At 49.5% G+C, this 70,995-nt stretch overlaps 2 protein-coding genes and 1 pseudogene across 3 annotated transcripts; 1 reads left to right on the top strand and 2 right to left on the bottom strand.

The window, feature by feature from the left end:
• Positions 1 to 5,790: 5,790 nt before the first annotated feature.
• SLC25A48 (solute carrier family 25 member 48) lies at positions 5,791 to 47,905 on the top strand. Its single transcript, XM_081092686.1, has 8 exons — positions 5,791 to 5,858; positions 10,738 to 10,781; positions 14,567 to 14,638; positions 17,019 to 17,277; positions 32,679 to 32,936; positions 35,445 to 35,578; positions 42,989 to 43,118; positions 47,248 to 47,905. Exons 1-7 carry the CDS (start codon positions 5,813 to 5,815, stop codon positions 43,109 to 43,111), a joined length of 936 nt encoding a protein of 311 aa, XP_080948812.1. The 5' UTR covers positions 5,791 to 5,812; the 3' UTR covers positions 43,112 to 43,118; positions 47,248 to 47,905.
• LOC308519978 (small ribosomal subunit protein eS12-like) lies at positions 11,735 to 12,120 on the bottom strand (annotated as a pseudogene). Its single transcript has one exon. The product of its transcript is annotated as a small ribosomal subunit protein eS12-like (transcript).
• A 9,052-nt stretch (positions 47,906 to 56,957) lies between the features above and the next one.
• IL9 (interleukin 9) lies at positions 56,958 to 60,399 on the bottom strand (the record flags this gene model as incomplete). Its single annotated transcript, XM_081092783.1, has 3 exons — positions 56,958 to 57,068; positions 58,809 to 58,940; positions 60,286 to 60,399. The coding sequence occupies 3 exons, from the start codon at positions 60,397 to 60,399 to the stop codon at positions 56,958 to 56,960; spliced, it is 357 nt and encodes a 118-aa protein (XP_080948909.1).
• Between the last annotated feature and the right edge of the window lie 10,596 nt (positions 60,400 to 70,995).

Raw genomic sequence — 70,995 nt, forward strand, 5'->3', positions numbered from 1 at the left:
CTCTTCTACAGGAACCCCTCAGTCCCAGATCTCTCCAGCCAGGTTTCCTGGTCCCCTGACCCGCACGCCTCCACGTGTCCTCAGCACCAGCCCACTTATCAGTGAGGAGAAAAGGCTGAGCAGGGCCAGGCTGCCGTGTCCTCAGATGCGCACAGGAACCAGCTCGGCCCACAGGAGCCTGTCAGAACCGAGGACAGAAGTCATCCCAGGGCACCCCTGACTGCAGGCATCTGCCCAGGGGACCTAAGAATAGGGGAGTGGTTGATATTGTTAATACCATCTCACTGATGGTAGAGAAACTGAGGCAAAGAAGTTAGGACATTTATACAGGGGGTGGGGGTGGAGCAAGGACTTTTGGGAAAGTCACTTCCACTCTGAGTCTTGGCCAGGAGGCAGTGATGGTTAAGAGCTGGGCCCTGGCATCAAACAGCAGGTGTGAATCTGTAATCCTCCACTTACTGGTGGTGTGGCTTTGGAGAAATTGCTTAACCTCCCTCAGACTCAATATTCTCATCTGTAAAATGGGAATTGCCTCTCAGGATTCAGCGAGATGGTGTAGGCAGAGCACATAGCATTGTGCTAGCTTGGCACCCCAAGGTGGAAAAGAGCCTGGTACCATTTGAGGCCTTGAGGAATCAAGGCAGGTGAAGAGATTGGGGGGTTACCTCTCTGCTGGGCTGCTCTCCCTCTAAATACACACAGTCAGCTCCCAAGAAGCCCCAGGAAGGTTCTTATCAAGCCTCTCAGAGGTCCACTCTGTCACCTCAGACTCCTCCTAAGCCTCCAGCTCAGCACCTCTTTCATAGCCCAAGCATATACTGGGTCTGACGCTGCCAGCCCAGCGCTGGGAAATGGCCAGAAAACCCTCCCTCTGGGGCAGCCAAGCTGGTCATTTCTGCCGAGAGCCCCAAGTGCTGTGCAGCGGCGCCCTCTGCTGGTGTAGCTTGACAAGACACCCACAGCTGGTGTCTCCATGGCCTGGCCCAGAATTTCAGATTTCATGACACTGCCTAGAAGGGAACCCATTTCTACCTTTCAAAAGATGTGTGTTTGTGTGTGTGTGTGTGGGGGGGGGGGGGGGGCGGGGGTTGAGTGGGGGGAGGGGATGGAATTGAAGCATGGACCTGCCCAAGGTGCCCAGTGAGTCAGCAGCAGCCCTAGAAGCAGAGCCCAGGCAGCCCAGCGGCTGCTTTGCCTCTCACTCCAGCATCATTTTTGCTTCTGTTTCTTTCCTTTAAAAAAAGTTTGTTTTTAATTTCAGAGAGGAAGGGAGAGGGAGAGAGAGATAGAAACATCAGTGATGAGAGAGAATCATTGATTGGCTGCCTCCTGCATGCCCCACACTGGGGATCGAGCCCAAAACCCAGGCATGTGCCCTGACTGGGAATTAAGCCATGACCTCCTGGTTCATAAGTTGATGCTCAACCACTGAGCCACACTGGCCGGGCTCTGTTTATTTCTTAACTTGGAGTGTTGAATTGAATGGATGCTGGGCCAAATACAACTGAATATGCTCTAAATAGACTTTCTCAAAGAACTGTCAATTAAGGAAGGCATGCAGCCCCCAGTAAGAAGCTCATATAGCACCTTGAAAATCACCATATACGTTCCTTCCCCTGGGACTCAGGAAAGGGACCTCAGAGCCCCCATTGTCTGAGGTCAGTGCAGGGGCAACGAGGTCTAGACCTTGGCTGACAGGTCTGGAGAGGCCTCTTTGCAAGGCCTGAAGGGGGTAGAAGGTGGCCCTGAGAAAGGCAAGAGGCGGGAGCGCAGTCTCCCTCGGGTGCTGTGCCTCTCGGGCAGCCTCAGGGCGCACATTAGAAATGGAGCGCAGTGGACTCTGGAAAGGAGCCATCCTTCCTCTCAGCTCCAGCTCATTAGCAGGACAAGCAGCAGCTTTCTGGGCTCAGGATTCCATCCCGGGGTTGCCAGGTCACTGACTGGCAGCTCAGAACCTTCCCAATTGGTCCCATGCTGACACGGGACTCAGGGAATGACAATCTGCCTGGCACCCATTAAGGGGTCCGCCAGAAGAGAAGAACTTGGAGAACTGGCGGACTTCCCACCTACGCACTCCTTCCAACTGTCAACTGATAAAGAGGGCCACTCTTTGGAGACCCTTCATTTCTTTTCCTTTATCTTTTTTTAAAATATATTTTATTGATTTTTTTTTTGCAGAGAGGAAGGGAGAGGGATAGAGAGTTAGAAACATCGATGAGAGAGAAACATCGACCAGCCGCCTCCTGCACACTCCCTACTGGGGATGTGCCTGCAACCAAGGTACATGCCCTTGACCAGAATCGAACCTGGGACCCTTGAGTCCGCAGGCTGACGCTCTATCCACTGAGCCAAACCGGTTAGGGCCCCTTAATTTTTTATATAACTGTCTCAGCACATACCCCAGCATGGCATGACAGAGCCTGGGCATCGGTGATGACCGCCCTCCCCCCCCCCCCCCCCCCCCGCCCCATCACCTCCCCAGCAGGCCTCTCAGCCCTTTTAGGAGCAGCCTCAGTGGTCGCATTCTGTCTTTCTGTGGATGGAGGAGGCCTGGCTGGCTGCTGCCGCGTGACAGCCTGGAAGATGTGTCATGCATGTGCCAGTGGGAAAAGAGCAGGCCCAGCACAGGCCCGTTCCTCCAGACCATACCCCTCACCATTCTCTACAACTCCGGGTGCCAGGGCGGGTCCCCGCTGGAGACTAGCAGGACAGTGAAGGACATCAAGTCATGCTCCTCAGAGGGAGTGCAGGGAGCTCCCATTGGGCCAAAGCACCTTCCTCTGGCCAGGCCACCAGGCCACCAGGCCACCAGGCCATGTACCCCCAGCGAGCAGGGACCTCCAGCCGGGGCCTAGCTGGGGGCAGCCCCTGTCTACAGAGAGAGTTTGAGGGGGAGAGGACCACCCCTCTTCCAGGGTGGCCCAGGGTAGACAGTGTAGGCTGAGCCTGGGCCTGGAGAGAGCTGGGCCCCTGGAGAACTTACCTGAAAGTTAGGCATGACCCTGGGCCTCCAGGAACTTTCACGCTCTTACATTTCCACCTGACGTGCTGTCAGCTGTGCCCCTTCTGCAGGGAACAAGAGCAACAAGCATCACTGCCCAAAGTTGGGACGGGGAAGAGAGCCCACGGCTGGCTGGGATCAGCACCATCCTCACAGGCCCCGGGAATGTGAGCACCCAGCAAGCGCCATTTCAGGAGGGGGAGCTGGATGGGGAAGGGGGGTCGGGGGGGGAGGATGAGAGGTGTGGGGGGAGGTCAGAGGGAACAAGAGCAAGGTCTAGGTCAGGGGTGGGCAAACTTTCTGACTCGAGGGCCACAATGGGTTCTTAAACTGGACCGGAGGGCCGGAGCAAAAGCATGGATGGAGTGTTTGTGTGAACTAATATAAAGTCAAAGTAAACATCATTCCATAAAAGGGTACGGTCTTTTTTTTTTTTTTAGTTTTATTCATTTCAAACGGGCCCTAGTTTGCCCACGGCTGGCCTAGGTTGTCCCTAGAATTGCCCATCGCACAGCTGTGGGACTGACCGTCCTGACTGATAGGATCTCACAGCCTCCCTGGGCCTTGGGTCTCCTCACGTCTGTCTCACAAGCGAACAGTCAGGGCTCGGCCGGAGAAGCAGAACCACGGGAGACACAGGCACATCTCATTTTGTTGCACTTCAGCGTGTTGCGTCTTTTACACACTGAAGGCAACCCCTTCCACCAGCAAAAATGTTGACTCATTTTATTGCTGTAGCCTGGAACCAGGGTGTGTGTGTAGCTGTGTATTGTGGGGACTGGCTGGGCAAGTCACTGCATTCCACAGGGGGAGTGTCTTCTTCCTCAGGGAAATCTCCTTTGCTCTTGAGGCCTTTTTTCTGATTAGATGAAGCCCAAGATGAGCTTCAAGGGTAAGCTCCTTCCTTAAAGTCAACTGGCTGTAGATTAAACCACATCTACAAAGTACCTCCCCAGCAACACCTGTATTAGTGTTTGATTGAGTCACCGGGGACTGTCACCCAGCCGAGGTGACACACAACACTGACCATCAGTGGGGTGATCCTGGTGCTAGCTCACAGCTGCTGGGAGGAGGGAGTGGGGCCGTGCGTAAAGCCTGCAGCACAGGCTTCGGCTTGAGGATATCCTTGGCAAGCAGCTCCATTGCTTGTCTGGAGCTGGCAGGTAGAGAGGCAGGGGTGTGTGTAGGGGTAGGGGTGGAGGGAAGGGGTGGTAGGAAGTTTTTCAGACAAGGTGGCAGAATGGTTTGGAGCCTGCTTGTCTGTACCAGGCAGGAGTTGGCCCAGAGAGGTGGAGGGTGAGCGGGCCCCTTGGATTCTGGGACCTGCAAGGCACAGTGTGCTGTCTGTCCACCCAAACCCACACCCAAGCAGCTGTCAAAGGAAATTTCCAGACTAGCCTCACCCCTCTGTAAGGCCTGGCCAGGGACGGGCTGAGAGTTTTCAGGGTCTGGAAGCTCCCACCGGGCCAGCGTGCTCTCAGCAGGGGCTGTGCGCTTCCTGCAGGGCCTTCAGTCTGGGTGTGGGCTCTCCTGGGCTCTCCACGGTGACAGCCAGGTCTTTGGGCAGAAACTCAGCTGTTCTCACACAGCGAAGCCTACAGCTCAGGGGTGAAAGCTTTCACCTAATTTGGGCCAGTTTTCTGAAAGATTCAAGTCTATAGATCACACACACACATTATATACACTAAACAGGCACTTTCCTACCTAGGAATGGGGATCAGGACAGCCCCACCTCACAGGGCTGCTGTGGGAGCAGGCCCAGGCCCAGTGCGTGGGCATGGTTTAAAGTGCGCAGGAACTGCGGCCGTTAGTCACAATATTTATTGAGAGCTGTCTTGGAGCCTACCCCGGACTGGGTGCTTTCCACACGTTATGTCAGTGTTTCGTGAATAGATAGGTTCCTGAAACCTGGAGGCTATGGGAAGATGTGGTGAGCAGCCTGGGGTGGCGCCCCTAACCTCTAAAATGGCTGGAACATTGCGTGTCCTGTGTTTTTTATAGCGAAACTGCCCCCCTGGCTTTCAACCAACTCAAGAAGTCTGGTTTAGTTGGACATTTAGAATTATTTCAGGGGAGGGTTGGGGGGCAGGAGGGAGGGAAGGAAGAGATCAGCCGAAGGACTTGTATGCATGCATATAAGCATAACCAATGGACATAAGACAGTGGGGGGTAGGGGAGGCCAGGGGATTGTCAAGGCCAGGGGGCGGCGGGGGGGGGGGGGGGGGGGGGGGCGGGGGGGGTTGGCGGAGGGGGGGAGGGACACATATGTAATACCCTTTGTAATACTTTAAGCAATAAAAAAAAAAGCCTAGAAGCAAATAAAATTAAAAAAAGAATTATTTCAGTGCTGTTTTAGCTTAAAAGAGGATGAGTCTTCCTGACCTTCATATAGCATCCTTCCCTCCCTCTTGTAATGAACTTTGCAAAACTGTCCCTGAATTCCTCCCAGTGTCCCACGCGATGTGAACAATTACAGGCACCAGCGGACACCGTTGCCGCAAGGCGCCCAGGTCCTGCAGGTGCAAGGGAGAGGTCCGCGGGAGAAGGTGGGACTCAGGGAGTCGCCCCGGCCTTGGCATCTCCCCTGGGGTGCGCGGTGCCCGCCTGCCTGCTGCGCCTTTAAGGTCCGCTGGGGGCGTGCTGTCGGCGCCGGGGACGGGAGGCCGGGCTGGGCGTCGCCGCCGGCGCTGGGAGCTCTGCTATCCTCCTCCTCCTCCTCTTCCTCCGAGCGCCCCTCCCGCGGGCCACGCCCCTCACACATTGAATGGGCACCGACCCGGTCCAGGCGGGCGCATTGCCGCGGCCCCGGCCATGGGCAGCTTCCAGCTGGAAGACTTTGCGGCGGGCTGGATCGGAGGTGAGCCCACCATGGATGCGAGGGGCCCCCAAGAGGTGTGTGTGCTTTAGGGAGGCCCCCGGGTCCGAGAGACAGAAAGAGGCGAGCGGGGAGCCGCGTGGGCTGAGTTTACACCCCGGGCCGGACCAGGGTGCTCTTGTGCCTGCGGGTCGTGCCCGCGCCGCGCGCGCCACCTGCTGCGGGGAGAGCCCGCCGCCCGCACTTGGGACCTTGAGTTCCCCACGGGCTGCCCGCCTGGACTCCGCGAGCCTCACGGAGGTTCACCTGAGCTTTCTGAGGTTCACCTGAGCTCACTGAGGTTCACCTGAGCTCACTGAGGTTCACCTGAGCTCCCGAGTTGCCTCCAAGCTGGGATCCGCGGAGCTTGGTCCGGTAATGATTAAGCCGACAGCCAATGGAGCGTCTCGGCGCGTGCACACCCTTTGGTGGCCCGGGGCGCACCTGAATTTGGGGACGCGGCTCGCAGGAACTTGTGGGTGAGGGTGGCGCTTGGCCTCTGGGCCCGCGCAGAATGGGGAGCCCCACTGCGTGATCAGGCTGGTCCTAGGGGTGCCCCGGCTGGAGAGGGCAGATAGTAGGAACCCCTTCCCTCTTCAGCCGCTGTCAACTGTCAGAGCCCCCCTCCTGGCACTGTGGTCCCTTGTACCCCTGCAGGAGCCATGCTCTGCTGGGCCTGAGATGGGTTTGCTTGCTCAGGAGATTCATCCATTTCCTTCTCCATTCTTCTCTTCCCGATAGGTCAGTCCCTCCATTTCTCAGATGTAAGTGGGAATATGGGGGAAGGTTTGAGGGACTTACTGTAAAATATCTCCCTTGTGGTCCCATCTAAGAGGACCATCGGCAAAGGGATGTTGGCAAATGCAGCCCCTCCCCAAAGACAAAATAAATATTGAGGTGCTGAGGCAGAGGATATGGTGCGTTTGTGACCCCCCCCCCTGCCCCCCCAACGCAAGCATTCTAGGTATGGAGGAGACCAGGAGATTTGTAGGAAACAGAGAAGGGGGGGAGCGGGCAACAGGCCAGATAGCATCCCAGGTCCTTCCCCTTCTGGCACTCCCCTCCCACCTAGGAGGCATCTACACTGCCCCCCACTGATGGCTGCAGGGCACCTGCTTCTCACCATCCTGAGCAGAGGTGGCTCCTTTCAGGGTGGGCAATTCTAAGCTGACACTGGCTCTCTCGGGTTGGCTGAGACCTGCCTCTCCTAGTTTTCCCACTCGGGGGGCTGCACCTGGAGGCCCTCTTTAGACAGCCCTTCAGCCATTCCCAGGGAAAGGTTTCCCTCCGCAGCTTCCCTCCAGCCAGACAGCTTCAGCAGCGCTGCTGGAGGCTTGGTGTAGAAACCCCCTGGAGCCTAACGCTGTCAGAGGAGCTCCGCGTCCCTGATGACACGGAGACCCTCCCCAGTGCACACAGCAAGTGGTAGAGTGCCCTTTATTCTGTAAATGTGCGTATTTTGTTGATGTTAACTTTCTGTGCTTCCATGAAATGGTGAGTGTAGTAACAGTGACTACTCAGTGGGTACCAGGTGCGAAGTGCTCTGTGTATATTTTTAAAATAACTTTAAGGTTATTTTACAGATCATAAAATTCACCCATTTCAGTGTACAATTCAGTGATTGTTAATAACTTCACCAGGTTGGGAAACCATTACCATAAATTAGTTTGGGAACATTTTCACCCCGTGTAAGATCCTTGTACCCATTTACAGTTAAACCCCATCCCCTCCTTTACCCTCTGGGCAGCCACAAACCTACTTCCTGGCTCTATAAATTAGTCTCCTCTGGACACTTTATATTAATGGAACCAAAAATATGTGGTCTCATGTCTGTTTATGTATATTTCTTTATAATTCCAACTAGAGGCCCGATGCACAAAAATTCGTTCAAGAGTAGGCCTTCCTTCCTCTGGCTGCCGGCACTGGCTTCCCTCTGGCACCCGGGACCCAGGTTTCCCTCCTCTGGCCTCCAGCAGGCACCATGACCTGGGCTGGCTTCCCTCGGGCCACCCTCAGGCACCCAGGACCCAGGCTGGCTTCCCTCCAGCCCTGGCTTCATCAGGAAGGACATCCAGAATGACATCCGGAAGACGTATGGTCTAATTAGCATATTACCCTTTTATTATTATAGATGAGGTAGCTACGATTATTACATCCCCATTTTACAGATGAGGACACACAGAGAAATTCAGTGGCTTTCCCAAGGCCCTCCTGTGGCGCGAGCACTGGAATAACCCAGGCAGTCTGGCACCAGGGCCATCTTAACCCCTGTGCTTGTCTGTGCTATTTTCTTAATGACCTCGCATGGTAAAATTTCACCATTACATCCTTCACATTTTGTTTGAAATTGTACTGGTCTGTAGAGTCCCACGGCCTGATAGTCTGACTTCTTATATTGCATCCCTGCTTTCAGATGGGCCAGCTAAACGAACAGGGAGATGCTGGCCCAGGGCAGGATCTGGGGCGTGGTCCCGAGTGATGCCCATAGTGAAGGATGCACTCACTGGGGTAGGGAGCAGCTGGAGCCTGAGGACCAGACTCCTTCCTTCCCCGCTGGGAAGGGTTCATGTGGAGTGAATGTTCCAGCTCCCAGCTGTCCATCACCTTTCTGCTTCTGCCCAATTCTGTGGGAAGCAGAGGCTGTGAAGGGTCAGGAGGTTCTAGACAAGAGCTGGTTTCTTTCCCTGTAAATATCTCATATTTTAGTACCCCTTTCCTACCTTACCCAGTGAGCAGAGACACTTTCTAGCCGAGACACTTTCTTCCTCATCACTGTGATGAAGAATTTGTCTTAGAAAAATGGCTCCTGTTTCAATCTCATCACCACTGACTTCTCCAATAAGGGCTGCTTAAGCTACATGACCTCAGAGTAACCGTCCCTCCAAAATGGTTCCAGTCTTGTGAATGTGTATGGGTAGGCATTTTCCTGTGAAAAGACCCAAAGTATCCATCACCTTTTCAAAGAGGCCTTCTCTAAAAATAAAATAATAAAATCAATGGCAGCAGCATCTCTTTTTGAATGTCCTGTAAGTGCTAGGCTCTCTGCTGGCACTTCTATTCATAACCTCGTTTTACTCTTACAGTGGGGCTGTGACGCAGGTGCTAATATTATTTCCACCTACACAGCTTAAGTTAAATAACCTTCAGGTAACTGAAAAGTCTCTAGGTTTTCTCTTCATATCCTCCCCCTTTTTTGAGATGAATTTACCTAACATAAAATTAGCCGTTTTAGAGTGTGCGGTTCCGTGGCATCTAGTACATTCACAGTGCCCTGTAACCATCACCTCTAGTTCCAGAGCATTTTCCTCAGGCCCAAAGAAGCCCCTGGACCCATGCGGCCACTCCTATTTCCCCTCCCCCATGCCTTGGCAATTGCCAGTCTGCTTTCTGTCTCTATGGATTTACCTATTCTGGATAATTCATATAAGTGGAATCAGTCTGGCCTCTTCATTTTCATAATGTTTTCAACGTTCATCCACACTGTGACCTGTATCAGCACTTCATTCCTAGTTATATCTAATAACCTCCCATTGTATGGGTAGACCATATTTTGTTTATCCATTCATCCAGTGATGGGCAATTGGACTGTTTCCACCTGCTGCCCATTGTGGATAGGGCTGCTACGAGCATGTGTGCACATGTACTTGTTTGAGTGCCTATTTTCATTTCTTCTGGATATTTACCTAGGAATGGAATTGCTGGGTCATTTGGTAATTCAATACTTAACTTTTTGAGGAACTGCCGCACTGTTTTCCACAGTGGCTGCACCATTTTATATTTCTTTTTTATTTTTATTTAAGTTTTATTTTTTTAAATATATTTTTATTGATTTCAGAGAGGAAGGGAGAGGGAGAGAGATAGATACATCAATAATGAGAGGGAATCAGTGATCAATCAGCTGCCTCCTGCACGTCCCCACTGGGGATCGAGCTGCAACCCGGGCATGTGGGTATCGAACCCGTGACCTCCTGGTTTAGAGGCCGACGCTCAACCACTGAACCACGCCGGCAAGGCATGCACCATTTTATATTTCCATCAGCAATGTATGAGAGTTCTAATTTCCTCATATACTCGATGACACGTACTTTCCTCTTCTTTCGTTTAAATGGTAGCTATCCTAGTGTGTGTGGAGGGGATCTCGCTGTGGTTCTGATTTGCACTTCCCTAATGACTAATGATGTGGAGCATCTTTTCCTGTACTTGTTAGTCATTTGCATCTCTTCTTCGGAGAAATATTTCTTCAAGTCCTTCGCCCATTTTTTTTAAGGTGTAAGAGTTCTTTACATATTCTTGATACTAGGTTCTTATCAACATATGATTTGTAAATATTTCCCCCCATTCTGTAGGTTGACTTCATTTTCTTAATAGTATCCTTTGATGCACAAAAGTTTAAAATGTTTATGATGTTCAATTTATCTATTTTTTTCATTTGTTACTTGTGCCTTTGGTGTCATATCTAAGAATCTACTATAAATCTAAGGTCATGAAGATTTTCCCCTGTGTTTTAGTATGTGGCTTTTATAGTTTTAAGGTTTCCATTTAGGTCTGTGTTCTATTTTGAGTTAATCTTGTATATGGTAGGAGCTATTGTGTCTAACTTCATTCTTTTGCATGTAAATATCCAGTTATCCCAGCACCTTCACCGCCCTTTGTGGAGGGTGGGGAGGGTGCGCTTGTTTCTTAGGGCAGAACCGGGTTTTGGTCCACTTTTTCTCTGCCTTCCTCCATGCCTTGGCCAGTGCCTAGCACATTGCGAGGCCTCTCTGGTGAGTGGGCATTGCTAGAATAAGTGAATGTAAGTGCCTGAGCTCTCTGTCCTATCCCAAGAGCCAGCAAGTGCAAGTGCAGGCTGAGTGACCAGGTATTCTTCTTCCATCTACAGGTGCAGCCAGTGTCATTGTCGGCTACCCTCTGGACACGGTCAAGGTACGATGGCCCTGTTCATCATTACCTCTTGGAAAGGGCCTGGAGTCAGTCTGCCTGCCGTGTCTGATCCCGTCTCCAGCCTACGGCAGGCTCTCTGTGCCAGTTCATGGGGGTATGGTGCCAGGAGGCCTGGTTTGGAATGGCTCTACCCTTATTGCTTGGCAGTGATTTTGTTTTGACGAATGTCTCGTTTCTGCCTCTAGGTTCTCATGAACTGTGGGGGTGGGGGAAGGAACTGGCGAGAGTCCTATAAGCCCCTGGGGACTAAGGAACCAGGAAAGACTTCAAGTGTGGTTTAGCCTCTGAGCCCCAAATGTAAGGCTGGGTACTAGGTGATGAGAAAGAGGCACTGAGCTGGGGACACTTCGCGGGGCGTACCTGGGAAAGACCGGCACAGCCAGTTTGCTGACACACCAGGTTTCTGACAGCAGCTGCGGATCTGAAGCCAGGACTGGGAGGTCGGCACTCAGCCCTCGGAGGCCTTGGGTGTCAGGGTAGGACTCTGGACCTGGGCTGGGAAGGGGAAGCCGTTAGGAGCTGAGGGAGCTCATGTGGTGTGAGGACTCTGGAGCCAGCAGGGCCATCTGGCATGGGGTCACTCAGCCCCTAGGACCACAGGTGTAGAAGCTGGCTCAGAGCGGGGAGGGCTGGCCTCAGGTCACATAGCAAGGAGTGAGCTACTACAAGAAGCACTTGTTAAAAAATATATTTTGTATTGATATCAGAGAGGGAGAGAGAGAAAGAGAGAGATAGGAACATCAACAATGAAGAGAATCATTGATTCGATGCCTCCTGCAAGCCCCACACTGGGGATAGAGCCTGCAACCCAGGCACGTGCCCTGACCGGGAACAGGACCATGGCCTCCTGGTTCATAGGTCAATGCTCAAACACTAGCAATGCCGGCCAGGCAGGAGCATTTTTTTTTTAATAAACAAAAGCCAAGTTTATTTGTTCATTTCTTGCATTTGAAGTACTCCTTGATGACACCCTTAGCCTGAGACTCTTTGCCATAGTCCTTAACCACCACGCAGCTGCAACCAACCACTTTACGGTGTTTCCCTCTCTGTCTACTTTACAGAGGCCACCATTCCCCTAGTTTCTTGTCCTCAACCTTAATTAGGGTGATTTGGTGTCAGCACAAAGAGCCTCCCCCAACTGGACGTAATAGGCTCATCACAGCTGGATGCAAGTACAAAGAGGGGTTGGCCCTTGTCTGAGGCTTTGGCAGCTTCGAGAATTCCGCGCTAGGCCGTGGTGGGTGAGGGCGGTCTTCAGCACCTCTTGCAGAGCAGTATTAACGTCCACTACACCCCCAGCAGCCATGCCTTCCTCGGCCATGGCAGTGGGTTATGGGTAGAGCCGAATCTTGAACGCACCCAAGCCTCCGCCTCTGCGTAACTCCGCGGCGACAGGGGAAGAGGAGCATTTTTTGACTCCACTCCCACCCCTACCACCTGTCCCCAGTGGCCAGCAGGACTCAGAGCCACACTCTGGGAGCATGGCCACAAACAGTGACATCCAGATCCAAATATAAAGCTCTGCTCGGGTCACACACAAAGAGGAGCCTCGAGGCCCTTCTCACAGGGCTGCTGCCCCTGCGTCCCCCCTCCCCTCCCTGTGTGACAGGGGCCCTCCTAGGTCAGAGCTCAGGACTGTTCCCTTTGGATGGGAGGTTCGTCTACTTGTCTTAAATAGTGGAGGATCCTTCTTGGCTCCTCGTGTTCCTCATTCGGGCGCTGCCTTCTGCTCACACAGCAACCACTTTGTGTGGGCGCCGTGGGGATGGCAAGGCATTGGTGTTGGACCAAGCAAGTGCAAGCCCTGCCCTGAGGGCCTTCCAGCCTATAATGTAAGGCTGGGTTTAGCCAGCACCCAGGAGGCCTGGGTGAGCTCCCAAGCCTACGTCGCACCCTACCCTGCCAGCCTATAATTCCAGACGCTCTGCGTCTCCTGGGAGAGTGTCTTTCCCTCGCCTCAGGCTGGCCAGGGGTGAGTGAGCCTTGTTGGAACCTCCATCCCACCTTGCATAGGCAGGTCTGGCCACATGTCACCTGAAAAGGCTGGAGCTCTCCTCCTCTCTTCACTCTGTCCCCTGAGCATCTGGAGGGGACCCTTTCTGATTCGTAAAAGCCAGTGTCTGCTCAGCCTGAGAACCACCCTGCTGGGTGCAGCCTGGTGATGCCAGCTTACATGGCCAGCCTCTGGGTCCAGCCCAGGGGGGTGTCCCAGGGCCATTTCTCCCCAGAACATCCTCCTCCTTCTTTCCTCTGGCTGACATTTTCTCTAGATTCTCTTCCACTGACAAAGGTCTGGGCGGAGCTTCAGAGTCAGAATAGCCCTAGTCCAGTCCAGCCTCCCTACCTACTCTCCTGGGACCAGGGCACAGCACTTAATCTCCCTGAGCCTTGGTGCCCTCGTCTGTGAAATGGGCAGAAAGCATTGAGGGTAGAGCAATGAGTGGGCCATACGCTGGGATGTGTCTCAAGCCCCAGACTGGCCCATGGGAGAGCCAAGCAAGGAGACCTACCTGGGTGCTGAGTTGGGTCAAAGTTTCCTTGCCCTGCCTGCAGCTTCCTTGTCACTGCTGTTTGATGACAGTGGGGCTGGGGCCAGGATTCTCACTTGGCTCCTGGCACAGCGGTTACATATACGGGTTATGCTGATGTGGTGTGTACCAGGGCAAGGGAACCTACAACCGAGGTACATGTCCTTGACCAGGAATCAAACCCAAGACCCTTTGGTCTGAGGGCTGATGCCCTAACTACTGAGCAAACCCGGCCAGGGTAAGAAGTATTGTAATGGGGAATTTTAGGCCACACATCTTAAAAGAAGTAGAACCCTCTGAGACCAGGATAGAGAGCGCCCTGGGCACTTTCATGGGCTTATTCGGACCCTCTGTGCCCTCATGATGCCCCTGGTCACCATGGCCAGCCCCCATTAGAGGACACCACACCTTCCACCTCAGACAGTGCAGAGGGGCCAGAAGCGAGGGCCCACTTGGCTCCAGGACAAGAGGGCAGTAGGAGACGAGGCGTGCAAACAAACCCTCGGTAAACAGGCAAACAAATGTTACCATGGCAACATTGAACTCAGACCAAAAAGATGAGCAGGTGCTGGAGGAAGAGCCTTTGGGGTAAGACCAGAGGTGGAAAGTTCCGGAGGCGGGAAAAACTGATGCTTCAGGGAATGTGCACGGCGGGGCGGAGGCAGGGGATGGAGGAAATGGCAGGGTGGGGTGCGAGGTAGGTTTGTGCACTCACCCAGGCCTCCTGGGTGCGGACTAAACACAGAGTCTATTCTAAGTTGATAGGAGGCCCCTGGACAGCCATAAGCAGCAGTGACACAATTCATCAGACCATCAGAGATCAGTCTGACTGTGTCAGGAGTGAGGGAGAGCAGGGGCCGTGGAGGGGCCAGGCCATCACGCCGGTGAGAGGTGAAGGGCTCTGGAGGTGAGAGGAGCAGGTCACTTCCCGGGAATATTGGGAGGGCAGAGTGACAGACAGAGCCACAACACCAGTTAGCTGTTTGTACCCGAGGCAGGGATCAGACGTCCCCAACAAGCATCGTGTTTGTTCAACAAACCGACCTTTGTTCTTCTCTTGGACCAGGAGAAGGTCTGCATGGGACGCCCAGAGGAGGACAGGGCCAGCCTGTCCAAGACCGAGCCCAGCCCTCCCTCCTGCCGGGGTCACTTTGGGCAGGGCCTTCGTTCCTGCTGGGGGCCCCAGTGCTGGACGCTCAGCACCTCTCCCTGGCCTCACCCCCTTGCCTCTCTCTGCAGACTCGCCTGCAGGCCGGCGTGGGCTATGGGAACACGCTCAGCTGCATCCGCATGGTGTACAGGAAGGAGAGTGTAAGTGCCCCGCGGGTGGGCGGGCGGGCGGGCGGGCGCTGGAGCCACACCCACCAGGGCCTCCCGCAGAATGGGGTGAAGCCCATCCAGGCCTGGGGACGTGGCCACAGCCCTGCCACCGGCAGGTTGGGTGGAGGCCCGTCTGTTCCCATTCATCACATTTAGCTCCATTTTCCCTGACGAGCTCACACCACCTAACCCTGCCACCTCGTGTGATGCTATGGGAGAAAAAACCTGGTTTTGTATAACTGCTTTGGAGAAATTCACACAGTGTGGAAAATTCCTGCAAGAAACAGGGTGACCTGTCAGGGTTTCAAAACCGAGTGAGTGGCTGGTACCATGTGCTCACAGGCTTCCTTTCATCCAGCGCTGGAGCCAGGCGCTGCGCCATCACACGCCCACGGCTGGCTTGAACCACAGCTCGAGGCCCCCAAGATCTTTCTTTGCAAATGGGGAAAGGCTGAATAATGTTTTATGGAAGATGCATCAGGTGCCCTTCTTGAGAATTATCGGATGCTTTAGGGAGACTATCTAAGGCCTCTTTTGGGGGGATTTAAAATAAACTGTAAAATTTAGGATGACATGACCTGTTGATTTAAAGCAATGGCCAGGTGTTAGCCCCATGGAAGTCCCAGGCTTGTCTTCGAGTCACCAGAAATGTGGCCCCATTGTTGACCACTGTCCCCGTGGGACGTGGCCTGGAGCTGGGGGGCCTCCGCCCGCACCTGGAGCTTCTCCTCAGATCAAGTGTGTCCTGTGTCAGGGTGTTGTTCTATCTCTCTGATAGGCTGCTTTAGAACTGGGCGAGTCCGACCAACCTGGTACTGACTGTTCCAGGGTAATGCGCAATCCCTCAGTGCCCGGGGAGTGGTTGTTGATTCTCCCTGTTGGCACATGTCCCCAACGTGTCTGCCAGCCAGTGTCAGCTCCATGGTTTCTGTGGGGACCATGGATGTTCCTCTGAGACACAGCAGCTCAGGGCTTAGCAATGCCCCAGGTGACCTGAGGAAGAGGGGAAGCAGGGCATGTGTGTGTGTGTGCGTGTGTGTGTGTCTGCTGCATGTGTGAGCAAACGTGCATGTGGGAGGTGTCCTATCTCTGGCACATAAGGTGCAGGCACGCGTTTGGGATTAGCAGGTCTTCATGAGGCCTGGGTTTGTGCGACGGCTTCCAGGATTTTCACCTTGGGCGTGGGGTGGAGCTCAGACGCCTCCCTGACTCCTCCAAGGCTATGGGATTTCCCGTGTCTGCAGAGCAGCTGTGCTATTCACCGAGCTTACAGTCTGAAGGACCTTCTCTGCAGCCTCCAGTGTCCTGCCTGCATGCAGAAGCCTTTCCATGCTGTTTTTCCTGGGGCTCTTTCCTTGAGCTCTTCTTCTGAGAGACACCCCTGCTCAGGGGCACCCATCTGCAGGCTGGCCCTGGTGTCCCTGGGGGCTGTGGCACCTCTGCTTAGTCCCTCACCACAGCATAGCACATTACAGTTTCACTAGAGGCCCGGTGCATGAAATTCGTGCATGGCGGGGGGGGGGGGTCTCCTCAGCCCAGCCTGCACCCTCTCCAATCTGGGGTCCCTTGGGGGTTGTCTGACCCCCAGGGATCGGACATCCCTTTCACAATCCTGGACCACAGGCTACTAATCACTCACCTGCCTGCAAGCATGATTGCCCCTAACTGCCCCCCCTCCCCTCCGGTTGCCCCACACAGCCTGCTGTTCAGTTGTTTGGTCATCCCTCACTAACCCCCCTGCCGGCCTGGTCGCCTCATGCAGCCTCCTGTTCAGTTGTCCCTCACTAACCCCCCTGCTGGCCTGGTTGTAGGCAGCCATCTTGTGAGGGTGTGACAGTCAATTTGCATATTACCTCTTTATTATATAGACTTTGTCCATCCAGATTCACCCCTCCCCCACTCCGCCCCCAGACCCTGAACTCAGGGAAACTTTCCTTCTTATTGTTGGCCCCAGCGCCTGGCACGTGTGTGGCAAGTGCCCAGAGAATGCTTTCCTGGGAGTGGCAATAAGAAGGGTGTGTGTGATGCTTGGCAAGCCCACTTACCCACTAGGGCTCCACAGACCCCTCAGACACTGCCTAAGACAGCTGCCAGTCCCTTCCTGTCACAGCATCCAGGGGCAAATACTGGTTACAGGCCCAGGACACACCCTCTGTCAACAAGACTTTACGCAGAAGCTGGTTTCTCCTCAGGGCAGGAATGTCCTCACCACCATCTCCTTCCATATTTGCATCTGCCTGTGTCCTCTTCACTGGCACATGGATTTATGTCTCCCCACCAGCCTGCGGGAGGGCAGGTCTGTGCCCCGGACAGTGTGGGGAGCTTGGCGCCGCCTGCAGTTCTCACGCTGCCTCTCCCGGTTTCCCCACAGGTGTTCGGCTTCTTCAAGGGCATGTCCTTCCCCCTGGCCAGCATCGCCGTGTACAACTCGGTGGTATTTGGGGTCTTCAGTAACACGCAGAGGTTCCTCAGCCAGCTCCACAGCAGGGAGCCTGAGGCCAGCCCGCCCCACACCCTGTCAGACCTGCTCCTGGCCAGCATGGTGGCCGGCGTGGTGTCCGTCGGACTGGGCACGCCTGTGGACCTCATCAAGATCCGCCTGCAGATGCAAACACAGGCATTTCGGGAAAGTAAGAGGCCTGGGAGGGGCCTGGTGTCTGGGCACCTGTGACCCCCTCCTCATTTGCCAGATTTGGGGTGCGGGGATAGCATTCTTTCTACTGAGCAGGGCATCTCTGTGGTCATGTAATAGTCTGTCATTATTATTCCTTTACCTGGGTAGGAACTCTCACTGGCTACGTATTTGCCACGTGCTGGCACTGCGGAGAGCTCTGCCTGTGTTCTCTTAATTCGTCTTTATGGCCATTCTGTGAGGCAGATGCTATCACCCTTTCCATTTCCAGAGGAGAAAGCTGAGGCTCCCAGAGGTCAAGGCACTGATTCGGGGCACGATTGATCTCCGTGAGTGAGGACCAGCTACGCAATTTGCAGCGCCAGGGAAAAGGGAAAATGTGGGATCCTTGTTCAAAGTCATTAAGAATTGAAAAAGGGTAACAGCAGAGCAGTAAGCCAGGCCTGGGGCACAGGTCTCCACGCCACACCTGCCATGTACCTGTGCCTCGCACCCGGACAGGCCGCAGGGGCGTGAGGGGACTGCTGCTCTCCTCGCCCCTGACACTCCAGTGAAAGCTTCGTGTCTCGGTGTGCCCTGTGGCCACTCCTGCACCTGTCACTTCCTCCTGCTGAGAGGCTCCCGCATCTTCTCCTGGGAGTGGTTCTGACCAAGGAGGAGGGACGGTACCGGGAGGCACTTCCTGTGCTGAGGAGAAGGTGCCGGCTCTAAAAGGATGAGCTGGGGGGTCTTAGAAGACAAATTTCAGCACCTTGGAGTTTGGGTCTTGGCTCTGATTTCACTCTGTCTCCTCAGGGAAGGTACTGCCCCTTCCTAGGCTCAGCCGCCCGCTCTGTATAGCGGGAGGGCTGGATTCGTGACCCTTCCTGTCACCTCAGGCATCCAACGGGGCTGACTGCCCCGTGGAGAAGACCCCTCTCCCCGGCAGCCTGCTGCGTGGGACCCTGTGGACTCCGTGCGCCCACTGACTGAGCTCCCAGAGCTGGCACAGGAGCAGCCCAGCCAGCGGGTCTTCAGCCTGCCCTCCCTGCCCAGCGGGAGGGTGCCGGGACTGGCCTTGAACTGTTCCTCAGGAACCCTGGAGGCCAGAGGGAGAAAACTCAGACTCACTGGGACCAGGGAGGTAACAGAAGTGAGCGGAGAATGAAACCTCTTCCACTGGTTGCTACCCAAGCCCTCCTAGCCTACGTTTCATTTTTCCTCTTTCCATTTAGCACGGACACAGACGCCCTGCCCTTTCCACATCACTCTGCTGTTAGAAAGGCAGTGGCTGAAGCACGTGCATCAGCTTGCGCACCTGGAGGCAGTAGGGAGTGGTGGGCCCACATCCTATCCGAGGGAGTGGCTAGATCCTGCTGACAGTTGCCATGGGGCCTGGATCTTTTGATTTTTAAGAGACAGCAGAAAGCTAGATTTATCTGTGGGGTCTTTCAATTGGAAATTATTAGATAATTCCATTAAAAACAAAGCCAAACACAACATGACACCGCACAGCCCAAAGCACAGTGCAGGCGGGGGCTGGCTGCAAGTTGTGGCCGCTGCTCTGGGTCAGGCCCTCTCTGCAGGGTGACTGGGCTGAGGGGGGTGTTTCCAGCAGCCTTGAACAGGGCTTGTGGGATTGCTCATGGCTTGTGGCATTACCCCTGAATTGCCCATGAACTTCCTGGGTGGTGACACTGAGCCATGGGAGACTACGCCCATGTGCCAAAGCCAAGTGCCAGAAGCCTCCAGCTTCTCTGCAGCTCAGGTCACGACTTGGCGGATTTGCAAACATAAAGCCAGTGGTTCTACTAAAGCCTGATTGTCCATTGGTGGTGACCCGTGGCTGAAAATGCAGAGCATGGACTGTAGAGGTAGAAGATGCCCATCCTCCCAAATGTAATCCCTGGGTTATTTTTCTAAAATGTATTTTAATTGATTTCAGAGAGGAAGGGAGGGAGAGAGGAACATCAATGATAAGAGAGAAATCATTGATTGGCGATCTCCTGCACACCCCCTACTGGGGATCGAGCCAGCAACCCAGGCATGTGCCCTGACCGGAAATTGAACCGTGACCTCCTGGTTCATAGGCTGACGCTCAACCACTGAACTATACCATCTGGGCTACAATCACTGTTAACACACATTTCCTTTTCCTTTTCTATACACATAGATTAAATATTTTAGGAGGTTATACTCATATTACCTAGGCAGTTTCATATTCTGTTTTTAGCTCAACATTATAACAAATATTTTTGTTATTAAAATAGCATATAAATTATTTTAAAATAGATGGATAATATTTTTAAAGGATGTGCAATATTCCATCAAATAGACACGTGCATGCAAAGACACGCACACACACACTGAGAAGACTGGTGTGTGTGGTCACAATTTAGTTTCTGGAGGTAGACTACCTGCTTCTAATTCTCTGCCAGTGTCAAGAAACTTTGGATGCCTCACCTAACATGGCCAAGCCTCAGGTTACTCATTTGCAAAGCAGGCATAATAGCAGCTATTTTGCATCTGGGATGGAATGGGATAATGTTATACATGAAGGTCCTAACACACTTGAAAAGTCGAAACCAGTGCTAGCTATGATTTAGTAAACTTATTATTTAACAGTCATTCTAGTGATGAACATTTAGGTGGTTTACAGTTTTTCCTCTTCTAACAATAGTGATGTCGTCAGCAAACATTTCCATAAAGAATTGCCTTTATTTAGGATTACTTCCCTAAATGTGTGGGCTCTTTGATTCCTGAGAGGGTCAAAGGCTATGGTCATTTTTAAGATTCGTGGTGCATGTGAAATTGGTATACAGAAGGGCTTTGCCAGCTTACATTTGGGGTTGCTGGAGGTCAGAGAGAGTTTTCATTGGCACTGACTGCCATTGCGTCCAGAACAGCAGTATCCCTCATAAACTCTTCCTCCTGGGCCTCTGCCACTTGGCAAACAAGGAAGAGCTGGCCTGAGTTCAGTGGGACGTGGCCTTGACAGCGGGCACCTGTAAAGGCACCCTCCCTTTTAGAGTCATCATTACCCTTTGCACAGTCATGAGCCCCACGGGGAGCCCTGCTGGCCAAGTCCCAGCCTAGAGGCCGATGGCCAACAGCACTCATTCCTCCCCCATCTGGTCTGTGTTTTCAGTAAGAGCCTAATCAATATGCAGATCAGAAAGCCCTCAATACCACCAGAGGGCAGATTTTGGGGGATTAGAAGAGGCCTGGGCATTAACTCTGTGCTGGCCATCCTGGTGACTTCCCCAGGCCCAGCAGGAGGCACCGGGCTGACTGCCACACCTGTTTGAGTTCACTCTGACTCGCTCATTCACAGGCATTTCCCGTCCCTGCTCTGAGCCAAACACAGCAGGTAAATCAGAGGCATCAGGCCACAGCCCTGCCTTCAGGGAGTGCAGTCTGGTGGGAAGTCAGATGTATGGAATGAGCAGGGCCCGTTGAGGACGCTAGAACCTTGGAGCCTGGCGCTGTAGATCAGGAGGCTCCAGAGAGGAAGTGGCTATTGACCGGGTCTTTGAATGCTGGCTAGGACTTAGAGATGGGGTATGGACAAGGAGAGGTGTGTCAGCCTCAGGCACAGTGTAGGCAAAGAGTCGGTGGCAGGAAAGGCAGGCACGTGGCGGGTCGTGGGAGCCTTGGTTAGTGTGGACGTGTGGACGTGCAGTGCAGGGAGGGGAAGATGCAGGTGAGTTGTGAAGAGTGGCTTTCTTAGCTGAGGATGGGCTCAGGTGCGGGGCCGCGGGCATCGATGATGTAGAACCAACAAGCCATGCAGGAGAGAAGAAACTGTCAAAAATGGCCCGGGGATTTCAAAGTTGGGTGACTGTTGAGTGGAACCTCCCACATTGGGAATTAAATGGCAAATGACGTGTGTGTGACAGTGCTTGGCGTAGAGGAGGTGATCAATACGTGCTTATCGCCGCTGCTTGGGAACTGGCTGGCAGGCAGGCTTGAGGGAGGGCGTGATGAGTTTGGCTTGGCTCACGTGTGAGGTGCCTGTGGGACCACAGCTGGAATGTCAGACATAGAAGTGACAGGCGCCGTCATGACATCAGGTACCAATGTCAAGGCAAGCTGCAAAAAAGCAGAGGCTGGACATCCATGAGAAAACAGTAAAAAAAAATTGGGAAGGAGCAGAGAGCTATAATGACACTAACGTACCTTCAGTGATTAAATCATCATAGCTGTGAATAGGCACTGCCATTCTCTGTATTTTCCAGGCGGGGAAACGGAGGCTCAGGTTAGGTGGCTTGCCTGCTCACTCAGTTGTTTCAGGTGGGGCAGGGCATTGCCCAGGCCACCCAGCTCCGCAGCAGGGGGCACAGAGGCCCGAGAGACTCCCGTCCGCAGCGCCGGGCAGCAGAGAGAAGGGAGGGTTGCTGAAGTAGGGGTGACACTGGGCACAGAGACCAAGGGGTGGAGAAGGAAGAAGGCTTTCTTTCCAAGTTGGGAGAGAACAAGGAAAGAGACATTTCAGAGAGAATTCTGAGGGCAGGGGGGAGGAAGGGAAGGTGCTGGCCTCTACCATGTTCAAGATAATGTGCGTAGAATAAAGGGGGCAGCGTGTGGCCAGGCTTGGAGGAGGAAAGAGTCCTGGTCTCCGGGCGTGTCAAGAGGAGCCAGCTGGGCTGCGGGGTCAGAGCAGAGGGTCAGTGCGGAGGCGGATCTGGACGAGGTCGCCCACTGCACCCAGAACACAGAGCCTGTTTGGGCCCGGGAATCCCCACGCTGACCACTGGGTGAAAGCACTTCTGCTGTTTCCGGCAGAGTCTGTCTGGGAAGAGCACTGGCTGTGCCTCAGAGCCCTCCACGCGTCAGTGGGTCTCTTTGGCAGCGTGGCTTTATTGCTGCTGTAAAGATGTGTGACTGCCCAGATAAACAACCTTCCCTAGGCAGGTTGGCCTTGGGAGCAGCAGCCTTCTGCTCAATGGGTTTTCCAATACTTTGCTAGTGCAGGGCAGGACTTACTGATGCTAACTTTCCCCGAAGGGAAGCCTGTGTGGGAAGGCAGGGACCCTCGGAGCACGACAGGGGGCTCAGAAAGTGGAGACAAGCCAGGACCACACAGCCTAGGCCAGGGATGGCGAACCTTTTGAGCTCGGCGTGTCGGCATTTTGAAAAACCCTAACTTAACTCTGGTGCCGTGTCACATCTAGAAATTGTTTGATATCTGCAACCATAGTCAAACAAAGAGTTATATTTTTGATATTTATTTTATATATTTAAATGCCATTTAACAAAGAAAAACCAACCAAAAAAATGAGTTCGCGTGTCACCTCTGACACGCGTGTCATAGGTTCGCCTAGGCCTCCTTCTCACACAGGCTCTGGCTGCTATTAGGAAGTGAGGGCGGGAGCAGTGGCAGCCCAGAAGTGGACGGAGGGGGATTGTGGACAGGCCATGCATTTAGTCATGTCGATCTACAGGAGTCCTTGAATTCTGGTCAGTTTGATTGAGTCTTTTTCAAACTGTGGCCCCACAAAGCTACCAGAGATTAACGAAGGTGACCGCGACAGAACACGCCATTGTGAAGTAACGTATGTTGGTGACACATCTATTTGTTCTTTGAATCAACTGACAAGAGCAAGTATTGTCCTGATTTCTGGACGTGACATGAGTATTGGTAGTTCTTGGCTCCGTGCGGGAGTTCACAATCTCTCCCAGCAGCCTTGGCAGCGGGCCACAGCGCCTCAGGTTGGCAGGCCCAGCATTTCCGGAATCCGGAGTCACAGCAGGACGGGGCCATAAAATTAGGAATGATAGCAATTTGCCTCAAGGAAAGGACATTTGCACAACATGCGTTTTAGTAAAGTACCTTTGCCAACATTTGCCCTTGGTTTTCACAAAAACAAACGGTGTGGACAGGCCACTTGTTCTTCCTCTTTTATAGATGAGGAGGAAAGTGAGGCCCCGTGTGGATCTCTCTGCACCACGTTGTACAGTAAATGGCACCGAGTCACAAAGCAGATCCCGGATGCTCCCAATTCAGGGTTCTTTCCACTAAACTGTCTGCATACCTTGGACCCTTCAGATCATGGGGAAACTGCTGGACTCTTTGGAAACAGGAACTAGGCAAGAGTTTGCCAGTTGGTAATATCCTGGGGAAACGAACGAGGGGTTACACAGCCTGCTCCAGCCCCGACCACAGCGGTAACGCCCAGCCTGACGCCTGAGGAGGCACATGCACATTACTGGGTGCCTCCAAGCATCTGAGACTACGCGGTCGCTGGGACCATGATTTGGATATTTATTCATTTCCTTCCTTCCTTCCTTTCTTTTTTTATTGTTGAGGGTATTACAGATGTCCCCCATTCCCCCCCCCTTAGCCCCCCATCCGCCCATCTCCCAACTCATCCCACCCCAGGCCTTCACTGCACTATTGTCTGTGTCCATGGGTAAAGCATATGTACATGTAAGTTCTTTGGTTAATCTCTTCCTGTCCCCTCCCCTTTCCTCTGAGATCTGTCAATCTGTTGCATGCTTCCATGTCTCTGGACCTATTTATTCCTTAGTTTATTTTCTTCATTAGAATCCACATATGAGTGAGACCATGTGATATTTTTCTTCCTCTGACTGGCTTATTTCACTTAGCATAATGCTCTCCAAGTCCATCCAGCTGTCACAAAGGGTAAGAGATCCTTCTTTTTTACAACTGCATAGTATTATAGTATTTCATGGTATAAATGTGCCACATGTTTTTTTCTTAATCCTCACTCAAGGATATTTTTTCCATTGATTTTTAGAGAGAGAGAGTAGAAGGGAGGGAGGGAAGAGAGAGAGAGACATTGAAGTGAGAGAGAGACATTGACTGGTTGTCTTCTGCACACACCCAACCAGAGCCAGGAAATGAACCTGCAACACAGGTACATGCCCTTGACTGGGAATCGAACTCAGTAGGTGCTCAGACCAACTTCTACCACTGAGTCACACTAGCCAGGACTATACCACAGCTTTTGTAACCCACTCATCTACTGATGGGACTTGAGCTGTTTCCAGATCTTAGCTGTTGTAAATAATGCTGCTATAAACATAGTGGTACATATATTCTTTCTGATTGGTGTTTTGGGATTTTAGGATATATTCCCAGAAGTAGGAGCATTGGGTCAAATGGAAGTTCTATTTTAAACTTTTTTTAGAAATATCCATACTGTTTCCCACAGTGGCTGCACCAGTCTGCATTCTGACCAGCAATGTACTAGGGTTCCCTTTTCCTCATATCCATGCCAATATTTGTTGTTTGTTGACTTATTGATGGTAGCCATTCTGGCAGGGCTGAGGTGGTACCTCATTATTGTTCTAATTTGCATCTCTCTGATGATTAGTGATGTTGAGCACTTTTTCATATGTCTTTTGTATGTCCTCTTTGGAGAAGTGTCAGTTCAGATCTTCTAGCCATTTTTTAATTGGATTGTTTGTTTTATTTTGGTTGAGTATGAGTTCCATATATAATTTGGAACCCCTTATCAGATATATCATTGGCATATATGTTCTTCTATATAATGGGTTCCCTTTTCACTTTGAGGATGTTTTCTTTAGCTGTGCAGAAGCTTGTTAGTTTGATATAGTCTCATTTGTTTAATTTTTCTTTTGTTTCTCTTGCCCTAGGAGATGTATTGGCGAAAATTCTGCTATGAGAGATGTCTGAGATTTTACTGTCTATGTTTTCTTCTAGGATTTTTATGGTTTTGTGACATATTTAAGTCTTTTATCCATTTTTTAGTTTATTCTTGTTTATGGTGTAAGTTGGTGGTCTAGTTTCATCTTTTTGCATGTACCTGTCCAATTTTCCCAACACTATTTATTAAAGAGATGGCCTTTACTCCATTGCATGCACTTGCCTCCTTTGTCAAATATGAATTGATCATATTGACATGGATTAAGTCCTGGGTTCTCTGTTCTGTTCCATAGATCCATATGCTTGTTCTTGTGCCAGTAGCCAGGCTGTTTGGTTACAATGACTTTGTAGTTTCATATCTGGTATTGTGATCCCTCTAACCTTGATCTTCTTTCTCAAGATTGCTGTGGCTATTCGAAGTCTTTTACGGTGCCATATAAATTTTTGGAATATTTGTTCCAAATCTGTGAAGTATGCTAATGGTATTTTAATTGGGATTGCATTGAATTGATAGATGGATTTGGGTAGTGTGGACATTTTAATGAATTCTTCCAATCCATGAACATGATATATGCTTCCACTTGTTTGTATCTTTCTCTATTTCTTTTCCATTGTCCTATAGTTTCCTGAATACAGGCCTTTTACCTCCTTGGTTAAATTTATTCCTAGGTATCTTATATTTTTTATATTTTTTATTGATTTCAGAGAGGAAGGGAGAGGCTAACTGTTTTATATGCTGATTTCGGGCCTCCCAGGAGGTACTTTTGTGCCAGTCAATGTCAGATGGCGTCCAAGTTTGGCTCTTGGTGTCCTGTTTGAAGCTTTAAGCCATCCACAGCCAGGTTCCTGGGATTGTGCTGTAACTTTCTTTTAGTTCATATAGCCTCTGGCAGAAGGACCAGATAGGGCTAGGCTCAGATGAATGCCAAGATGGGTGATGGGAGGTGAACATTTGAGATCTGCTCAATCAGATGCTCGGGTGTTCATTGCATGGATGTTGAAGCACATACATGGGGCGCAGTGTCAGGTACAAGGTTACAGTGGCCTGGGACATGCCACAGTGTATGATCCCTGCCATCTGGAAATTAACCGATGTCAGGAAATACCAGTGAGAGCAAAATAGCAGTGACCAGGACAGAGCATAACAGGGGTACAGCCTCTGCATGGGCTGGCGGCTCCCAGCTTCTTCTGAGTCCCTTTTTATATGTAAAATGGGGTCCAGCCTATAGAGCAGCAACCATCCTTTCTGTTTTCATGGGTTAAGAAAACACATATGACAAGAAGCTACTGTGGGTTAGAATATTTAAGTAAATATTTTTTTATTCTCCATAATAGCACCTACACATGAGGAAAAAAATGGCCATAATGTATGTGTCAGATATTTCAGGCGTTCTCTCCATCTACAGTGCTCTCGGATTCTTGTGTCTGTTGAAATAACTCCATGTTTGCCACTTCCTTTTGAGAGCCCCACGGCCCTGACATATCTGAGCACAGGACGTTTGGTAAACCCGCACGTCACTGACTGGCGACCAGCAGTGCCTGGTCTGTGGGTGGCCAATTTGCCAGGGATTTTCTATAGAAAGCGACCCCCTATGTGCTCACACAGGGGCAGCCTGGTGGTGCTTTCCTTTCCAGAGAGGGGCCAGGCCTTTGTGTTGCCGAGGGCCAGGCCCTCTGTAAATCAGTGACCAGCCTTTGTGTTTCAGTGAGCTTTCCTGTTTGCAGGGTGATGGTCCGTTGAAGAAATTGAAAGGCATTGTCTAAGAAAGGGAAAGAAATGGAACTTTCCCTGTTTGTATCTAATAAGGGCACAGTGGCTGCTGTGGTGTGGTCCTGGGTTCTGAGAAGAGGAGCAGTAGTGGCAGGTCTGTGGGAACCCTGACCTGTGTCTGGAAGGACCCCCAAGAGGTGCTTGCATGGTACTTTATGATTGGCCAAACCTGGAAGCCCCCGCCCTCTGCAGTCTTCTTCAAAGGGACCTCCTGGCCAGGGAGGAGGCAAGCAGGGCACTGGCCACTGGTGCAGGGCAGTGAGGTCAGAGCCACATCTAGGGGGTGGGCCGCTCCAGACAAGGTGGGAGGGGTCTGGAGGAGGGTCTTTTAGAACTTTGTAGGCCCTCTTCCACTCCAAGGGGAAAATTAGGAGCAGAGTGGGAGCCAATTTCATTGACCTTGAACATCCTGCCAGTCTTGGTATAGAGCGCTTGAGTTGATCCTAACTGAATTTGGGCAAAACAAAGAAAAACACAGGCATTATGAGCATTTGAGATTTATAACCCATACCTATCATTGTGAAAGGTCATAGCTCTTAGCACAGCAAAAAATGGTCCAATAGGGAAGAACTCATGATAAGAAATGAGCAAAATTTGACTCATAATCTTATTCTCATTTTAGAGCAAAAAATTATAATTAGAGAAACAAAATACATTTCACCTCTTCAAAATAACAAAATCTAATGTGAATCCCTTCACATGCATGTGTACACCCCTCGGCCCAAGTCCTGACAGTTCAGGAACAACAGTCTGAGATCAGTGGTGCAGTGTGAGCTGAGTACAGTGGGGCCTTGAAGAACAACATTTCGTTCAATGTCATTTATAACAACGATGAGAAAAATCAATTCCAGGCAGCAGCCACTGTCTGTGTGGAGTTGCACATTCTTCCCATGCCTGCGTGGCTTTTCGCTGGGTCCTCAGGTTTCCTTGCACATCCCAATGGTAGGTGAATTGGCGTGTCTAAGTTGTTCTAGTCTGAGTGAGTGTGTGTGTGTGTGTGTGTGTGTCCAGCGTGGGTCATGCCACACCCTGAGCTGCTAGGAGAAGCTCTGGCCACCTGAAATCCTGAATTAGAATAAACGGGTTGGAAAATAGTTCTTTTTCTTGTTTTCTATGAATCTTTCTTAAATGTGCATATAGCTCGCATTTATTTCAATGTTTAATATTAGAAGTGTTTTGATTACTTATTTAGAAGTTTGAAGAAGTTTTTGTGACCAGAAACTTGCTGGCGGAACTTAACTCTTGTTTATATCAATTAGCTTGTGGTAAAGTAGTTTCTTTACATATCATTTTGCTTAGAGTCACAGGAGCCTATCTATGGTGTTTTGTTTTTTAATTTTAATTTTTAATATTTTTATTGATTTCAGAGAAGAAGGGAGAGGGAGAGAGAGGTAGAAGCATCAATCATGAGAGAGCATCATTGACTGACTGCCTCCTGCATGTTCCCACTGGGGATCAAGCCTATAAACCGGGCACATGCCCTGATCAGGAGTCGAACTATGACCTCCTGGTTCATAGGTCGACGCTCAACCACTGAGCCATGCCGGCCGGGCTATCGTTGGTGTTAAGTGAAGACACATGGCACTGGTTCAGCACCTGGCCTCCTTCCTCGGGGTCCTTGCAGGAACGACAGGGGAGGCCATGGAATTCCGTTGTGCATATTTCTAAGAACTGCTTGCCAGCAACCTCCCAAGTCAGTTTTTAGGGATCAAAATTCGTTTTTCACGAACTAAAATTGGTTCACTGCTAGTGTGACCCAGAACTCTCACTCAGTGCTTTTCTGTGTCCAGCTGTCAAGGCTCCCTGGTTTTACCTCTCAGGGCCACACCTCCCTGCCCAGCCACAGAGCATCTTGTGTTCTGAGCAACTGATAGCAGTTTCTGCTTTGTGGTCCCAGATGGATCGTCCATACCACTACTGCTAATGCAGATGGGCCTGAACGACCATCGCCTAAAAGAAAGCTATGCTTCTCATTGAGTGATGTGGATGGGCAGAGTTCTTTACCTTGAAAAGCGGGAGAGGGTAGGTAGATCTGGAATTTTTGCACTGCCTGAGTGGGCTGAAACCAAAATAGTTTAAGTATAAGATGTCATCTTCTCAGTAGGGTGTAGCGACCCTTGTCAAAACTCTCCTTTGGTGCACTTAGTAGCTATACCTTTAATTGAATGTAAAGTATACCTCAATTAAAAAACAGCCCTAACCGGTTTGGCTCAGTGGATAGAGTGTCGGCCTGCGGACTCAAGGGTCCCAGGTTCGATTCCGGTCAAGGGCATGTACCTTGGTTGCGGGCACATCCCCAGTAGGGGGTGTGCAGGAGGCAGCTGGTCGATGTTTCTCTCTCATCGATGTTTCTAACTCTCTTTCCATCTCCCTTCCTCTCTGTAAAAAAATCAATAAAATATATTTAAAAACAAACAAACAAACAAAAAAAACCCCCAAACAAACTGCAAAACAAGCATAGGAGGCCAGAGAAGGCTCTTGAAAGTGATTACTCTTCATGGGAAAAGAAGTGAGAATGGAGAGGAGGCTGGGCCAGGAACTCATAACCTCAACACAATAACAAGGAAACATCAAACAAACCCCAAATGAGGAAAGTTCTGTTTACAAGAAGGGAGGCGGTGAGTTCTCAAAAAAATGTCAGTGTCATAAAGACAAAGAAAGATTGTGGAAAGGCTCCAGATTAAAGGAAGCTAAGGAGACATGATGACAAAATGCAACACCTGAGTAGACTGGATTCTGTGCTGGGGAAGGAGAGGGATCCTATAAAGGTCATTATGAAGTCAAATGACAATGTGAACATAGACGGCACATTAGATAACAGTATTGTCAATGTAGCTTATGAAACCAATAACTGCACTATGGTATGTAAGACAACACCCTACATACCATAGAAAATACATGAAGTATTTAAGGGTAAAGGGCCATTTTGTATATAATTCACCCTAAAATGGTTCAGAATATAAAACTATATATGCATGCATATATAAAGAATTTCCTATTGCTTACCTTGGGGAAAACGAAAAGAAGTGCAGGTTTGGGTCTTGTTCACAAGGCTGGTTCAAGGTTTGGCAAGTGTTTTCCCAACATTGACACCTTCAGACAAGGAGGACCTTATCAGATACTGCCCTCCAATCTGTAAGTCCTGAAACCCACATCATACCCATAGCTGACGTGTGAAACCTTGACCCCAGGTCAGGTCACTGTTGCCTGGAGACGAACAGCCCAGACAGGTTTAGGCACGGGGACAGTGGCAGCTGCTCAGTCATTGCATGCGCATGTTTGAGGGAGAAGGGGTGGGGGAGGAGAGTGCGCAAACCATAAAATAAATGTTAACAACAGGCGAATCTGGATAGCGAATATTAAGGGTGTTCTTTATACAATTTTTTTCTTTTTTGTCTTTTTTTTCAAATAAGTCTTTTGTTTTTTTAAACAACACTTGTTATTACATGGGGATGAGGGAGTCCGGTGGAGTCCCAAGGCCTTCATCGTATCAATTTGTGCCCAGAAGGCACTGGCCGCCAGTTCAGGCTCGAGTCAGTATTCAGATGATGGTCATCACCATGACAATTTTACTGCTTTAATAGTCATAAGTGGATCATACTCAAGCAATAAAAGCTAGATTGCTTGTGTAGCAAACTGGGAGAACTGGGGAGGATTTCCTTATTGCTCACTCTGGAAAGAAAAGGAAAGTTCAGGTTCTCTATCCCCAGGGCCAGTTGGAGGTTTGGGCAAATACTGTTTTCAACATCCATCCTCTGAATCAGCAGGATGTTATCAGGTGCGCTCCTTCAATCAGTAACTTCAGAAAGCCACCTCATTTCCATCGCTGATTCATTAAAACTCTTACTCAGATCACTGCACTTGGACTTGAGTGGCCAGGCAAAGTTTATGTCGGGACAATTGCATCTAGTTTGCCTCGTGCCAAAATATCCCCGGATGACCCCAGCCATGTTATAGTAGATTTGGGAGAGGAAGGGATGTCCAGTGACGTCTCAGTGGGCTTTAAAAGACCACAGTGTCTGATCTTGCTCTGAGCTCAGAGGGCCCTGTGTCCCCCAAAAGTGGCCACTAAAAGTAACTCACTTCCTGTGGGATGGGCTGTAGAAGTGAGTGGGACTCAGTCTCCTGCCCACACTGCAGTTGTCTGAACATGTGTGGCTGTGGGTGCTCGTCCCCACTCCCCACCCCACAAAAGGAAAATGCAGGATTAGTTTTTTCAAGCACATTTCCTAGGAAAATGGAAACCTCCTCCTTGACCTCACTTACTCTGGGAGGCGTGAAAGGACAGGTTGCACTTTACCCCCAAATCTCCAGTTTGGACCGCGGCACCATGGAGCCGAATGTCTTGTCCTGACCTTTCCTCTAATAAAGATGGGACTATTTGGGGAACTTGGAAGTTCAACTGTATAATGAAACTGATGTTCCTCTTTGCCAGGTGTGGAAAATCAGAAATGGTGCATTCTGGGAGTTAAACCCCGGTGGCAAAATAGGCATGGTGGCAAAATAGGCAAGCTTCCTTCCTAGGCATGTCATGGTAGTTCTTTAAGATAGGAACAAGTTGAGACTAAGTCTGCTTTACCTGCATGGGGACAGGGAGGTCTCTCTGGCCATGAGTCAAAGCTGTGCTAAAGGGTCCATAGCAGAGGAGATGAACATCAGAGATGGAGCCGGGGGAGCCGGTGGAAGGACTAAATCTGAGAGCCAGAGTCACTGCTTGGTGGCTACGCACACCCCTAGAAGAAGCTAGACATACAACCTGTAACCTGACCCTGGAAGTCAGACAAGGAGACAGCAGCCCTGCGCCCTGGTCTTGGAGGGGCCAATGGCACCAGGGAGCACTGTCCAGTCCTCCAGCCAGCACAGCCTGCACCTGATGTGTGCCAGTCAACCTCGGTCTAAGTAATAACCTGTCAGCCATCTACTGCAGCTCCACGATGTTCCTAGAACTGTGCTGAGAACTTTATAGTTACTGCCTTATTTATACTCACAAAAGTCTGTGCTCCTTTTCTTTTATGAACAAATATTTTTCAGCTTTATTGATAATTAATGTAAACATTGTGTCAATTTAAGGTAATCAATGTGATTTGATATGTGTGTATAGTGCAAATGATTACTAAGTTTAGGTTAGTTAACACGCCCATCACCTCACACAGTTACCATTTTGTGGGTGTGTTATATGGTGGGAACTTTTAAAATCTCTCTTAGCAACTTTCAATATACAATACAGTATTGTATTCTGTATAAAGGGTACAATACTGTCTTCTTTATAAAGATAAGGAAACAAAGGCTAGAAAGGGTGGCCTATCACGGACCTAATATTTGTAAGTGGTGGGGCCAGGATTTGGAAGTGGGTCCAAATCTCATGTACTTTTTTAAAAAATATGCTTTTTAATGATTTTTTAGAAAAGAGAAAGAGAGAGAGAGAAAAACACTGATTAGTTGCCTTCCATCCATGCCCCAACTTGGGATCAGACCACAACCTAGATATGTGCCCTGACCAGGAATCAAACCCACAACCTATTGGTGTACAGGACGAAGCTCCAACCAACTGAACCACTCAGCCAGGACTCGTGTACTTTTTTACCACAAGTACACACACGCACACACACACATGCATACACACACACACATACACACGCATAATGTGCTGGATTTTCCAGTCTCTGATTCAAGAAAGAGCTTGGTATGCCTTCTCATAGTTGATCCTAGGCATTCTACAGTCACATCTGTTAGAGAGACATAGTGATGGTTGACCAGCAGCCCCTGAACATTCTAAGGCAACTGGTACTTTATCACCTGGATAGATTGTCTCCAATCTGGCTGCTCATGTTGGCAGGGCTCTCTGTTGGGATTCCAGAATCCTGGTTTGAGCTGCCAAGAAGGTCAGAGGTTTGGTAAAATCCAGTGGGCCACCTGAGAGGGAATTGTCAGTGGGCTGGGCTGGCTCTAGTGCCAGAGAATGGCCAGTCTCTTGCCCCCTGGGTCACTTGTTATCTTGCCTGCCCTGTCTTTGCAGCCAGCCTCAGTTTGAAGAACAGGGCAGTGACTCTCGGGGAGCAGCCAGCCTACCAGGGGCCTGTGCATTGCATTGCAACCATCGTGCGGACTGAGGGCCTGGCGGGGCTATACCGGGGTGCCGGTGCCATGATGCTGAGGGACGTCCCGGGCTATTGCCTCTACTTTGTTCCCTATGTGTTCCTGACCAACTGGATCACACCTGAGGCCTGTGCAGACCCCAGCCCCTATGCTGTATGGCTGGCAGGTGGCGTGGCAGGTAAGAGAGCAGTGTTGATACCTGTCCCTGTGCTGGCCACCGCAGTGGGACAGTTGGGGGGCCTACCATGCCCTACTCTTCCCTCATCCAACAATTACATGTTAAATACAATGGGGCCTTGACTTACGAGTTTAATTCGTTCCGTGACGGAGCTCGAAACTCAGATTACTCGTATGTCAAATCAACAGTGAACAAGTGAGACACATGATGCTGGGCTGATGTTGTGGCGTTCACTGTGACGTTCGCTGTGCCAACTAGCAGTGGGGTATCTGAAGCTGGCTGGTAACCCGAATTTTAGGTCGCAACTCAAAGCAAAAAATCGGCTGAGAGACAGCTCGTATCTCGAAAAATTTGTCGGGGCACTCGTAAGTCAAAGCCCCACTGTACCTACTATGTGCCAGAGAAAGGACTAGGAATGCAGAATGGTCCTCCCTTTCTTCCATCTCCTCTCCACTGGACCTGTGGGGATGGCAAGTCCCTATTTGGGCTCATTGAACTTTCAGTCAGAAGATACATTTTGAGCACTTACTCTGTGTCATGTGTTACTGAGCTTTTCAAAGGAAATTGGTTATTAGGGTTCACCATATTTTAATATTGGCACACTATAAACCTTCCTCGTGTGGGGATTTCATTACCTCCAGAAGGTAGGAATCAGTCTCCCCGTTTTTTAGGATGAGAAAGTTCAGATTCAGAGAAATTAAGTGGCCAACCCAAGGTCACACAGCCCGTGCAGACCTCAGCAGGGACTCTGCCTCAGAAAGATCCAAGTGCAAATCCCCACTTACCCATTTCGTGACCATGGACCAGAACTTAACCTCCCTACTCAGAACTCACACTGCATCGCCCTGTCACGTAGGGTAGAAGTCGGTGTCCTTGCAGCGGTGTTTAAGGCCCTCTGCGACCGGGCTGCCTGTTACCCGTCTGCACTCATTCTCTGCTCCTGGGTCCGCTTGCGGGGCTCCAGCCCCACTGGTCTCTGTGCTGCCGGCTGCCCTGTCTCTTTCCCACCAAGGACCTCTGCGAGGTATATAGGTCACCAGGCACTTTGACAAGCCCCATTTTGGTCAAGAGAAGGTGTGGCAAACTGACTGGAGTGGGATTGAGAGGGTGGGATAAAGGAAATTGGAGAACCCAGCACCTGGGAGGGACTTGACTGTGCTCTACCAGGGCAGAGAGAAGTGCAGCATAGCTAGAGGGGCGTGGGAGTCAGGAGAGAATGCTTTTATTTATTTATTAAATGAATTGGGGTGACATTGGTCAATATTGAACATGGAGAATGCTTTTTAAGAGGCTGATAACATGGCCTTTGCTGCGGAGAGAAGAAAATTGTCTTTCCTCCTCATCATAATGAGCTGTGTGGGAAACTCTGCCAGCACATGACAAAGCCCACACACCAGTGTTTTCCCTCACTCCCACCGCCCGGACCGCCCCACTGCCTGAGGCCGGCCACTCCTAGTATGTGCTCAGGAAGCTGGCTGAGGACAAAGCCCCACCTGCTCTCCTTTCTGGTGGGAGCAGGTGTGAGTGGCCTGGCAGGCGAGCCTCCATCTGTAGTACCCTCGCCCTTGGGCTGAGGGACAGGGAGTGTGCCAGGGGGACTGGCCAGTTATCCTGACCGGAGGCAGAAAAGAGAGGTGCAGAGGGCGCCCTGACACCGTGGCCACAGGGGCTGGAGGGAGGCCGGGATGAGCAGAGTTTGGGGCAGGCAAAGGCATCTTTGGGGAGCCTCTTGGCAGCAATTACAAAACTTGCAAACCAGCTGCCCTGAACTTTGGCACAGGTTTGTTTTTCTCTCCCCATCCAAGAATGTGCTAGTTTTTGTGTTTACACAATAACCTGGTGTTGTTTTCCCAGAGTCCCTGAAAGTCACAAAAGCGCCCAAACCAGGGCACCTGAGCATATCCAACCAGGATGAGCCAGGGCGTGAGGTCCTAAGACTTTTATTCTAAATATCTGGAAGAGATAAGAGCTTTCCAAAGACCTGCTCCTGCTTTTCTTTCCAATCCCCAGGCTGGCCAGTGCTTGTTCAGCTTCTGTGTGTTCAGGGTAGATCCTGCCTCTGGGGAGCTGTGAGCCCTCCTCCTCAGACTCAGCCTGGGCCTCCCCTGGCGCCTGGAGAGGTGCTGCAAGCACTGGTGAGCCTGTTCCTGTTTCTCCAATAAAAGCTGCTAAGAAAGGCTTCCGCCTACGAAGCACTGGCTATGTGCCTGGCACTGCACTAAATGCCTCACGTGCATCCGTTTATTTATCCTCATAGCAACCCCATGAAGACAGGTACTGCTGCCCCATTTTACAGATGACAAACCAAGGCCCGCAGGGTAGGATAATTCTGTGAAGTCCCACAGCAAGTCTCAAGGGAGGCTCAGGAACAGCCTTTACGGGCCCCGGCCCTGAACTTTTCCACTTCCCTCAGCAGATGACTAAGCTTCTGAGTGGCAGGAAGCTGCAGGGTCCCCTCCAGACCCCAACCAGCCAGCCCCTGACTCCTGTTTGCCTCTCTCTTTACAGGAGCAATTTCTTGGGGGACAGCGACTCCTATGGATGTTGTGAAAAGTCGACTCCAGGCTGATGGGGTTTATATAAACAAATACAGAGGTGTCCTGGACTGTATCTCCCAGAGTTACCAGAAGGACGGCCTTAAAGTAAGCCCACAGCAGTACTTTGAACTTTGGCACGAGTTTGTTTTTCTCTCCCCATCCAAGAATGTGCTAGTTTTTGTGTTTACACAATAACCCGGCGGGTCAGTTCAGTTCCTAGAGGGCGGGTCACACGCTGAGGGGCTTGTGAGAGTCTAGAGAAGGGAAACTGAGGTGCAGGTGGTTGCCATTTATCCAGCACTCCAAGAGAAACTTGTCTCATCTGGTCCTTGCCCCGGGCTGGTGGAGGAGGTGGGTGTACACCCCACCTGACAGCGGTTCAAAGAGGACTAGGAACCCACCTGAGGTCAAACAGCTGCTGCGTGGCAGACCCGGGACCCAGACCCACATCTGTGTGTCACCAACGCTTGCCTTCTCATCGAGATAGGCTAGAGCAGTGGTTCTCCACCTTCTGGCCCTTTAAATACAGTTCCTCATGTTGTGACCCAACCGTAACATTATTTTCGTTGCTACTTCATCACTGTAATGTTGCTACTGTTATGAATCGTCATGTAAATATCTGATATGCAGGATGGTCTTAGGCGACCCCTGTGAAAGGGTTGTTCGACCGCCAAAGGGGTCGCGACCCACAGGTTGAGAACCGCTGGGCTAGAGGTCCTTCCTCACTCATTGCTCAGCGCCTTCCCCTCCCCCCTCCAAGTGGGAAGTCCCAGAACCACCTCAGTCATCACGTCTCACAGGTTCCAGCTCCCCATCTGTCTTCAACACCGCGCCCACACAAGTACAGACCCCCTCCCCCACCTCTGGTCTCAGCTCTCGAGGCAGCCTCCAGCCAGGCCTCATCTCCCTCCTCCTTGCTTCTCCTCCCTGCACCCAAGGGTCTTGTCCTAAACCCAAGCCCCTTCCTGCCTCTAAACTGTCCCAGAATGAAGACCAGACTTCCATATCTGGCACCCAAGGTTATAAACAAATTCATCCCTATCTATCTTGCCTCCCCTGACACCCCGAACACCCTCCAAAGAAACAGTCTTGTCTGCTCTCCTGCAGATAGGCCCCCGATTCTCTTGACATGCCTCTTAGAAGATTTGAGTTCCAAGCCAAGCTTGGTTTCTTGTGAGCTGGAGGAATCCACACAAGTTGCTTCACCTCTATGGGCCTCAGTTTCTCCAAGGATAACCATTCCTACCATGAACGACAGGGATATTTGTGGGTTAAATTAAATGGCACATATAAAAAGTACTTAGCTTAATGCATCACACATAGAGAACATTTAGAAAAAGTTATCCATTTGTCATTGTCATTAGTATTAAGAGTTTTATTAGTTTAAATGTTACTACTGATCTCTGGACTTTTTCTTTTTTTCATGTAGTTGCCTTGTCCCAAGCCCTCCAATAGTTACTAATTGCCCACTCCAATGCATCCAAACTTTTATTTGTTTTGCTCCAATGGAGCACGGGAACTTCTCCTCTCAAAGCCTGGACTTCCACAAAGGCCGTCTCATCTGTGGGAGACTGCCCGAGTCAGAATTCTCCAGGTGCTCGTGGACCATGGCCAACAGGGGCTGGAGCCAGTTCACAGGTCCTGCAGGCTCCACTGCCAGTACTGAGGTCTGTCTGCCTATTACCTGATGTACAAAGGGGACCCATTGCTCTTGGGTCCCTTGTTGTATGGTGCTGGATCCCTCAACTCCCACAGAGGCACTTCTGTTCATGGATGGATGCGGAATTTTTGTTGTGAGGTGGGGACCAAGCAAGGAGTGTCTTGTGCTGCTGCGATGCTGACGTCACTCTGCCTATGCATTTGCCTTTACTGAGCTCTTAATTTCTTCACTGTCCAATGTCATTTCATCTCACCCTGAAGGACTCCGTTGAGCACTTCTTACAGAGTGGGTCTAGTGGTAATGATTTCCCTCAGCTTTTGTTTATCTGGGAATGTTTTAATTTCTCCCTCATTCTTGTAGGATTGGATAGTGGTGCTGATATAGGATTCCCAACTGACTACTTTTTTTTCTTTTAGTGCTGTGAATATATTGTCTCATTGTCTTCTGGCCTCTAAAGTTATCTTCCTGAGTATCCTTTGTCCAGTGAGTTGCTTCTCTCTTGCTGCTTTCAAGATTATTTCTTTGTCTTTAAAAAGTTTATTTGTGTCTTGGTATGGGTCTCTTTGAATTCATCCTACTTGGAATTTATTGAGAGACTTTGATGTTTATATTCATGTCTTTCATCAGACTTAGGAAGTTTTCAGCTGCTAGTATTACTTCAAATATTCTCTCTGCCCTTTTCTCTCTTCTCCTTCTGGGACTCCCACAAAGCATATGTTGACTGGCTTCAGAGTTTACCACAGGTCCCTTAGTCTCTGTTCACTGTTCTTCATCTTTTTCCTTTCTGTTCCTTGGCCTCAATACTTTTCATTGTCTTACGTTCAAGTTTGCTGATTCTTCTGTTTGTTAAAATATGCCTTTGAATCCTTTTAGTGAATTTTAAATTTCAGCTATTGTACTTTTTAGTTCCAGAATTTCTGTTTGGTTTCTGAGTTTTTTGTTTCATCACTGATATTTCAATTTCATTCATATATCATTTGCTTGACTTTTTCCACATCTTCCTTCAGTTCTTCAAGCATCTATAAGACAGTTGTTTTAAAGTTTTTGTCAAGTAGTTCTGCTATCAGGTCTTTTTCAGGAACAGTTTCTGCTGATTTATTTATTTTTGAATGCCTTGTGATTTTTTTTTTTTTTTTTTTTGGTTAAAAACTAGACTTCTGAATCTAATACAGTAATGAGGTAACTCTGGAAATCAGATTCTTCCCTTTTCCAAGGGCGTAGTGTTTGTTGTCATTGCCTCTGTTTATTGTTTTGATTTTCTGGTTGCTGCAGGCTGTCTCTGTGCCCAGGACCAGGTGTGAACATAGATCCTTTCAGGTCCTTTCTGAGCCGGCAGCTTTCCCTGGGCACGTTCAGTCACTTTCTAATTTTCCCCAAACATGCAGTTGCTTTTGAATGTCCTAATCTTTAAGGGGAAATAGAGAAAAATGAAGGGGGAAGGGCATTAGCCCTTTAAGTCCCCTGGAAGTCCCTTCAGCCAGAGGGGGAGGAGCTTGTATCAATGGAGGGTGGGGTTGGGTGAAACAACAATGGTACCTCACTGACCAGAAACAGCAATCCGTGATCAGAACCAGCTTCGATATTGGGGGGAGGGGGTGGGGCTGGGTCCTTATTGCCTATCCTGGCTCCCACAAGCTGTGTGCAGGTGCTCCAAGAACAGTGCACAGCTTCCTCCCTCAAGGATTGGGTGGAAGGGGGTAGCTGCCACCATGCTAAGAATTGAAATTAATCACAATTTACTGTCCAAACCTTCAGTAAACTCCAGAATTCCAAAATCAGACAGATTCTGCTTGTACAGTTGTTGTGTAGGTGGGGAGATGGATTCCTGTGTTTCCTGCTCTGCCATCTTCCCAGAATTCTCACCTCAATTGTCTTTTCTTTTTTTGGCAGAAGCACAGTTTGTGATTCAACCGAGTACACATAAGAGAGATTCAAATGGGGATGTTCTGTTTTTATATGAGATGTTTTTGTCTGTTATCTGAAATATTAATGTCACAATTCTAAAAATGCCTGTAGAGGCAAAATATATTGCTGATATTATTTTCTCCAAAAATTATGGTGCTCAGTAAAAAAATAAAAAAAAAAATGTCCTTGAGGGCAACTAAGGCCAGATGATCAATTTTTTTTTTCTTAAATATATTTTATTGATTTTTTACAGAGAGGAAGGGAGAGAAATAGAGAGTTAGAAACATCAATGGGAGAGAAACATCGATCAGCTGCCTCCTGCACATCTCCCACTGGGTATGTGCCCGCAACCCAGGTACATGCCCTTGACCGGAATCGAACCTGGGACCTTTCAGTCCACAGGCCGATGCTCTATCCACTGAGCCAAACCGGTTTCGGCAAGATGATCAATTTTTAAATCTCAATTGCATTTGGTCCATAGTTATAGTCAGAGATAGGTATTAAGCAAAGATAGCTATAGTCAGCTTGATTAATCACCTCATTGACTGAGGTTAATTTTTAAATTTTTTATTAGAAGGTTAAAAAAAGTTATGTGTGAACATAGGGTGTTTCAAAAGGTATAAGAAGATATATTGTCTAAATATCACTGGTGGTTCCTGGTACTTTCTCAAAGGCAATTACTGTTATTTCGTGTGATATAGTCCAAAAATATTCCCAGCCTGTGCATGCATATATATATGTGTATGGATATTTATGTATATTTGTATGTAAGTTTGCATATAAGTAACATAAGTAACATATGGTAGAAAAAATTCCCACACAGTCCCGGAAGGTTGGGTTGTCTCACAGTCATATTCGTAGCGCTAGGAGGAACGCCTTTTCCCAGGCCTGAAGGATGGCTCCAGTCCCACTTGGCTTGGGCACTGCTTTGTGGAATACCCCTCCGAAACACTTTTTCTGCAGCTCACTGAGGGGTGTACAAAGCCCTAAGCTGTTTCCACTTTCCCCTTGGAGAAGAACTCAGTGGTAAGAGAGAATTGGAAAGCAATAAAATAACGATGGCAGTGTTCAATGTTAGCAGCCCTTTTCGTAACTCTCTTAATGATTAGCGGTGAAGCAGCCTTCATGATGGGGGTTAGAAGTCCATGGTTCAGGGCATTACCAAGTTTTGGATCCATCTTCTGCCTGCTGTGAGGATCGCTGTGGGCCACATGGGCCATGGCTCATACTTGGAGAGCTGTCATCTGAAATAGGATGCTGGAGGAGTGACTTGGTGTCCTTGTGAAGGGATTTGGACAGTAGGACAAGAGTGGTTAACTCTAAGGGGAGACAGCGAGGAGCATTTGTAGTAGAAAGCTTCCTGAAGCACCAGGGTTGGTTGCTCTTTGGTTCTGCAATGTGGGGGGCCTGGAACCTTCTCTCCACTCCAGGAATCCCCCACTATCACATCATACTGGGACTCTTTCAGCTCAGAAACCATTCTTCTGGTATCAACGAGTCCTTCCTTCCTTCCTTCCTTCCTTCCTTCCTTCCTTCCTTCCTTCCTTCCTTCCTCCCTTCCTTCCTCTCATCCATTGATTCATTTAATAGATCTGTAGAGCAGCGATCGGCAACCGGTGGTCCACAGACCACTGGTGGTCCGTGAGGTCCGAAAGGTTGGTGACTGCTGCTATAGAGGGTCCTCTAGGCCAGGCACAGTGCAGGTGCTGGGGATTCGGAGATGAGCCACACACATAGCCCTGCTCCCACTGCCTTTACTGGGATTATTAATGAGAGGATGGGCCAGTCACGGGCAGTTGGCACGGGTGTGATAAGTGCTGTGATGGCAGAAATGAGTGCACAGAAGGCAGGGGACCATAGTCCAGCACGGGGTGGCCTGGGAGGACTACTAGAGGGCGCAGCCAGATTTGGGAGCATTCCAGCAGAGGCCCAGTGGTGAAGAGAGCTGGTCCCTTAGGAGGAATGACAGGCTTTTAGACTGCCCAGAGTGACAGGTGTGAGGTGTAAGAGGCAGTCCAGGGAAAGAGCAGGAACAGAGGGTGTGGGCCCTGACAGGCCAGGGAAGGGTGTGCACTTGACCTTGGGCAGTGGGGAGCCATTGAGGCTTCATGAGGAACAACTCAGTCCGGTGTTTTCTGTGTTCTGAGAGCTGCAGTAAAAGCCAGAAGGTGTGCGTTTTGTTAGCCACCTTTCAGCCTCGCAGAGCAGAGGCAGAGTGGCTGCAGCTGTTGGAGGGAGGAGTGTCTGTCTGTCTGTCTGTCTGTCTGTCTGTCTGAAGTGGCCTAGGGCTCCTGCAGGGCCCAGTGCTGTGGGACAGGGGGATCTGCCTGGCCTGCCTTGCAGGGGAGCCTCTGGGGCACCTCGCATGGGATTTCCCTCCAGAGCCTGACCCGGTTCCTGGCTGTTATTCAGTCACTCTGGGTGAGCCGGTGGAATTCCAGAAAGGTTAGACATGAGAAAGGAGAGCTAATGTCGCGAGGATCCCACTTACCCCCTACCTGAATTGCTCCAGGGTTTGGAGGAGCCACCTGCTCACCTCTTGGATCCTGTCCATCAGCTCCCTTCCCCGAGGCCCAGGCTTCCCAAGTCCACAAGGCCCCCTCTCCCCTTCCCATCCAGCTGCGTCTCCCAGGCTGCCACAGAGTGACAAGATGCAGGCCCCGCTCCTGAAGGAAGGTCCCCTGACGTCCTGTCAGTGGCCTGCACCTAGCCTGACACCACAGTGCCCGACTACTCAGCAAACAGGGAATGCAAAGGGCTGGATTTCCAATTTCTTAAAATTACAATACCAGCCCTAATTCATAAATGTAGTAAATCATACAGGAGTCAGGTGACAGAGTTGCATCTTATGCCTGACAGTTACCAGGTCATCTATGCTTGGATAGGAATTTGCCTTTAGATGTTTTGTCCAGGGAGGACGTTTAAGGACAGTTCCTCTCCACCCCACTGCTCACCAAAGCCCTTATCTATTCTCACCACGTTCTACATGATGTTGTAATTATTCCTGAGTGGGGCTTCGCTCCTTTAGTAGGTTATAAACTTTCCGAGGGCTGGAACTAGGTCACATCGATTAGTGTCTTCTTGCACCAGGCAAGAGGATTCAGGGAGGAAGGAAAGCACCTTATCGTATTCCCTGGGATGGAAGGCAAACATAGTCTTCTTGTATTAAGGCCAAGACTAGCGGCTCATCAACAGGCCACCACCCCGAGGCACTCACACTAATGATCGAGGTTGGGTGCCACTCTGTCCAAAGCGATGACTTTAGGTAACAAGGATGGTGATGTGCTAGTCAACACTGTGTCCGTGCTCCACAGCGTCATCTCATTTATTCCCTCAATAGCTGTATCAGGTCAACGGCCTGATCACTCTGTTTTACAGTTGGAAAATTTGAGATTCCAGAGGCTGCCACTTGCCCAAATAGCACAGCTACTAAATGGCACAGCTGTGCCTCAACTCTGTGTCTGCCCTCTTCACGCGGCCTGAGTTCTCCCCACTGGTCCCTGGGGATGTCCCAGGAAGCCCCTGTCACTGTATTGGTTGGGGCTGGTGCTCTGTCCACCACTGCAAAGAGGAGGGGGGAGTTCTGATTTCTAGATTCCTGAAAATCATGTGTGCACATGCACGTGTGTGCATGTGTGTGTGTGTGCGTGCTCACAAGAGAGAGCAGCGATTAAGCAAGGAGATGTGGGTGTTCACAGGACTCAACAGTTTTGTCACAGTGCATGTGGGCCAGGCCTGGCAGGAGAAGTGCCATCCGGCATGACCTGGGTCAGGGCAGGGCATGGCTGGGCATCCCAGGCAGCCTTTGCCCGCACAGGTCCTTCCGGCCCTGCAGGGCCCAGCCTGAGACGGGCCTGAGCGGGCATCACCACCAGCCCGCTCCCTGCCCTCCGGTGTGGCCCTGCAGAGGTGCGGTCAGTCCCCTGTGCTAATGCCGTTCCCTGTCACAGGTGTTTTTCAGAGGCATCACGGTGAATGCTGTGCGGGGCTTCCCCATGAGCGCAGCCATGTTCCTGGGGTACGAGCTCTCGCTGCGGGCCATCAGAGGGAACTACCCGGTGACCAGCCCCTGAGTGCCAGGTCAGTCGCACCTCCCAGAGCTTGAAACTCTCCTCTTAGCCATGAAAATGTCTCCCTGCATTGGTTTCCTATCTAATCTGTGTTGATCCTGGGACTCGGATCGCCATCCTTCTTGTCATCGAAAGCCCTTCTCAAATGCCTGCCTGTGACGGGTGGTGAGCTGGGTGGGCACACAACTGACCTCTGTATAGTAAGTTCACATATCTGTTTTTCCACTCAGCAGCATCCATGGCCCTTGGAGAGAGGTTTCACTGTACAGTTAAATATCCCAGGCTCAGAAGTGAGGACTCAAACCAGGGTACCCACCCCTGTCACACAGGCACCATCTTCCCACCTTCCAACTGAGCTAAGTGCCTGAGTCTGAGAGCCATCAGCAGGCTCCCAGAACTCTAGGGAACAGCCTCTGGCCCCAATTCCTCCCCCCACACCCTTTCCTTCTCCCTTCCTCATCGCAGAAAGATCACTGGCCCAAAGCATCTACAAACAGATTTCTGTTTGAGCAAGGGAGTCTCTTGCTCAAATGCCTTCAGTGGCTCCCCATTACCCACTAGGTAAAGCATCAGTCTTTAACCACTTCATCCTCACCACCATCCTAAGTATACCATCCTCATTCTCATTTCTGTGACTTTGCAATGCTGCCCCTGCCTGGCATGCTGTCCCCAAGCTGTTTTCACACCTGGACAATATGTCCCATTGTCCTTGGCTTCACACCTTTCCCATTGTCCTTGGCTTCCTCAACTCTTTGTCATCCAGGCCTTGGTCTGGAAGTCTCCTCCTCCAGGAAGCCTGCCCTGATGCCTCAGCCAGGAGTTGTGCCTGCTGTAGGCTCCCTCCCACAACCCCTGCTCAGCCCCTACCACATCCCCCTGCATTGTAACTGCCTGATGATTTGCCTCACTCCCAGCCAGCGTGGAAGTCCCAGGAGAACTGTGGCTATTATTTCACCTCGATGGCCTGTGCCTCCTCACACAGCTTGACACATGAATGGCCACTCACAAATATCACCAAGTGGCCGGATGATCAACTTCCATATCTTCGCAGTTCTTTCTCTTCTTTTCCTCTCTTGTTTCTTCTTCCCTGGCCCAAACCGGTCCCTTGCAGAGCTCAGAGACAAAGTGGAGGAAGTCGCTGAATTTTCTAGTTACCCAGAAACCAATGTGCTTTGGCTATGGTGACTGCAGATTGTCTCAGGAAGGATGGTCTTCATCAGGAAGGTCTTAGCAAACCTCCCTGCACCCTCCCCTGAGGAAGCTGAGCCCTGTGGGATGCCTGGACAGGCCAGGGGGAGGGCAGGGCAGATCGAGCTGGCTAGAGTAAGCCAGGGATAGCCCTAGACACGACTTTAAAGCAAATGCTTTTAGCTCTTTACTAAAGCACCCACATTCACAGCTTCCCTAGCTTTCTGCCCTCTTTTATAAAAGGCAGAGGGAAGCAATGCATTTTGCATAATTAAACATCTTGGGTGACAAGTTACTGTACTAGGGTTATGTCCAAGGCAGGGAAGGGAAGCCTGGTTCTTAAAGCTGTGCTCAGATATTAGCCATTCCCCCTTTTAAAAAAATTTATAATAAAATCAATGCAATTTATTCTAGAAAACTAGGGGGGAAAGAAGTAAACTGAAAGAACAGCAACAAAAACCCTATAATTCCAAGACCTTTCTATTATTTTCTAAGTGTTTTTTATGTGGTACCTCCAAAAAGGGATCCTACTTCCCACAATGTTTTATAATCTCTCCTGTTTAATAGTCCAGGACCGTTTTCCCATGCCCTTAAATCTTTAGCCGCAAGGTGGTTTAATGCCAAGGCCTGGCCGCTCCCAGAGTGGCTGGACGCTTGCCGGAGCTGTCGCCATCTGTCACTTGTGACCACCCTGGTGACTGGCTACTTCAGGAGGAAGGAAGAAGTTTCTAGCACACCAAACCCTGATTGTTTTAGACTTGACCGTTCAGGACAGTGACCCCCCCCCCCCCCACACACACACACACACCCTGACTGGAAGCGTTTCTTCCTGAAAGTGCTCTGACCATACAAGGGCACAGATGCCAGCTGGGGTGGGAGGAGGCTGGTGCGCCCAGCAGGAATTGGGCAGGGGGTTCCCAGTGACTTTTCCGGAGCCTCATCTTAAACAAGCCTCCTGCTCTGACCCAAGGACACCAAGGCCCTCTAACAGATCTTGGATTTGAACTTACCCCCTGCTCTGAGATCTCGGGCCAGTCATGGTTCAGGCCAAGGTAGTATCCACGCTTTGACCACATGGAAACCAGTGCCTCCCTCATGGTCTAAACCAGAGGTCCTCAAACTACGGCCCGCGGGCCACATGCAAATACAAATATTGTATTTGTTCCCTTTTTGTTTTTTTACTTCAAAATAATATATGTGCCGTGTGCATAGAAATTTGTTCTTTTTTTTTTTAAACTATAGTCCGGCCCTCCAACGGTCTGAGGGATAGTGAACTGGCCCCCTGTTTAAAAAGTTTGAGGACCCCTGGTAAACTGATGACAATGAGATGATGTCATTAGAGAACTAGGGAAGTGGTAGGATGGTGACATCTCAAAAGTGCTGAGTTCAGGCAGTGGGAATCCATGGAATTGTCTTCAGGTGCCTGCAGGACACAGCCAGCTCCAGCCTCCATCTAACAACCAGATACAGAGCGCTCCCCGGCTCCCACACCTCCTTTTCACCCACCTGCTCAGGTGGTTCTCTCCAGGCCAACACAAGAGTGACCCACAGACTGTTTGTACCCAAGTGAATGCAGCACGAGGTGGTCATTTCATGATGTGGCTTTATCTGTTCGTACGGAGAAACCCGAGTCACACTACGCGAGGGAGATGACCTTTGGTGATAGAAAGGGGGCCCAGCCACTGGTCAGCGGTCAGTTCTTGGGCTTGTCTGAGGCCTGTGAATCCAGTACACCACTCCTACCTGTCCACCTGGATCCCCCACATCCAGAACCTTTCAGAAATAATGCTGTTCTGCCCCTGCCATGACTTTCGTGCTCCAAACCTCATTGGTCTACTTCCAATGTCAGGAAATTCATTTTCAAGGGAAGTAGATACAGTCTCCCTCCCACCCATTTTTTTGAAAATATGCAAATATAGTGGAACCTTGGTTCTCGAACTTGATTCATTCTGGAAGGCTGTTTGGAAACCGAATCTTTCCCCCCACTAGAAATCATGTAAATTGAATTAATTCATTCCAGACCCCCAAATAATTCCGTTTTACTAGTAATCTTCCTTTCTTTAACAATTTTATTGTTGACAGTATTACAGATGTCTCCCAATTTTTCTCCCCTTAACCCCCCTCCCAGCCCCTACACCACCCCAGACCTTCACCACACTATTGTCTGTGCTCTTTGGTTATGCATATATGTATATGAATCCTTTGGTTAATCTCTTCCTGTCTTCTCCTGCCCTTTCTCACCCACCTCCCCGCCCCCCCCCCCGCCAACCCCCCCCCCACCCCCCCAAGGTATGTCAGTCTGTTCTATACCTCCATGTTTCTGGATCTATTTTGTTCATCAGTTTATTATGTTCGCTAGATTTCACTTATAGGTGAGATCATGTCTTTCTCTGACTAGCTTATTTCACTCATCATAATACTCTCAATATATAATACTTATATACAGTACATGCCTAATGTACTGTTTAATCTATAAACACTTTAAAACAAAAAGGACATGAAATGTAAATGAAAATTTAACAAAAAGGAAATGAAATGTACAGTAAAAAATGAAAATTTAATTATAATAAGCAGCAATAAGAACAAAAACATACAAATATTCACAGCACAATTTCCCGAGATGTTAACAACATGCAGTTTAGCAATAAACTGACTCATACTCACGCATTCTCTCCTTTGTTAGTCGCCTGAGAAATGTTTGACGGATCATACAGCTATCAGCATGAAAGGGTTGTCAGGTTGAGAAGCGAACTGTTGGAGATGGGAGATGTTCGTTCGAGAAGCAAGGTTTGACTGTAACCTAGACAACCTCAGAGCCTTCCACCCGCCTGTTCTCGTGGTGATGCTTTACCAACTGTTGCTTCGCACAAGCAGCTCTAAGTGGGCTGTTTGACTGCTGGGTCTTGCTGACTGACTGTATGAAAGCCTTCCCTCTCCTCCTTTCTCCCCAGGGCCAGGGCTGGTGTCATGGACCAGGGCCTCATTCCCTGCACGGCGAGGCCTCTCCAGAACCTGCTCACCTCCGAACCCCTTCTTTCGGATTGCAAGCACTCTGCTCCTCCCCTCCCAGCTGGACCATTGATAAACCGCCACCTATTTTTTATCTGCACTGGCACCTGGCAAAAAGTGGGGCGAAATAGACCTGTTTCCCACGACTGCTGTAAACTCACTGGGAATTCACAGAGGAGCTGGAGTTGTCTCTAAGTTTCCAAATAAAAACAATGAAAACTTCTTCAGGTCATTTCTGTATCGGAAGCTTCTGCCTGGCTTCCAAGAGACACAGGCCACCCTCACTCTTCCCTCTGTTAGACCCCTGTAGATGTCACCAGAGAAGAGGCCACTCCACGCAGGTGAGAAGTCTCACTTCCCTTTTCCCAGCTGCCTGAGGTGGGCAGGCAGGGCGTGGCGGGTGAACGGGCAACGGAGTGGGAGGAAGCCCTGTAGGCGCTCTACCCCCCCACCTCGGCCCCCCCCTCCCCCCCGTGGCCAGCAGTACGTGCAGGTCACGCTCCAGAGGCCGGGGCACTGAGTGCGGGTGGGGTGGGCGTTCTCTGGGCCTTATTTTCACATGGAGAACAAAATGAAGCAAAATAAAATACTTTGTCCACAGCCCGGTTTCCAGAATGATGTCATGATTCTACATTGTGTTTCTCACTCGAGCCATGTGGGGAGGCCCTTGCTCGTGTCCGTGATGTCACTCCCACTCTTCGTGCCGACAACAGGCGTCGTTAATCAGGCAGGGAGCCCCTCCTGTGGAGCCGGATGCAGCGTCAGAGTCCTCCTCAGCACAGAGCCCTGAGCAGCCACCGCCAGCCGGTCAGCAGTGACAGACAAAGGAATCTAGTTGCCATTCCTGGCTTAAAACCTGGTGGTGAAAATATCCTTAGATTTCTTTTCTCCCTCCCCACCCCCTGTGATTTCCCCACCCCCTTCCACGGCCCTTGAGTGACTCAGAGCATGTTTCTGGAAATTCCCTGCCCTACCAGACCCAGCACCAAGGCACAGCGCTGCTCAAGGCATAAAGAAGTTGAACGTGTTCAGCCTCATTGTTTATCCTGATGCTTTAGCAGAGGGTTCCCTCCTTGAAATAAACCCTCAGTGTGCCCTCCTTGGTCTTTCCGCTTCACAGCCCCTGGCGATGGCGGGTCCCTCAGGCCGATCTGCAGGCTGCAGTCCAGCACTCCCCCCTCCACCCGTCATCAAGCATTTGTTGAGCACCTAGTACGTGCAGACTCTGTCGTTTGTGTTGGGACAGCAGCACTTCCGTTCTGGTGTATGGTTCTACTGACAGGACAGGTGGGCCGGCCCACCCAGCATCACTGGTCCTGGGCAGGCACTGTGGACACTGGTGAAGAGATGTCCGCTGTCACCTAGTCCCTTCCCAGTGAGCCTGAGGTCTTTTCTCTAACGCGGTCTAAAGTGTGTTTTTACTAGTAAGTCGGCCTCAACGAGACCGTTTCCCGGTGCTGGTCCCGGTTGCCCAGTTTGTCTGGAAGTGGTGGTGTGTTCACAAGGCCAGCAGAAGGCGTCTGCTGGACGCGCTGATAAGGCTGAGATCCCAGAAACAACCTTCTTCAGGTGTCAGAATCCTTCGCAGATCCTCTTGGTGTTCTCTGATCGGCTCCATGAGAGGAGGAGGGAAACAGAAAGGCGCCTTGCCGACCAAGTTCACAGGCGGAGAAACGGAGGCGCCCATGTACTTCCAGTTCCATTTGATAATCTTGAGGCCACACTGCTCCCTGCTGTCCAGCCCATGGAACGTCATTTCATAGTGGGAACGAGAAAGTGGTTGGGACACCTGTGTCACGTACAGAGTCCTGAACGGTCAGTGAAGGCCTTTGGCAATCCCCATCAGAGCTGCTCTTCCAGACTCACCTCTTACTGCTCTGTCCCAGGTTCCCCGTGCTGCCAACCATTTTCCCATCCCATCCAATACCAGGCACGTGTGAGTATTTAAATGTTTGTTGAAGGAATGATTGAGTATCCAGCAAACCCACGGGACCAGCTCCTGTCTGACCACCACCCTCCAGGCTGTCCTGCCTCCATAAACAGGGAGCATTTCTGGAATCGGAGAAAAAAGTAACAATTACCATTACCTTTGTCAACCCTGAGGGGGGTGGGGAAGACGTCTACTAAGAAGGGCTCCTGGTGATGAACTGGGCTCATATTTAAAAACAAACAAAAAACAGAGCGTAGCAGCCATTCCTGCATGGAGCCTCCCATGCAAACTGCACCTCACAGAGAAGCCTGTGCTGAGCTGCCGGCCTGCCCTGTGTTCCTGCCATCTGAGCCAGCCCTTATAAAGGCTTCCTGAAATTCTATTTCAGCCAGTAGGATTGAGGCTTTCCCAGCCCAATCAGAGCTGCACAGCTGTGACCAGTCAGAGTGGCTATTTTAACCAATCAGGACAGTGCCTTTTGGGCCAATCAAACTGCAAGGATTTGGAGCCCTCATTTGCATGAGATGGACCAATCAGGGACCATGGGCAGGGATTTCTGTCTACATAAGAATGAAGCTGGGGCCCTGGCTGGGTGGCTCAGTTGGTGGGAGCATTGTTCCCCATACATCATGGTTGTGGGTTCCATCCCCAGCCAGGGCACATACAAGAATCAACCAATGAATGTATAAATAAGTGGAACAAAAAATTGATGTTTCTGTCTCAAAAAAAAAAAAAAAAAGGAATAAAGCTTCATCTCCCTGGCTGAGCTGAAACACCAAGGTTTGCCAGAGCAGAGTGAAGCAGGCCAGCATGGGCAGAGCAGAGCTGTCTAGCTGCAGAGGGGCCTGGCCCCAGGACCTCTGGCCCCAGAGCTGTTCTACAGTTTTCACAGCCGCGCTGCATCACCATTCAGCTGTCCCACAGCCGCGTTTGCACTGAGTAGAGTTTCCTTCTTCACTGCATCCCCAAAGGGGATTCTTGCTGGCATTGAATCGGTGCCAACAAGCATCCGTTGGCACTCGGTCACAGCAGTTCTCAACAGCGGTCCCGTTCATTCTTCAAAATTACAGAGAACTTTTGTTTATGCAGATTGTAACATTTACCAGAAATTAAAAGAGAATTTTAAAAATATTTATATAAAGCGTAACAACCCTATTACATGTTAAAATAATAACATTTTTATGAAAATAGCTATGTTTCCCCAAGAAATAAATAATGAAAGAGTTGCACTGTTACATTTTTGCAGATCTCCCTAACTTCTGGCTTAACTAGAGGACAGGCGGATCCCCATACGCTTCTGCTTTCAATCTGTTGTGGTGCCAGCTGCCGCGTAGCCTGTGGAAAGCTCCCTTGCACACTCGTGGGAAAATGAGAGTGAAAAGGGCGGATGCCATCTTATGTTATACTTGGTATGACAATTGTTTTGACCCCAGGGCCCCTTTGAGCAGCTGCTCCTCAAAAAGAAATCTGTCACCAAAGGCTTTCCTGGCTGGTAAGCTGCAGAATCACCACTTGGTGGCAGCAGAGGTCAACTAAATCCTGCACAGGCATAGGCTTCGGGTGGCTGGTGACCCTGGCCTTGGTGATGACCGCGTCTGGGCCCTGTAACTCCGCTTCCTGTGTTTGGGGTCTCCTGCCTCCCTTCTTGTCCTTTCACTTCTCTGTGGAAGGAACCTCAGTCTAGGGCAGTGATGGCGAACCTTTTGAGCTCGGCGTGTCAGCATTTTGAAAAACCCTAACTTAACTCTGGTGCCGTGTCACATCTAGAAATTTTCTGATCTTTGCAACCATAGTAAAACAAAGACTTATATTTTTGATATTTATTTTATATATTTAAATGCCATTTAACAAAGAAAAATCAACCAAAAAAATGAGTTCGCGTGTCACCTCTGACACGCGTGTCATAGGTTCGCCATCACTGGACTAGGGAGACCTCTGCTTTGGGTTCTAGTTCCAGGTCTGTCATCAGCTAGCTGCGTGACCTTGGCAGGCTTTTGCCTCTGCTGCGCCTCAGTTTCCTCATCTGTAAAATGGCCACACAGAGTATCCCTACTTACCTTCCAGGGCTTCCATAAGAATCAAGTGCAAAAGTGGTTTTCTAAACTGTAAAATGCAAAACATAGGGGTTAGAGATGGTCGGGGAGGGGTGGGTCCCTGGGATTTTTCTTGGCCTGCCTTCCTCTCTGTGCATCTGGGGTGCTTGCATTTTCAGGGGGCCACACAGGATGGCTGTGGCGGTGCCTGGGCCTCGTCTCTGCAGGTGAAACCCCGAGAGCTCCAGATGCCTGTCTCCTAGGCCTTTGGACCGATACGTGAACATCTGATATGTGTACTTGGGGAGGGGTGGTTGCAGATGCTGATATGGCCCTTCTGTCCCCAGGGTGTCTGACGAGTCATTGATTCTCGTCCTTCAGGGTTCTGGCCCCTCTCTCAGACTGACATCAGAGAAATTTCCAGGAAACATTTTGTCCAGCAGAGGAGTTCAGCCCATAAGCACCTCGGATCCAGAAAAGCCATCCACAGGATCACTGCTCCCCCCCTACCCCTGACCCCTACCCCCGGATGAATGTGGGGAGGGGCCAGTATTCTCTGGGCTCAGTCACCCCTGCCAGTCACAAGACCCACCCTAGTGCCCTGCCCCTCTGCTTCCCAGCAGCGGAGGCCAGTCTCCCCCACACACACCTGCAGACTCTGGGGATGCTGCTGTGTTCGCTGTTGTGCTGAGGTCGGCACCTGGCGCTCCCTGCAGGTTTCATTGGTATTTGCTGAGTGACTCACCACAGCTTCAGGTGTGTACATAATAAATGAACTTTAACTGGATTTAGTTTTTTACAAGCATCCATTCTACCTCATGGCATGAAAAGTAATTTTGCCATTTCAGGGTAAAATTCCGAAATTACAGGTTAAATGCAATCAGTTCAGGATTTTCTCCTTCTCCCTGCCCTGAGAGTGACTTTAGATCAGCGGTTCTCAACCTGTGGGTCGCGAGCCCTTTGGGGGTCGAACCACCCTTTCACAGGGGTCGCCTAAGACCATCGGAAAACACATATATATTTACGTATTGTTTTTGTGATTAATCACTATGCTTTATGTTCAATTTTTAACAATGAAAATACATCCTGCATATCAGATATTTACATTACGATTCATAACAGTAGCAAAATTACAGTTATGAAGTAGCAACGAAAATAATTTTATGGTTGGGGGTCACCACAACATGAGGAACTGTATTAAAGGGTCACGGCATTAGGAAGGTTGAGAACCACTGCTTTTGTTAGATTTGGGGGTTTGAGGTATAGGAGAAGCTTCTGTCTCTTGGGAGATACATCACCGTACCTGGCATCCCCCCTCTCTAGGCCTAAGTCCTGGTCTTTCCTCCATGTGGCTTCTGTGGAAGCAGCTTCATTCCCATTTGGCCCTGGCCACATGGCCCATGTGTGCCATATCTGCCAGCCCAGGCCTCTCCGCTGTGCTCCATGACACGTCCATGCTCCTCTCTGGTCAAAGTATTTGATTAGACATTTCTCTCAGGAAGAAATATAAGTGGCCACTGAGCACACGCAAAGATGCATCAAAAGATGCAACACTAGTTATTAGGAAAATAAACTAAATTCACAGCGAGATAATCGGACTGGGATGGCTACGATAAACACGATAGATAGTAAGTGTTGTTAAGGCTGTGGAGAAGTTGGAAACCTCATGCATTGCTGGTGGAAATATAAAGTGGTATAGCCACTTTGGAAAACAGTTTGGCAGTTCCTCAAAAAGTTAAGGTAGAATTACCATGTGACCCAGCAACTCCACTCTTAGATGTAAACCCATGAGAAGTGAAAACATATGTCCTCACAAAACCTTTACAAGAATGTTCATAAGCAGCACTATTCAGAATGGCGAAAAGGCAGAATCAACCCAAGTGCCTATCTATATAGGCTACAACATGAATGTAATTTCAAAGCACCATGCTAAGTGAAAGAAGCCAGTCACACAGAAAAACGTGTATTGCGTGATTCCATTTATAGGAAAAATCCAGAAGAGGCAGATTGATGGAGACAGGAAGTAGATCACTGGTTGACTAGGCCAGAGGAAGGGGGGAGAGGGGATGGCTGCTGGTGTGTACAGGGTTTCTCCCAGGGGTGATGACATGTTCTCAAATTAGATTGTGGTGATGGTTGCCCAACCCTGTGACTATAGTAAAAGCCATTGAATTAGCCACTTTAAATGGGCGAATGGTCTTTGCATTTCTGCTGAGGGCTCCCTTTCCAGAGGGAGAGCGGTCTTGGCCTGGGTGAGGAAGGAATCACAGGGTTGAGCCTTCACAATACCGTCCCATTTCACACTGGATGGATGGGAAGATAGAGAAACAGGTGCATGTGGACTGGTCAGCGGCAAGGCCGGCAGCATCGGGGTGTGGCTTCGACCAGCAGTGGTGTGGCCTGGCCAGGAATTCCCCCGGAAACAACTTAGCCTGGGTCCTAGCAACATGGAGGAGGCAGCTGCAGGCCCCTGTCGGTCAGATTGAGGAGTTGGCTCTAGAGCAGCCGTGGGCAAACTACGGCCCGCGGGCGGATCCAGCCCGTTTGAAATGAATAAAACTATTGAAATAAAAGACCGTACCCTTTTATGTAATGATGCTTACTTTGAATTTATATTAGTTCACACAAACACTCCATCCATGCTTTTGTTCCGGCCCTCCGGTCCAGTTTAAGAACCCATTGTGGCCCTCGAGTCAGAAAGTTTGTCCACCCCTGGGCTAGGTTAGGGTCTGGTACCTGAGTTAGGACCTTGGCTTTACCACTTGTAAGCCGTTTGCCCCAGGCAAGTTATTAGTATGTAACCTGTCTGCACCTCGGTTTCCTCATTTGTGCGCTGGGAATAATTATGTGAAATAATTCTGTATCTGTCTCAGGGGTGGTGGTGGTAAAGATCCAACTATGCATTCCGCAAAGCATGCTGAGCGCAGCGCCCGGTACCAGTAAACACTCAGTAAAGGTGAGTTCTCTTCTAGAGAAATCTCAACCCTCGGGGCACAGGGAGAAGGCGGCTTTAAGGCTGAGGCAGGGGTGGGTCCTGCGGGTTGTACAGCTTTTGCAGAAAAGCTGAGGGAAACCACCAAGCCCTGCTGGGGAGGAATCCGTGGCGTGGGTGGCAGCTCATCTCTTTGCCCACCTCTGCGGCAGCGATTGCGTTCCCAGGTTTGCTCTGAGCCCCATCGCCAGCATCTGCCCCTGCCGTGATCTCAGCGTGGGCGCGCTTGCAGAGGGGGGAGCGGGCACTGCGGCCTGTAAACCACAGCGTGTAACGCGACACAGCTGCGTCTGGGACAGTCATTCAGAAAACCCAGGAGGAGGAGAGGAGAGGAGGAGGCCCTGCAGCGCGGCCGGACCCCACGTGGCGGGCCATCCGGTAGCTGCTGAAGCCTGTGTCGCTCCGGGGACGCCCAGCCCAGGTAAGCCGGGGAGAGCCCTCTGGGAGGGGGCGGCGCCGGACGGAGAAGGGCCCCCAGCCCTGGGCACAATTCTGTGTCCAAACAGCTCCCAGAGCCCAGCGTTTGTGGAGACGCGTTTGGCTGCCAAACCTGATCACCTCCTGTGGTGGCTCCTGTGTTGGCTGCAGAATATTAATGGCTTTAATGACGGAATCGCGCCCCGGCCCTGCCCTGGGTGTTATGTAACATATGACGTGTGCACTGTGGATTCCCTTCCTAAACCGCTACACGGACTGCCGGCTGAGGACGACCGGGGCCCCAGGTCTTTGGTTATGGGTGTGTGGGCTCCTAGTATTTTAAATCTCTTTTACCCTCTGCAGTCAGTGAGCACGACATGGTCAGCTGGTATTCACGGAATAAGGGCAGAAGGGAAATGCAAGGGTTTTGCAGCAGAGACAGCTGGGGCCAGTCCTATCTAACTCCCACCAGCTGGGCCCGGGACTCATTCCGCCTTTCTGAGCCTGTTTCCCGCCCCGTGGCCTCGGGGGGGCTGAGTGGGAGGAGGCATGCTTAGAGTAAGTGCTTAATAGGGCATGCCAATATTAATGAATAATAACAAGTGTATAGTTTGATAGGTCTTTTTCTCAGTTTGTCCGTGGGAATCCACAACCAAGCTGGGGAGACAGGCAGGACAGCCCTCTGGGTACTGCGTGCAGGAGTCACTGTGGGGAAGAGGGAGGGCGCTGAGGGCAGTGCTCAGTCTCAGGGAAGGAACCATGTAGCAGATGCTGGGAGAGGCTAGTCAACACAAATCCTCGCACCCAGGAGACCGTGCTGGAGCTTGGGTCCCACCCCCGCTCACCCACCACTGCCACACCACGTTGTCACCTCTCGCGAGGAGCAGGTGCATCAACAAACTGTGACGATTGTCTATTCATCTGAAGGTCTGTGTCCCCTGCAAAATGCTTGGTGGCCTTTAGCGCTGAGGGAGGACGAAGGCTAACCCAGGGGTGCCTCTAGACTTAGAAATCCTGTGATACACACACCCCTGCAAACTAATCGCTGAGAAATTTATCTTTCAGTCCAAACTAAGATTTTAAAAAGTATGATTGAGTATCATCATGGACCCACAATTTCTGTCCCTGAACATGGGCCTCCTTTGCTAAAACTCCCCTGACATGGGCCTCCTTTGCTAAAACTCCCCTGACATGGGCCTCCTTTGCTAAAACTCCTCCTCCTCCTTCTCCTCTGTGGAAGGGGCTGGGCTGCAGGAGGGGGGAGGGGGGGCGCACTTGTGCCTGCCCCCTTGCTAAAGGAGCTGCACAACCCCAGGGGCCCGGCCACTGAGCTCATCAGAGAACCTTACTTTGGCCAAGGGCTGTTTGCAGTGCAGATCACATGGGATGTTGTTGAGGTTGTAGTTGATCGAAAATAAAAGCTGAGCAAAGCCCTTGGAGAAATTCTGTCTCCTGATGCTCTAAACTTCCCATATCGTTGTGGTCAGAAGTATCCAGGAAGCCTAGCCCAAAAGGCAGGGGAAGCACTTCTATTTCTGACTGTACCCAGAAAAACAGTCCCCATCCTAGGTGCCTCTAAGCTCTCCCCAAGCTTGAAGCCTTCGGGCTGCAGGGGAGGGGGCCATTCTGATGGTCATACCACCCCAATTCCTCTGCACCCAGCCAGGCACTGCCCCGGCCGTGGTGGTGCTAGCGGAGGTGCTGGCTGGCTGCAGGGATCCCAGGGTTCCTCTGGTTTGTGTTCTGACCCAGGGCCTGCTCCACAACTTGCTCCTGGCTCGGCCCCAGCACTTTCTGTGCATAAACATGCCCACATTCTTGAGTGCTCTCCCGCTTCTGGGCTTGCCAAACTGCTGCCTTCTCCCACCATTAGTCTCTCAGGGCCCCAAACTCTTGGCGATGCCTGAACCTGCCTCCCCCAGCACCCAGAGCTGGGGTGCCTCAGACATGCCCTGGTCCCCCAGTAGCATCCCTCAGCTCCCCCCCCCCTCCCCCAGCCTCAGCCCCCAGCAGCCGTTCAGCCCTTGGGCAGAGCTTGTTGCTCTTTGTTCTGAGCAGCAAGGTGGGAATGAGCACCTGGAGACCAGATGTGTTCTTTTTTTCATATATATTTATTCCAAAATAAAGATATAAAAATCTAAACAAATATATATTTTTAATTATAAAAAAATATAACAATTGATTTTGATTTAGCGTGGCTTACTTAATTTTTAAACGGCAACAACTTAAAGAGAAGGCTTTTAAAATTCAATAAATAGAATAAATACTATTTTTTTATCTTTATGCTCTGCCTCTCATCCTTTCTTTCTGGAAAACTCCCAGGAGGCTGCTGAGAAACGTCAGTGTGTTGCCTGTGGTGGTTTGGTTGCACGGCTGTTCACAGGAAAAATTCTGTGGGGATAAAAGTGAACAAAGACGGAGTGGTTATAGCAGTATGGAACCCAGCAGCCCAGGAACTGCCCTGCCCAGAACCTGCTGAGGGGCGGGGGTTCTTTGGGGAAAAGCTGGGCAAGCAGCAGGGAGCTTGAGACACAGAGCAAGTGGATGGGGAAGCCCAGGGCTAGCATTTTGTGTAGACACGCAGGTGGCTGACTTTGTGGTAGGATTTCAGGACACACACACACACCCCTATCAAATGCTCCTAAATTTCTTTATTAGGGAAAACCTTTTCTTGGACTCTTTGAGGCCAACAATTTTTTTTACTGTCCTTTTAAGGTCATTTATAACACAGTGGTGAAGAGCAGGGCCTTGGGGTCACATTGACCAGATTTCAAATCTCAGCTTTGCCACTTATTAAATACTAGAAGCCCAGTGCATGAAATTTGTGCACAGGGGGGTGGGTCCCTCAGCCCAGCCTACACCCTCTCCAATCTGGGACCCCTCGGGGGATGTCCCACTGCTGGTTTAGGCCCGATCCCGCAGTTGGACATCCCTCTCACAATTCAGGATTGCTGGACCCTAACTACTCACCTGCCTGACTGTCTGATCACCCCTAACCGCCTCTGCCTGCCAGCCTGATGCCCCTAACTGCTCCCCTGCTGGCCCAATTGCCCTAACTGCCCTCCCCTACCAGCCTGATCACCCCTAGCCGCCTCTATCTCGGTCCCCACCACCATGGCTTTGTCCAGAAGGACGTCTTCCGGTCTAACTAGCACATTATCCTCTCGTTAGTATAGATGTGGCCTTAGGGAAATTAGTTAACCTCGACGAGCCTCAGTTTCCTCCGCTCTACAGTGAGGGTGATAACCCTGGCACGTCTGCAAGGTGACCACGCAATGAAACGGTATATATTAAGCCCTTAGAACCACATGCTGTTAATGGTAGAAACATGTTCCATTGGTTCTCAACCTTCTGGCCCTTTAAATATAGTTCCTCATGTTGTGACCCAACCATAAAATTATTTCCGTTGCTACCTCATAACTGTAATGTTGCTACTGTTATGAATCGTAATGTAAATATCTGATATGCAGGATGGTCTTAGGCGACCCCTGTGAAAGGGTTGTTCGACCGCCAAAGGGGTCGCGACCCACAGGTTGAGAACCGCTGCATTAGGCAGCTGAACGAAGGGCCCTCAGCCTTCTATGAGCTTGGGTGGCGATGCTAATTCCCAAGGTGCCCACTCCCCTCCCCAGCCCTGCAGGGACAGGGTATAGGCTACAGAAGATAACATGCTGATGGGCATGTAGAGCAAATGACCAGCTTTCACCTGGATCTGGGTGAGTTTTCCTTTAAACACCTCCTTAGCCAATCCTCCCCCAAACCTTCTTTAACGTGCAGACCACAACTGCCATTCTGTTGCTAATAGGTTAGCAAATTGAATCTCTGGATAAGTTAGTGTTCTGTGGGCTATGGCCCCCACTCCCTAGATTTTAGCATCTAATTACAATCGGATTCGGTAGGTGGAGAGAAGGAAATGGCGACAGAGGTGTTTTTAAAGCTAGGGACCATCGGGCTCTCCGAGGCAGCGCTCACTTCAATCCGTGGTTCTGATTCATTTTCTGATATATCTCTTATCGACCTTGAACTACTAGTTCCACCATCATCATCCATTCTCCCTCAGACAGACTTGGCATTACATTCACATAGAAACAACTGAGCCGAGTAGGATATCACAGATGCAAACACACTCACCGGACACTTGCTGTTCTTCAGGGCTCCGACCGTTTTCCTCACCCGATTGAAAACCAGGGGGAAACTTGCTCGCACTGTGGTGTTGGCCATCTGGGCCAGGCCCTCCTGGAAGCAGGGTGTGGTGCAGTTGTCCTGGGAATATTGAGAGGGAATTAGAAAAAGAATGCTTTTAGACACTATTTTAATTTTACCAATGGAGCCGAAATGGACGACGTCCCTTGCCAGTCTAGGAAATGACCAGTGCCCCTGGGGAGGCCCTTCGTCCGCAGCCACACTCCCTGCGGGTTTCAGGATGTTCTATCCAGGGAGCCTGAGGCCTGTGGGCCCTGGAAATCAGCCAGTTCAGAGTCTCCTGGTCAAACAGTGCTCCCTGTTCCAAGTCTGGCAATAGTGAGTTTGAAAGTCAGAGAAGAAAAAGCCCTTGCACACCAGCCGGACGGGATGTGCCCATGAATGCAGCGGTGTTTCTGCAGGAGCTAACCCCGTGGGCTGGGCCGAGGGGCGGAAGGGGTGGAGTTGTGTGGTGCTGCCTGTCCGGTTCTCAGCTGCTGGGTGGGCCGGCCCTCAGCTGGGGCGGGAGCTCTGGTTCTCCCAGTCCTTGCTTCAGAGAAAGCAAGCAGGGCCCCTTGGATAAGGTCTTCCTCCTCACCTCAGCCAGAAAGTTCCTGCCCCACTTCCTCTCCGCTCAAGTGGGCATTGAACTTCCAGACGCCCTTTCCACTTCCCCTCCACCCACAACCTTGGCCACTGTCCTCCCAGAGGCCCCCTACATCAGCTAAGCAGACCGTGCGACCAGAGAAAAGATGAAGCGTTGCCGTTTTATTTACATTGCTTTGCAACCTTAGAGTTATCGTCAAGTGCATTAGAGAATAATATGATATGGGCTATATCATCTGTTATCATCTCAGTTCCAGTTTGATTTAATAATGCACCTGGCACAGCTCATTTAGAAGGACAATCAAGATTCTTTTTTAAATATTAAAAAGTGATCAAACTTCTCAAGGAACATAGAGCTGACCAACTACAAAGAAATCTATATGATATAGAATTCCCAGAGCCTGTTTTCTTAAGGAAATACTAATCTGTAACAATTGTAATTATTAAGTAACACTTGCTTATCTAAAATACAAAATAAAGCAATTATTTTTGCTTAAACACTTTAGAAAAAGAACGAGATCAAGATTATAGGCTTTTACTATACTTACAGAAGGAATGGGCAGACACAAGCAATTGGTCACCTGCAAAAGAGTAATTTCAAAGTGAAGATTCCAGATATGGAAATTAAAATCAGCTTGGAAAGATCTTAACAGAGCATTTACTCACATTGCCGCTACAGCTGCATTTTGACAGTGGATCTTTCTAAAATAGATTAAGAGACAAGAACCCATAATGTGCGATGTGTTTTTCATTCTCCTAAAATAATGCACTTACATGTCAGTAGCTGCCTCTCCCACTGGTGCCCTGCTCCGAAGCTTACCTGTAGGTTATTAATGAGGTGCGTGACGTCCTTGATCCCTACCAAGGTCAAACACCCCTGGCCAGCCACGGAGCTGAGGAGAAGGGCAGAGGCAAGGGCCACAGTCAGGAGCATCTTGACACGGAGCTGGAGCGCAGCCTGCAGACACCTTCACCTCGAGTCGTATTTAAAGCTCCCTCGCGAATGTGGAAAAACCCCGACATCAAACTGATACCAGTGCCCACTTTTTCTTTGTAAGTTTGGGCCACTTGACATTGAAAGAAAAAGATATACATATTATAGCAAACTGAGTCACTTGGCAAAGACTATGCTGTATTATCTCAGGAAATATCATTCATTAGAAAAAAATGCTTTTGAAAAGGTTGGGTGTGAAGATGCTATAGGAAAAGTTAAAGATCTTAAAACACACACACACACACGCACACACACACGCAGCCAAGGTTCTGGTTGTGAGGGTTAAAACACTCTCCACGAAAGCCCAGGGCTGTATTTTCCCTTGTTCACTTTGTTGGAAATGCGATAGAGTAATAGCCAGACACGGGTGTTCTGAGGAAGGTGGGGCTGGGCTGGGTGGGCAGAGGATGGCGGATGGGGCAGGAGGATGAGAGATAGTGCAGTTTCCTGAGCTGCTCTGTGGGACAGGGCTTTTGCAACCTCAGTCCTTGCAAACTCAGTCTAGTCACCGCTACCTCAACCTTACTGCTCTTTATTCCCAAACCTTCACAACGTCTCTCTCGCCTGGGGCCAGATTCTGCCCCTCACACAAATGCATCTCGATGCAAGCATTCCTTTGAACAGGGTCTCAAGAGGACCTCTTCAGTGTAAGAACAAGAATGCAGCAAGCGTGCCTGTTGGCACTGGCCTTGAAAGACTACCTAGCACTGTGCTACACAGAGTGAGAACTCAGCGCTCGCAATGGGACCGTCGCTGACGTTTACTGAGCACTTACTGCATACCAGTCACAGTTCTAAGCGCTTCATGGGAACCACGCCATGGAAGGGTAAGCCAGGAGCTGGTGGCCCAAGTCAGTGTCTCTTCTCCCATGGCCCTTCTGCTCACTCAGCTCGGGCCTCTGGATAGAAGGGAGGGGCTTTGACACCACCGGCTGCCTCATCTCTGAAGGGCTGGAGGCCCGTCCTGTCCTGTGCTGTCTGGGGAGAGGGCTTGATGGCCCAGTCCTACCGCCTGGCAGGGCGGGAGCATTCCGTTCAGGATGCTGCCTCGGGAGTGAGCCAAGTTTATTGGGAACTCGGGCTGGTCTCTCTCATACCCTGCTCACGTTCTGCTTCCACCTTACCTACCACCCTCCAGTCAAGGCGGTTTCTTTCTAATTCCAGCCTCCAGGCCTCTGTTCTTGCTAAGTTCTGCCTGGACTGTTCTTTCTCAATTCTTCCATGCACATCCATTCTCATCCTGAGGTCTCAATCCAAACGCCTCCTCCTCCACCTCCTCCATGAAGCCCTCCCTGACCACAGTCATCATTGCAATCTTCATGATTCCATCTTGATATCTATTCCTCCTAGGGGGATATTAGTTCCATGACAGCCAACATGACAACTGATTCTGGTTCATTACTGTATTTCCAGGTCTAGATGAAGTGCTCAGGAATTACTGCTTAGATAAATGAATGACAGATTTCATTTTTTTTAAAAAGGTTCTTAAATTTATATTATTTATGAAGTGACCAACAGATGTTCCCAGTGGATCCGTAACAAAAAAATAGATACAACATTTTAAAACCCTGAGGAAGGAAAGCATTTCACAAATGATTAAGCAATGAGCCACGTAAACAGGCTTGTTGTGTCGTCCCTTGAGAATGTTGAAGTGCTGTTCAGCCTCTTCTCCCTTTCAATTCTGGTAGTAACCGCGTGAGGAAGGCGTGTCCGTTGTGGGAACTCCAATCTGTAAAGGATGAAGCAGAGTTAGGTGACTATGCTCTGCAATTCTTGCCCACTTCCCCACCCACTCAGTTATAGAAAAAAAATTAAGAATATTTAAATGGCAGTTCAGCAGTTCAAAACACCATTAGAACAGCAGATGTTTATCTAGGCAGGCAACAGCTTTTGAGGTTTAGCTTCTAGGATTTCTTTCAATATCAAAATGTAAGTATGCAAATAACCTCCTGCAGAAAACATAAACCAAGCTCAGAAATTAATTACTCATTATTTTAAATATCAAGAAGATTGGAGAGTAGGATGCTTACCAAGATTTAGTCTAGATAGCATATTTTACAATAAATGACAATACCCAACTCACTTATTTTGTTCCAAAGATAACATATGACATTTTTATTTTGTGATAAAAAAAAGCCCATGTGTCATGAATTATTTCTTTAGGAATAAAACAAAATATTTAATTGTTCTGGGAAGCCACAGCACAAAATGACACACACAAAATGGCATGAAATTTCTAAGTAAAACCCAATCTGCGTTTTTCTCTAAACAGCCAAGAGATAACTAATTATGAGAACCCTCAAGTACTAATTTCTTAATCAAATAGTTATGTCAAAGTCGATCGGTATTTCCCACCCAATGGGATGGGCAAGCCCCGTGGGATGCACTGTCCTCCCCACAGGAGCTTCTTCCCAGGGAGTGTGACTTCCAGCTGGGTGTCACATCCCTCCTTGGAGAGTTCTGGGCCCTATTCAGCTCCTGCACCATTTCTGGAGCTCCAGACACCTCCCCCCTACTCCTCACCGTCCCAGAACAACAATCCCGGCCATCTTGTAAATGGAATGTTTATGCCCTCGCATCGACACAGCCCGTCATTAGCTGAAAGCTGCCTCTGTATTTGTCAGAGACGATGGGACCCCCTTTGCTGCGCCCAGTTTATTGGTGGCCATCTAACTAAGAAAGAATGAGAACTCCTGCTCATGGTCGCACTGGGGAAGGCCCTAGAACAGCGGTTCTCAACCTGTGGGTCGCGACCCCTTTGGGGGTTGAACGACCCTTTCACAGGGGTCGCCTAAGACCATCAGAAAACACACATATAATTACATATTGTTTTTGTGATTAATCACTATGCTTCAATGATGTTCAATTTGTAACAATGAAATTGGGGGTCACCACAACATGAGGAACTGTATTAAAGGGTCACAGCATTCGGAAGGTTGAGAACCACTGGCTTAGAATCTGTTGAACCCTTAAAGGCAAGGTAACATATTAAGCACTTTATGGGGATGAACATATCAAGCAGAGGGAACAGATGGAACAGAAAGGGCCACTATTTTGATAGCTACTGTGTGCAGGTTTTATTTCCTAACTGGTTATTAGTGATGTATAAATAATGAGCTTCTGTTGTGAGCCAAGGACCACATTCCTTAATGGCTGCGACAATAATCATTCATCACTAACGCATCACCTGCAGGCCTTTCTGCACCACCCGGAGAGGGGCCCCTGTGGCGCTGTTCTGGATTCCTGCTGTAATTTCTTTCTCGATATCCAGAGCCCTCAATGTCCTGCAAATGAAGGAGGAGGATGTCCTCAAAGTCCTTGGAGCAGGAACTCACTGAGGTGGCACCAATCTTGACCTCCAAATGGAGCAGTCCATCGACAAAGGAAGAGTGATGGTGTCTGCATCAGAATCTGAAGAGAACCCGGGAGAAGCTTCCGATGGTAGCTTGTGCCGTTGATGCTGTTGAAAATCCGGCTGTGAGATTGTTCCTAAACCGGCAGTCGGACATCCCTCTCACAATCCAGGACTGCTGGCTCCTAACTGCTCACCTGCCTGATCGCCCCTAACCACTCTGCCTGCCAGCCTGATTGCCCCAACTGCCCGCCCCTGCTGGCCTGATCGCTCCCAACTGCCCCCCCCTCACCCCCCCGCCACATCCCAGGCCGGGGACAAATGCAGGCAGCATTACATCAGCACTGGGTGGGGGGGGGGGGGAGGGAACGCACACAGGCAGTGTCACATTAGCACTACGCAGGCCTCTGCTGGGGGCCGCCCCTGGGCGGGCCGTGCGGAGGCCCTCCTGGTGATGGATTGTGCTGGTGTAATGCAAGTCCCTGACGCTGTAAGTTCCCACCCACTCTCACCTGCTGTGCACATAGCCTGCTGATCAGTCATTATACGTGAGGGTGTCCTGACCAATTTGCATATTACCTTATTATTAGTATAGATTATTAGTATAGATGATGAGAAACTGAAGTTTTAAAAACCGGAATGACTTGCCCAGGATCACATGGCTATTTATTACTCAATAAGGAGCCATTTTCTTTTGAGCACAGCTTGGACAGCGTCACGCAGATTGTGGCACGTAGTTAGCCCACTCTTATTAATTCCTTAATAATCTGTAATGTCACGTTTGGTTTCTTCTTTGATGAAGTTCCTGTTGTTTTCGCCTCTGTAGGGAAGACTTTTTGTTTCTTCACCAGAAGTTGACTAGTTGTGCTCATTCTCTTTTATTCCTGCCCATACCCCATTTGATCTTAAGATCACACTCTTTTTTCCAGTAAAAAAACACACAAAACTTTTCTATTTGTTTTTTGATCTCCAATCTCCTTTCTCCCCCTATTGTATATATGTTGAAATCTCCTAAACTTATTTTTCATACCTTTGTTTTTGTTGCTTTTATTTCTGATTTCTGGGGAACTTTAGGATTGGATCTTTTCACAATTCAATTATCTGAAGAATCCAACCCATTGTTTAACAGCCTCTATTTAGGTTCTTTCCCCCAAATATTTTAATTTTAATGTTTTTTAAAGTTCAATGTGCATTTCAAAAAGTATGTAACAAGCTCATAGAGATTGCCTTGCACTATTTTTATAAAAAGGAGGCAGGAAGATGATACAAATGACAAAGCTATATAAAATGGCCTTTCAATTTTCCACTAAAATTCAATTAATATGAGTATTTTATTCCACTGAAACTTTCATTTCCACTAAAGTTCCACCCTAGACACAGCCATCTAGTGTGTCTTTCTCCCAGATCTGATACCCACTGCCTGGCCCCCTAACCGGTTTATGGTTCTGGCTTACTCTCCCCAAACTTCACTGCAGTGCCTCGCCGTCTTTTCTTTAATGCTGTTTTTATTTAGAACAGTTTAAGATTTACAAAACAATTGTGAATCTAGTACAGAAACTTCCCGTACACTCCACACCTAGTTTCCCCCGTTATTACAGCTCACGTTAGTTACAATCAGTGACCCAGTCTTGATACCTTATTATTAGCGGAAGTCGTTGCCTCATTCAGATTTCCTTAGTTTTGACTTATTGTCCTTATTCTGTCCCAGGATCCCATGCAGGTCGCCACATCACGCTCAGTCCTCATGTCGCTCTGGGCTCCTCTTGGCTGTGACAATTCATCAGACTTTGTTCTTTTATGAACTTGACACTTTTGAAGAGCATTGGTCAGGTATTTTGCAGAATGTCCCTAAATTGGGATTTTCCTGATGTTTTTCTCATGAATAGACTGGGTTTATGTGTCCTGGGAGGAAGACCATAAAATAAAGTGCAGTTTTCATCATAAAATATCAAAGGTACAGATATCAACACGACTTATCCCTCTTGGTGTTGACCTTGATCATCTGGCTGAGGTAGTGTTTGTCAGGTGTCTCCATTGTAATACTTCTCTCCCCCCCGACCCTGCATCCCAGCCCCCACCCCTCCTGTGCTCTTCGGCTGGAAGTCACCATATGCAGCGCACATATAAGAAGTGAAGAGTTAGGTACCACTCCCTTGAGTGCTGAGTAACCACATACGTTATTTGGGATTCTTTTGCATGGGGGATTTGTCTCACCACTTATTTATTTATTTATTTATTTATTTATTTATTTATTTAGATTATTTATATTAATATGGATTCACAGATATTTATTTTATACTTTGGGTTACAATCCAATACTGCTATATTTATTTTGTTGCTCAAATTGTTCCAGCTTTGGCCATTTTGGGAGCTGTTTCCATTGCCTCTTGTGTCTCCTTTGACCCCATCATTGTGGCTTTTTTGTTTTGTTTTTTTGATCACTGCATTACTTTCTGGCATAACAAGATGCTCCAGGCTCAGCTTGTCTATTTCCTTTGCTGGTTTCTTTATTGGAGAATGGCATTAGAAGGCAAGATTAAAGCTAGCTGTGCTTATTGCTACTGGGATTCTAGTCTTTTCACTTGTGCAATTATATTTTTTATATTCAAGAATTATTAAATATGGCTTCATTTCCATAACAGCCTGTTCTTATTTCCTCCATGCAATGTAAAATGAAAGTTATAAATATAGATACACACAGGAAACAAGTGAGGGAGAAGCTCTTTTATTAAATGCTTTTTCACTCAGGGTTATTTGTCCTGAATGTTCCATTTAAACTGCTGAGTATTTTTATATATATCTGCTCATTTTTTTTTGCTCTGCTGATGCATATGTACAGCTGTTCAGAAAGATAATCAGGATTGGTAGCAGAGATGGGTCCCGATAGAGACTGTATAAGCCAATATGATTTCTTTTCATTCTTAGCAAAAATAAAGGACAAGTTGAGATGTATACCTTTTTTTCAGCAGCTTAGAGATCCAATAGTTTGTTCAGCACAGGGATGCTAAGAGCCACTTGGGTGGAACGTCACCTTAGCTCAAATAAAGTCTATCTCAAAGGGGGACAGGGTTGTATGTATCAGCAATGTGGGATTGTAGTAGAATCCACTTCTATGCACCCCCTCAGATCTGTTAACATTACCTGGTCAGCCCCAAATGCAAACCATTGGCCTCTGTCTCAGTGTCCACCTTTCTGCCCTGTTCCCTCGGATGGAATGTATCAAAATGACTCTCTCCTTGGCTCCTGGCTCAGTCTTCTCACAATCATGGCAAACCCTGCTCTTCCTCAATGGCTAGTGATGGGTCCTAGAAACCCAGCCCAACTTAGAGGCCAGATTTCTCACTACCTGCTCTCCAACCTACCAGGTTACTTAGACTTCCAAGGCCACTCAGTTAGTGAGAGACAGAACCAGGATCCAGCCTATTTTCTTTGTATTATCACATTCTGCCTCCTAGGCTGACCATTAAAGTAATGATCTTAACCATACCATTCACAGACTATTATGTCCATAGTCTAGATAGGGTCAATTTCATTAAATAGGTAAAATGGAATAGAGAAAATGAATGCTGTGAATAGTGTGAAGGCCGGGCAGGGGTGGTAGGCACCTGGAGCTCAGAGCAATGGTGGGCAGAGGAGCAGGGCACCGGCACCATGCATGTCCACTGTTCTTTTTGGTGGAAAAGAGCCTCCCCCGCTGGTTCCATTTCTACCATCTCCAGAACATCTGGGATGCCAAGCACAGGTTCCCAGCAGAGGCCTCACCCACAAAGCCATGTGCTTTAGTGTCTGCCTGAAAGAATAAAAGACCGATGTGTTTTCCAAGTTGATTTCAGAAAAAGATAAGCAAAGAAAGAAACAGTCACGATGCTTCGTAAGAGCAGACTGGAGGATCCGGTGGAGAACCTCTAAAAGTTCTCAGTAACAGATGGGGGATCCCCAGTGGCCAATGTTCATTGCTTCAGTCATCCCGGTGGGGTTTCAGTTTGTCTCAAAGAGCACAGCATTCACTGAATAGAGCATCACCTTAATTAAAAACGGTGGCATGATTTTATGAAGTTTTGTTACCAATGTCCCTTTAGATAAGGAATTGTTTTATTCATTTCAACCTGTCCTCATTATCCCTTCTAAGGAAGAATTGAGAATCTGGGTCAGGATCAGAGTCAGGTGGGTCAGGATCCTTTTACAGACTTGAGCTCTTGGGAACATTTAATCCCATTGAGTGCTCCCTTCCTCTGGAAACTGGCTCCTCTCACGGCCCTAGAGAGACCACATTTAACTGTGTTCCTCTCCCATACACTACCTCTCAGGGAGTCTCACTGGCTCCTTCCCCCCTCCAGCCTCTCCTGACTGGATTGTCCCAGTACTATCTTTTGGGCTCTCAGATTTCTGTATCATAAATTTGATGTTCTTATTCACATGCTGATGACTCTCAAATTGTATCTTGAGCAGTGACAGCACCATTGAGCTACAAACTCATGTTACAAGTATAATATGTTTAACTATGTCCAGATTTTGTTTCTCTTATGAATAATCATATCAACATTTCCCACACCCCCTCAGCCATCAAGGTATAGCAGTGAGATTGAAAAGAAGTTTTATATCTTTCAATGCACTAAGATTCAATATGTACAGTGAAGATCACCCTCCTGACTCTGCTGGCTGGGCTGTGATGGTTGCAGCACCAGGCCAGGAGAAGAATGGACCGGGAGGAATGAAAGTAGGAAGCCCATCTCTTCTGGTACCAAGGAGTTGTGGGGGAAAGAAGGTGGGACAGAGGGAGCCATGTGGTGCTGATCTTCTTTTCTGAACTTCCGCCCAGCAGGGGAAGTGTGTTACAGCTCTTAAGTGCAATACCATGAGTTTTTGCCCAATTTACTTTGAAGCCTTTGACAAGAGAGCATCACCTAGCTGGCCCTTATGCCAACCTGGGCAGCAGGAAGTAGACAGTCGACCTATCAGAGTAACAGCGGTGGTACAACATGGTCAGGCAGACACACAAGGCTGGATGGTAGTTCTCTAAAGCTATCGCCAGTTCCCTTGTAGTAAGGATGGGACTCAGAAACTTCCACATGCTCCCAAAGTGTCCATGGACCAAAGCTGGGTAGAGAGCAGATAAACATCCACAGGGCAAAGATGGGTCTTTGGGCCAGGAGCTGGGTGAAGAATATGGCAGACACTCACAGGGTACAGGGCCAGCTGACATGAGGCTGAGTCAGCCAGGGAGTCCCAGAGCCTTCACCGAGCTTTCACCAAGCCTTACTGGCAGCCAGCGTTAGCAGTGGACACCAGCATGGCAAGCAGTGACCAGAGACAGGTGAATAAGATGCATTGCTGTAGAGTGCAGAGGAGGTAGCAGAGACCAAAAGGTATAAGGATGCCTCCTGGCACTGCTGGGAGGGCACCTGGGTGCCTACCTTGTTGGGGTGGAAATCTAAAAGAATGTGAACATGTCTGAATTCTTCCTTCAGATGAAGAATAACAGACTGGACTAATTTTAGTTCCTTTCCTCGGCCTTCCCCTTATCCCCATCCCTGGTGGATCAGGAATCATGAGGAAAACCTAAGAAGAGGCTATAATTTATTTGCATTTCTGAGCTATACTAATGGCATCATAAATTTCTCCAACGTATAAATCTGAGTATTGGATCTTCAATATATATCTTAGAATAAACCTAGCCAAAGTAAATTCTTGACCCCTCTCTTTAATATATATATATATATATATATATATATATATATATATATATATATATATAAAAGTGTAATATGCTAATTAGACTGGACAGCTGAACGACCTTCCGGACGTCATTCCGGATGTCCTTCTGGATGAAGCCGCAGTGGTGGGGGCCAAGAAAGAGGCGATCAGGCAGGCAGGCAGAAGCAGTTAGGGGCGATCAGGCAGGCAGGTGAGTCGTTAGCGGCAATGAGGCAGGCAGGCGAGTGGTTAGGGGCAATCAGGCAGGCAGGCAGGTGAGCAGTTAGGAGTCAGTGGTCCTGGATTGTGAGAGGGTGCAGGCCAGGCTGAGGGACATCCCCCCCCCCCCCGCATATATTTTGTGCACTGGGCCTCTAGTAAATAAATAAACCTAGTCCCAACTGTCCCTACCTCAGTCAGTGACAGCACCATATCCCATGGGTTTAAGGCTCATGGTTGATTTCTCCTTTTCCCTCACCTCTCCCTCAAATCTAATCGATCAGCAAGTCCTGTCAGCTCTACCTCTAGACATATCCCAAACCCACTTCTCTCCTTCTCCATGACTATTGTCCTTGCAAAGATTATTGTGATATCCTCCCTCTTGCTCTCACTCTTGAGGCTGCTTCCTGCCTGTATGGCACATTGTGTTTGATGAAAAATACCCCTTTCTACAGGTGAATGCAGATCTGTGCTTGACACAGGGCTTGGTGAATAGCTCAAAGGCTGGATTTCAACCCCCACTCATCTGTTCTGCCTGGTACCCTGTGTGGCACCCAACCTACAAAAACACAGCCAGCAGCCCTTCTCACTCTGCTTGTCCCTCTGATCTGTTATCCACCAGAAACCTGAGTGGCCTTTTTAAAAACATGAATCATATGTCACTGCCCTGCTTGAAGACCCTCAGTGTCTTGCCTAAAACCTTAGAACAAAGTTTCAACCTCCCCATGGCCCATGGCGCTCTGCGTGCTGGGAGCCTGCTTCCATCTCCAGCCTCATCACGCTCCCTCACAGTCAGCTTCGCTCTTCAGCTCCTGCATGATGTCAGCCTGCTCTTTGTGCTCTTGCTGTCCTCTGGCCCTGGAAAATGCAGGCTGGCTCCTTCTTGTCATTCGGGTTTGGGGTCAGGTGCCACCTCCTCGGCAAGGATTGTCGTAAACGTCCCTATTTATATTGCCCTCCTCCCATACCCGCCGCCATATTACCTGTTTTGTCTTCTTGATAACATTCATCAACCTCTAAAATAATCTTTTTCATTCATTCATTTGCTTGTCTCCTCTGTCTCACACAAAAATAACAATTTCAAAAACAGGGGCCATTTCTGCCTGGCCCACCTCTGTTTTCAGAGTCTTGAACCGTGAATGGCGCATATTTGTGGAACGAACACTTGTAGTAAAGAATCAATGGTGAGAATTGCGCAGGGTGCTATTGTGTTTCATAAAAAGGCTGCAGACTGCTGGCCAGAAAAGCCAAGACTTGGGTATTTCTCCTAGA

Source organism: Myotis nattereri, assembly GCF_964212035.1.
Source record: "Myotis nattereri genome assembly, chromosome: 5".
In the NCBI taxonomy this organism is placed as follows: Eukaryota; Metazoa; Chordata; class Mammalia; order Chiroptera; family Vespertilionidae; genus Myotis; species Myotis nattereri.

Coding starts and splice junctions, on each gene's coding strand:
- SLC25A48 (XM_081092686.1), top strand. CDS start 5,813: ATGGGCAGCTTCCAGCTGGAAGACTTTGCGGCGGGCTGGATCGGAG. Junction 5,859..10,737: donor TGCGGCGGGCTGGATCGGAG/GTGAGCCCACCA, acceptor TTCCATCTACAG/GTGCAGCCAGTGTCATTGTC. Junction 32,937..35,444: donor GCTGGCAGGTGGCGTGGCAG/GTAAGAGAGCAG, acceptor CTCTCTTTACAG/GAGCAATTTCTTGGGGGACA.